At 50.3% G+C, this 70,514-nt stretch overlaps 2 protein-coding genes across 2 annotated transcripts in view; one reads left to right on the top strand and one right to left on the bottom strand.

The window, feature by feature from the left end:
- Positions 1 to 35,072: 35,072 nt before the first annotated feature.
- On the bottom strand, positions 35,073 to 51,837 carry LOC142365223 (protein maelstrom homolog). Its single transcript, XM_075445858.1, has 12 exons — positions 51,754 to 51,837; positions 47,081 to 47,167; positions 44,828 to 44,930; positions 42,691 to 42,846; positions 42,130 to 42,171; positions 41,130 to 41,257; positions 40,216 to 40,270; positions 38,373 to 38,514; positions 37,352 to 37,414; positions 36,344 to 36,476; positions 36,001 to 36,079; positions 35,073 to 35,188 (listed from the first exon to the last, which is right to left on the bottom strand). The coding sequence occupies exons 1-12, from the start codon at positions 51,835 to 51,837 to the stop codon at positions 35,073 to 35,075; spliced, it is 1,188 nt and encodes a 395-aa protein (XP_075301973.1).
- A 10,099-nt stretch (positions 51,838 to 61,936) lies between these two features.
- LOC142365222 (protein maelstrom homolog) overlaps positions 61,937 to 70,514 on the top strand; it is a 12,904-nt gene continuing 4,326 nt past the window's right edge. Inside the window, exons 1-7 of the mRNA XM_075445857.1 lie at positions 61,937 to 62,029; positions 63,236 to 63,322; positions 65,472 to 65,574; positions 67,556 to 67,711; positions 68,251 to 68,292; positions 69,164 to 69,291; positions 70,150 to 70,204. Coding sequence (XP_075301972.1) covers positions 61,937 to 62,029; positions 63,236 to 63,322; positions 65,472 to 65,574; positions 67,556 to 67,711; positions 68,251 to 68,292; positions 69,164 to 69,291; positions 70,150 to 70,204 — 664 coding nt within the window. The remainder of the gene's footprint in view (positions 62,030 to 63,235; positions 63,323 to 65,471; positions 65,575 to 67,555; positions 67,712 to 68,250; positions 68,293 to 69,163; positions 69,292 to 70,149; positions 70,205 to 70,514) is intronic.

Here is a 70,514-nt window from a genome sequence, read left to right as displayed (position 1 = left end):
AGACCCAGGTAGCTGCCCCTGACTCCTCCAAGGCAGCTACCCGAGATGATTTTTCTCTTTCAAAGGACACTTCCGAATCCGCGATCCATCCTATACTCCTCCCAGGTATCTCCTGGAGTATTTTACCCCTTGTTTTAGAGACAGAATGTCACGGGCAGCAACTCCAGACTCCTCCAGGGCAGCTACCCGAGATGATTTTTCTCTTTTGGAGGACACTTTCTCCTCCACCATGCACCTTAGACTCCTCCCAGGCTTCTCCTAGAGTCTTTTGTCCTCTGTTTTAGAGACACAATATCCCGGGTAGCAGCCCCAGACTCCTCCAAGGAAGCTACCCGACATGATTTTCCTCTTTTAGAGGACACTTTCTCCTCCAGCATGAATTTGATACTCCTCCAGTGATTTGTCTCTTTTGAAGGGCACTTTCTCCTCTGGAATCCACCCGAGACTCCTCCAAGGCATCTCGTAGAGTCTTTTGACCTCTGTTTTAAGCACTATACATTCAGGCAGCAGCCCCAGACTCCTCCAGGGCAGCTACCTGAGATTATTTATTTCTTTTGGAGGACACTTTCTCCTCCAGCATGCACCTGATACTCCTCCAGTGATTTTTCTCTTTTGAAGGACACTTTCTCCTCCGGAATCCTCCTGAGACTCCTTCCAGGCATCTCCTAGCGTCTTTTGTCCTCTGTTTTAAGCACCATAGATTCAGGCAGCAGCCCCAGACTCCTCCAGGGCAGCTACTCGAGATGATTTTTCTCTTTTGGAGGACAGTTTCTCCTCCACCATGCACCTGAGACTCCTCCCAGGCATCTCCTAGAGTCTTTTGTCCTCTGTTTTAGAGACACAATATCCCGGGTAGCAGCCCCAGACTCCTCCAAGGAAGCTACCCGACATGATTTTCCTCTTTTAGAGGACACTTTCTCCTCCAGCATGAATTTGATACTCCTCCAGTGATTTTTCTCTTTTGAAGGGCACTTTCTCCTCTGGAATCCACCCGAGACTCCTCCAAGGCATCTCGTAGAGTCTTTTGACCTCTGTTTTAAGCACCATACATTCAGGCAGCAGCCCCAGACTCCTCCAGGGCAGCTACCTGAGATTATTTATTTCTTTTGGAGGACACTTTCTCCTCCAGCATGCACCTGATACTCCTCCAGTGATTTTTCTCTTTTGAAGGACACTTTCTCCTCCGGAATCCTCCTGAGACTCCTTCCAGGCATCTCCTAGCGTCTTTTGTCCTCTGTTTTAAGCACCATAGATTCAGGCAGCAGCCCCAGACTCCTCCAGGGCAGCTACTCGAGATGATTTTTCTCTTTTGGAGGACAGTTTCTCCTCCACCATGCACCTTAGACTCCTCCCAGGCATCTCCTAGAGTCTTTTGTCCTCTGTTTTAGAGACACAATATCCCGGGTAGCAGCCCCAGACTCCTCCAAGGAAGCTACCCGACATGATTTTCCTCTTTTAGAGGACACTTTCTCCTCCAGCATGAATTTGATACTCCTCCAGTGATTTTTCTCTTTTGAAGGGCACTTTCTCCTCTGGAATCCACCCGAGACTCCTCCAAGGCATCTCGTAGAGTCTTTTGTCCTCTGTTTTAAGCACCATACATTCAGGCAGCAGCCCCAGACTCCTCCAGGGCAGCTACCTGAGATTATTTATTTCTTTTGGAGGACACTTTCTCCTCCAGCATGCACCTGATACTCCTCCAGTGATTTTTCTCTTTTGAAGGACACTTTCTCCTCCGGAATCCTCCTGAGACTCCTTCCAGGCATCTCCTAGCGTCTTTTGTCCTCTGTTTTAAGCACCATAGCTTCAGGCAGCAGCCCCAGACTCCTCCAGGGCAGCTATTCGAGATGATTTTTCTCTTTTGGAGGACAGTTTCTCCCCCGGGATCCACCCAAGACTCCTCCAAGACATCTCCTAGAGTCTTTTTTCCTCCGTTTTAAGCACCACAGACCCAGGTAGCTGCCCCTGACTCCTCCAAGGCAGCTACCCGAGATGATTTTTCTCTTTCAAAGGACACTTCCGAATCCGCGATCCATCCTATACTCCTCCCAGGTATCTCCTGGAGTATTTTACCCCCTGTTTTAGAGACAGAATGTCACGGGCAGCAACTCCAGACTCCTCCAGGGCAGCTACCCGAGATGATTTTTCTCTTTTGGAGGACACTTTCTCCTCCACCATGCACCTTAGACTCCTCCCAGGCTTCTCCTAGAGTCTTTTGTCCTCTGTTTTAGAGACACAATATCCCGGGTAGCAGCCCCAGACTCCTCCAAGGAAGCTACCCGACATGATTTTCCTCTTTTAGAGGACACTTTCTCCTCCAGCATGAATTTGATACTCCTCCAGTGATTTTTCTCTTTTGAAGGGCACTTTCTCCTCTGGAATCCACCCGAGACTCCTCCAAGGCATCTCGTAGAGTCTTTTGACCTCTGTTTTAAGCACCATACATTCAGGCAGCAGCCCCAGACTCCTCCAGGGCAGCTACCTGAGATTATTTATTTCTTTTGGAGGACACTTTCTCCTCCAGCATGCACCTGATACTACTCCAGTGATTTTTCTCTTTTGAAGGACACTTTCTCCTCCGGAATCCTCCTGAGACTCCTTCCAGGCATCTCCTAGCGTCTTTTGTCCTCTGTTTTAAGCACCATAGCTTCAGGCAGCAGCCCCAGACTCCTCCAGGGCAGCTACTCGAGATGATTTTTCTCTTTTGGAGGACAGTTTCTCCCCCGGGATCCACCCAAGACTCCTCCAAGACATCTCCTAGAGTCTTTTTTCCTCCGTTTTAAGCACCACAGACCCAGGTAGCTGCCCCTGACTCCTCCAAGGCAGCTACCCGAGATGATTTTTCTCTTTCAAAGGACACTTCCGAATCCGCGATCCATCCTATACTCCTCCCAGGTATCTCCTGGAGTATTTTACCCCTTGTTTTAGAGACAGAATGTCACGGGCAGCAACTCCAGACTCCTCCAGGGCAGCTACCCGAGATGATTTTTCTCTTTTGGAGGACACTTTCTCCTCCACCATGCACCTTAGACTCCTCCCAGGCTTCTCCTAGAGTCTTTTGTCCTCTGTTTTAGAGACACAATATCCCGGGTAGCAGCCCCAGACTCCTCCAAGGAAGCTACCCGACATGATTTTCCTCTTTTAGAGGACACTTTCTCCTCCAGCATGAATTTGATACTCCTCCAGTGATTTGTCTCTTTTGAAGGGCACTTTCTCCTCTGGAATCCACCCGAGACTCCTCCAAGGCATCTCGTAGAGTCTTTTGACCTCTGTTTTAAGCACTATACATTCAGGCAGCAGCCCCAGACTCCTCCAGGGCAGCTACCTGAGATTATTTATTTCTTTTGGAGGACACTTTCTCCTCCAGCATGCACCTGATACTCCTCCAGTGATTTTTCTCTTTTGAAGGACACTTTCTCCTCCGGAATCCTCCTGAGACTCCTTCCAGGCATCTCCTAGCGTCTTTTGTCCTCTGTTTTAAGCACCATAGATTCAGGCAGCAGCCCCAGACTCCTCCAGGGCAGCTACTCGAGATGATTTTTCTCTTTTGGAGGACAGTTTCTCCTCCACCATGCACCTGAGACTCCTCCCAGGCATCTCCTAGAGTCTTTTGTCCTCTGTTTTAGAGACACAATATCCCGGGTAGCAGCCCCAGACTCCTCCAAGGAAGCTACCCGACATGATTTTCCTCTTTTAGAGGACACTTTCTCCTCCAGCATGAATTTGATACTCCTCCAGTGATTTTTCTCTTTTGAAGGGCACTTTCTCCTCTGGAATCCACCCGAGACTCCTCCAAGGCATCTCGTAGAGTCTTTTGACCTCTGTTTTAAGCACCATACATTCAGGCAGCAGCCCCAGACTCCTCCAGGGCAGCTACCTGAGATTATTTATTTCTTTTGGAGGACACTTTCTCCTCCAGCATGCACCTGATACTCCTCCAGTGATTTTTCTCTTTTGAAGGACACTTTCTCCTCCGGAATCCTCCTGAGACTCCTTCCAGGCATCTCCTAGCGTCTTTTGTCCTCTGTTTTAAGCACCATAGCTTCAGGCAGCAGCCCCAGACTCCTCCAGGGCAGCTACTCGAGATGATTTTTCTCTTTTGGAGGACAGTTTCTCTCCCGGGATCCACCCAAGACTCCTCCAAGACATCTCCTAGAGTCTTTTTTCCTCCGTTTTAAGCACCACAGACCCAGGTAGCTGCCCCTGACTCCTCCAAGGCAGCTACCCGAGATGATTTTTCTCTTTCAAAGGACACTTCCGAATCCGCGATCCATCCTATACTCCTCCCAGGTATCTCCTGGAGTATTTTACCCCTTGTTTTAGAGACAGAATGTCACGGGCAGCAACTCCAGACTCCTCCAGGGCAGCTACCCGAGATGATTTTTCTCTTTTGGAGGATACTTTCTCCTCCACCATGCACCTTAGACTCCTCCCAGGCTTCTCCTAGAGTCTTTTGTCCTCTGTTTTAGAGACACAATATCCCGGGTAGCAGCCCCAGACTCCTCCAAGGAAGCTACCCGACATGATTTTCCTCTTTTAGAGGACACTTTCTCCTCCAGCATGAATTTGATACTCCTCCAGTGATTTTTCTCTTTTGAAGGGCACTTTCTCCTCTGGAATCCACCCGAGACTCCTCCAAGGCATCTCGTAGAGTCTTTTGACCTCTGTTTTAAGCACCATACATTCAGGCAGCAGCCCCAGACTCCTCCAGGGCAGCTACCTGAGATTATTTATTTCTTTTGGAGGACACTTTCTCCTCCAGCATGCACCTGATACTCCTCCAGTGATTTTTCTCTTTTGAAGGACACTTTCTCCTCCGGAATCCTCCTGAGACTCCTTCCAGGCATCTCCCAGCGTCTTTTGTCCTCTGTTTTAAGCACCATAGCTTCAGGCAGCAGCCCCAGACTCCTCCAGGGCAGCTACTCGAGATGATTTTTCTCTTTTGGAGGACAGTTTCTCCCCCGGGATCCACCCAAGACTCCTCCAAGACATCTCCTAGAGTCTTTTTTCCTCCGTTTTAAGCACCACAGACCCAGGTAGCTGCCCCTGACTCCTCCAAGGCAGCTACCCGAGATGATTTTTCTCTTTCAAAGGACACTTCCGAATCCGCGATCCATCCTATACTCCTCCCAGGTATCTCCTGGAGTATTTTACCCCTTGTTTTAGAGACAGAATGTCACGGGCAGCAACTCCAGACTCCTCCAGGGCAGCTACCCGAGATGATTTTTCTCTTTTGGAGGACACTTTCTCCTCCACCATGCACCTTAGACTCCTCCCAGGCTTCTCCTAGAGTCTTTTGTCCTCTGTTTTAGAGACACAATATCCCGGGTAGCAGCCCCAGACTCCTCCAAGGAAGCTACCCGACATGATTTTCCTCTTTTAGAGGACACTTTCTCCTCCAGCATGAATTTGATACTCCTCCAGTGATTTTTCTCTTTTGAAGGGCACTTTCTCCTCTGGAATCCACCCGAGACTCCTCCAAGGCATCTCGTAGAGTCTTTTGACCTCTGTTTTAAGCACCATACATTCAGGCAGCAGCCCCAGACTCCTCCAGGGCAGCTACCTGAGATTATTTATTTCTTTTGGAGGACACTTTCTCCTCCAGCATGCACCTGATACTCCTCCAGTGATTTTTCTCTTTTGAAGGACACTTTCTCCTCCGGAATCCTCCTGAGACTCCTTCCAGGCATCTCCTAGCGTCTTTTGTCCTCTGTTTTAAGCACCATAGATTCAGGCAGCAGCCCCAGACTCCTCCAGGGCAGCTACTCGAGATGATTTTTCTCTTTTGGAGGACAGTTTCTCCTCCACCATGCACCTGAGACTCCTCCCAGGCATCTCCTAGAGTCTTTTGTCCTCTGTTTTAGAGACACAATATCCCGGGTAGCAGCCCCAGACTCCTCCAAGGAAGCTACCCGACATGATTTTCCTCTTTTAGAGGACACTTTCTCCTCCAGCATGAATTTGATACTCCTCCAGTGATTTTTCTCTTTTGAAGGGCACTTTCTCCTCTGGAATCCACCCGAGACTCCTCCAAGGCATCTCGTAGAGTCTTTTGACCTCTGTTTTAAGCACCATACATTCAGGCAGCAGCCCCAGACTCCTCCAGGGCAGCTACCTGAGATTATTTATTTCTTTTGGAGGACACTTTCTCCTCCAGCATGCACCTGATACTCCTCCAGTGATTTTTCTCTTTTGAAGGACACTTTCTCCTCCGGAATCCTCCTGAGACTCCTTCCAGGCATCTCCTAGCGTCTTTTGTCCTCTGTTTTAAGCACCATAGATTCAGGCAGCAGCCCCAGACTCCTCCAGGGCAGTTACTCGAGATGATTTTTCTCTTTTGGAGGACACTTTCTCCTCCACCATGCACCTTAGACTCCTCCCAGGCATCTCCTAGAGTCTTTTGTCCTCTGTTTTAGAGACACAATATCCCGGGTAGCAGCCCCAGACTCCTCCAAGGAAGCTACCCGACATGATTTTCCTCTTTTAGAGGACACTTTCTCCTCCAGCATGAATTTGATACTCCTCCAGTGATTTTTCTCTTTTGAAGGGCACTTTCTCCTCTGGAATCCACCCGAGACTCCTCCAAGGCATCTCGTAGAGTCTTTTGACCTCTGTTTTAAGCACCATACATTCAGGCAGCAGCCCCAGACTCCTCCAGGGCAGCTACCTGAGATTATTTATTTCTTTTGGAGGACACTTTCTCCTCCAGCATGCACCTGATACTCCTCCAGTGATTTTTCTCTTTTGAAGGACACTTTCTCCTCCGGAATCCTCCTGAGACTCCTTCCAGGCATCTCCCAGCGTCTTTTGTCCTCTGTTTTAAGCACCATAGCTTCAGGCAGCAGCCCCAGACTCCTCCAGGGCAGCTACTCGAGATGATTTTTCTCTTTTGGAGGACAGTTTCTCCCCCGGGATCCACCCAAGACTCCTCCAAGACATCTCCTAGAGTCTTTTTTCCTCCGTTTTAAGCACCACAGACCCAGGTAGCTGCCCCTGACTCCTCCAAGGCAGCTACCCGAGATGATTTTTCTCTTTCAAAGGACACTTCCGAATCCGCGATCCATCCTATACTCCTCCCAGGTATCTCCTGGAGTATTTTACCCCTTGTTTTAGAGACAGAATGTCACGGGCAGCAACTCCAGACTCCTCCAGGGCAGCTACCCGAGATGATTTTTCTCTTTTGGAGGACACTTTCTCCTCCACCATGCACCTTAGACTCCTCCCAGGCTTCTCCTAGAGTCTTTTGTCCTCTGTTTTAGAGACACAATATCCCGGGTAGCAGCCCCAGACTCCTCCAAGGAAGCTACCCGACATGATTTTCCTCTTTTAGAGGACACTTTCTCCTCCAGCATGAATTTGATACTCCTCCAGTGATTTTTCTCTTTTGAAGGGCACTTTCTCCTCTGGAATCCACCCGAGACTCCTCCAAGGCATCTCGTAGAGTCTTTTGACCTCTGTTTTAAGCACCATACATTCAGGCAGCAGCCCCAGACTCCTCCAGGGCAGCTACCTGAGATTATTTATTTCTTTTGGAGGACACTTTCTCCTCCAGCATGCACCTGATACTCCTCCAGTGATTTTTCTCTTTTGAAGGACACTTTCTCCTCCGGAATCCTCCTGAGACTCCTTCCAGGCATCTCCTAGCGTCTTTTGTCCTCTGTTTTAAGCACCATAGATTCAGGCAGCAGCCCCAGACTCCTCCAGGGCAGCTACTCGAGATGATTTTTCTCTTTTGGAGGACAGTTTCTCCTCCACCATGCACCTGAGACTCCTCCCAGGCATCTCCTAGAGTCTTTTGTCCTCTGTTTTAGAGACACAATATCCCGGGTAGCAGCCCCAGACTCCTCCAAGGAAGCTACCCGACATGATTTTCCTCTTTTAGAGGACACTTTCTCCTCCAGCATGAATTTGATACTCCTCCAGTGATTTTTCTCTTTTGAAGGGCACTTTCTCCTCTGGAATCCACCCGAGACTCCTCCAAGGCATCTCGTAGAGTCTTTTGACCTCTGTTTTAAGCACCATACATTCAGGCAGCAGCCCCAGACTCCTCCAGGGCAGCTACCTGAGATTATTTATTTCTTTTGGAGGACACTTTCTCCTCCAGCATGCACCTGATACTCCTCCAGTGATTTTTCTCTTTTGAAGGACACTTTCTCCTCCGGAATCCTCCTGAGACTCCTTCCAGGCATCTCCTAGCGTCTTTTGTCCTCTGTTTTAAGCACCATAGATTCAGGCAGCAGCCCCAGACTCCTCCAGGGCAGTTACTCGAGATGATTTTTCTCTTTTGGAGGACACTTTCTCCTCCACCATGCACCTTAGACTCCTCCCAGGCATCTCCTAGAGTCTTTTGTCCTCTGTTTTAGAGACACAATATCCCGGGTAGCAGCCCCAGACTCCTCCAAGGAAGCTACCCGACATGATTTTCCTCTTTTAGAGGACACTTTCTCCTCCAGCATGAATTTGATACTCCTCCAGTGATTTTTCTCTTTTGAAGGGCACTTTCTCCTCTGGAATCCACCCGAGACTCCTCCAAGGCATCTCGTAGAGTCTTTTGTCCTCTGTTTTAAGCACCATACATTCAGGCAGCAGCCCCAGACTCCTCCAGGGCAGCTACCTGAGATTATTTATTTCTTTTGGAGGACACTTTCTCCTCCAGCATGCACCTGATACTCCTCCAGTGATTTTTCTCTTTTGAAGGACACTTTCTCCTCCGGAATCCTCCTGAGACTCCTTCCAGGCATCTCCCAGCGTCTTTTGTCCTCTGTTTTAAGCACCATAGCTTCAGGCAGCAGCCCCAGACTCCTCCAGGGCAGCTACTCGAGATGATTTTTCTCTTTTGGAGGACAGTTTCTCCCCCGGGATCCACCCAAGACTCCTCCAAGACATCTCCTAGAGTCTTTTTTCCTCCGTTTTAAGCACCACAGACCCAGGTAGCTGCCCCTGACTCCTCCAAGGCAGCTACCCGAGATGATTTTTCTCTTTCAAAGGACACTTCCGAATCCGCGATCCATCCTATACTCCTCCCAGGTATCTCCTGGAGTATTTTACCCCTTGTTTTAGAGACAGAATGTCACGGGCAGCAACTCCAGACTCCTCCAGGGCAGCTACCCGAGATGATTTTTCTCTTTTGGAGGACACTTTCTCCTCCACCATGCACCTTAGACTCCTCCCAGGCTTCTCCTAGAGTCTTTTGTCCTCTGTTTTAGAGACACAATATCCCGGGTAGCAGCCCCAGACTCCTCCAAGGAAGCTACCCGACATGATTTTCCTCTTTTAGAGGACACTTTCTCCTCCAGCATGAATTTGATACTCCTCCAGTGATTTTTCTCTTTTGAAGGGCACTTTCTCCTCTGGAATCCACCCGAGACTCCTCCAAGGCATCTCCTAGAGTCTTTTGACTTCTGTTTTAAGCACCATACATTCAGGCAGCAGCCCCAGACTCCTCCAGGGCAGCTACCTGAGATTATTTATTTCTTTTGGAGGACACTTTCTCCTCCAGCATGCACCTGATACTCCTCCAGTGATTTTTCTCTTTTGAAGGACACTTTCTCCTCCAGCATCCACCAGAGACTCCTCCCAGGTATCTCCCAGCATCCTTCTCTTCCTGTTTTAGAGGCAGAATGTCCCGGGTAGCAACCACAGACTCCTCCAGGGCAGCTACCCGAGATGATTTTTCTCTTTCAAAGGACACTTCCGAATCCGCGATCCATCCTATACTCCTCCCAGGTATCTCCTGTAGTATTTTACCCCTTGTTTTAGAGACAGAATGTCACGGGCAGCTACCCGAGATGATTTTTCTCTTTTGGAGGACACTTTCTCCTCCAGCATGCACCTGATACTCCTCCAGTGATTTTTCTCTTTTGAAGGACACTTTCTCCTCCGGAATCCTCCTGAGACTCCTTCCAGGCATCTCCTAGCGTCTTTTGTCCTCTGTTTTAAGCACCATAGCTTCAGGCAGCAGCCCCAGACTCCTCCAGGGCAGTTACTCGAGATGATTTTTCTATTTTGGAGGACAGTTTATCCCCCAGGATCCACCCAAGACTCCTCCAAGGCATCTCCTAGAGTCTTTTTTCCTCCGTTTTAAGCACCACAGACCCAGGTAGCAGCCCCAGACTCCTCCAAGGCAGCTACCCGAGATGATTTTTCTCTTTTGGAGAACAGTTTCTCCCCCGGGATCCACCCAAGACTCCTCCAAGACATCTCCTAGAGTCTTTTTTCCTCCGTTTTAAGCACCACAGACCCAGGTAGCTGCCCCTGACTCCTCCAAGGCAGCTACCCGAGATGATTTTTCTCTTTCAAAGGACACTTCCGAATCCGCGATCCATCCTATACTCCTCCCAGGTATCTCCTGGAGTATTTTACCCCTTGTTTTAGAGACAGAATGTCACGGGCAGCAACTCCAGACTCCTCCAGGGCAGCTACCCGAGATGATTTTTCTCTTTTGGAGGACACTTTCTCCTCCACCATGCACCTTAGACTCCTCCCAGGCTTCTCCTAGAGTCTTTTGTCCTCTGTTTTAGAGACACAATATCCCGGGTAGCAGCCCCAGACTCCTCCAAGGAAGCTACCCGACATGATTTTCCTCTTTTAGAGGACACTTTCTCCTCCAGCATGAATTTGATACTCCTCCAGTGATTTTTCTCTTTTGAAGGGCACTTTCTCCTCTGGAATCCACCCGAGACTCCTCCAAGGCATCTCGTAGAGTCTTTTGACCTCTGTTTTAAGCACCATACATTCAGGCAGCAGCCCCAGACTCCTCCAGGGCAGCTACCTGAGATTATTTATTTCTTTTGGAGGACACTTTCTCCTCCAGCATGCACCTGATACTCCTCCAGTGATTTTTCTCTTTTGAAGGACACTTTCTCCTCCGGAATCCTCCCGAGACTCCTTCCAGGCATCTCCTAGCGTCTTTTGTCCCCTGTTTTAAGCACCATACATTCAGGCAGCAGCCCCAGACTCCTCCAAGGCAGCTACCCGAAATGATTTTTCTCTTTTGGAGGACAGTTTCTCCTGCAGCACCCACCTGAGACTCATCCCAGGTATCTCCCAGAGTGATTTTCCTCCAGTTTTAGAGACAGAATATCGCGCGTAGCAATGCCAGACTCCTCCAGGGCAGCTACCCGAGATGATTTTTCTCTTTTGGAGGACAGTTTTTCCCCCGGAATCCACCCAAGGCTCCTCCAAGACATCTCCTAGAGTCTTTTTTCCTCCGGTTTAAGCACCACAGACCCAGGTAGCTGCCCCAGACTCCTCCAAGGCAGCTACCTGAGATGATTTTTCTCTTTTGGAGAACAGTTTCTCCTCTGGAATCCACCCGAGACTCCTCCAAGGCATCTCCTAGAGTCTTTTGTCCTCTGTTTTAAGCACCATACATTCAGGCAGCAGCCCCAGACTCCTCCACGGCAGCTACCCGAGATGATTTTTCTCTTTTGGAGGGACACTTTCTCCTCCAGCATCCACCAGAGACTCCTCCCAGGTATCTCCCAGCATCCTTTTCTTTCTGTTTTAGAGGCAGAATGTCCCGGGTAGCAACCACAGACTCCTCCAGGGCAGCTACCCGAGATGATTTTTCTCTTTCAAAGGACACTTCCGAATCCGCGATCCATCCTATACTCCTCCCAGGTATATCCTGGAGTATTTTACCCCTTGTTTTAGAGACAGAATGTCACGGGCAGCAACTCCAGACTCCTCCAGGGCAGCTACCCGAGATGATTTTTCTCTTTTGGAGGACACTTTCTCCTCCACCATGCACCTGAGACTCCTCCCAGGCATCTCCTAGAGTCTTTTGTCCTCTGTTTTAGAGACACAATATCCCGGGTAGCAGCCCCAGACTCCTCCAAGGAAGCTACCCGACATGATTTTCCTCTTTTAGAGGACACTTTCTCCTCCAGCATGAATTTGATACTCCTCCAGTGATTTTTCTCTTTTGAAGGGCACTTTCTCCTCTGGAATCCACCCGAGACTCCTCCAAGGCATCTCCTAGAGTCTTTTGACCTCTGTTTTAAGCACCATACATTCAGGCAGCAGCCCCAGACTCCTCCAGGGCAGCTACCTGAGATTATTTATTTCTTTTGGAGGACACTTTCTCCTCCAGCATGCACCTGATACTCCTCCAGTGATTTTTCTCTTTTGAAGGACACTTTCTCCTCCGGAATCCTCCTGAGACTCCTTCCAGGCATCTCCTAGCGTCTTTTGTCCTCTGTTTTAAGCACCATAGATTCAGGCAGCAGCCCCAGACTCCTCCAGGGCAGCTACCCGAGATGATTTTTCTCTTTTGGAGGACAGTTTCTCCCCCGGGATCCACCCAAGACTCCTCCAAGACATCTCCTAGAGTCTTTTTTCCTCTGTTTTAAGCACCACAGACCCAGGTAGCTGCCCCAGACTCTTCCAAGGCAGCTACCCGAGATGATTTTTCTCTTTTGGAGGACAGTTTTTCCCCCGGGATCCACCCAAGACTCCTCCAAGGCATCTCCTACAATCTTTTTTCCTCTGTTTGAAGCACCATACATCCAGGCAGCAGACCCAGACTCCTCCAAGGCAGCTACCTGAGATGATTTTTCTCTTTTGGAGGACACTTTCTCCTCCAGCATCCACCAGAGACTCCTCCCAGGTATCTCCCAGCATTCTTTTCTTCCTGTTTTAGAGACAGAATGTCACGGGCAATAACTCCAGACTCCTCCAGGGCAGCTACACGAGATGATTTTTCTCTTTTGGAGGACACTTTCTCCTCCACCATGCACCTTAGACTCCTCCCAGGCATCTCCTAGAGTCTTTTGTCCTCTGTTTTAGAGATACAATGTCCCGGGTAGCAGCCCCAGACTCCTCCAAGGCAGCTACCCGACATGATTTTCCTCTTTTAGAGGACACTTTCTCCTCCAGCATGAATTTGATACTCCTCCACTGATTTTTCTGTTTTGAAGGACACTTCCTCCTCCGGAATCCTCCCGAGACTCCTTCCAGGCATCTCCTAGCGTCTATTGTCCTCTGTTTTAAGCACCATACATTCAGGCAGCAGCCCCAGATTCCTCCAGGGCAGCTACCCAAGATGATTTTTCTATTTTGGAGAACAGTTTTTCCCCCGGGATCCACCCAAGACTCCTCCAAGACATCTCCTAGAGTCTTTTTTCCTCTGTTTTAAGCACCATACATTCAGGCAGCAGCCCCGGACTCCTCCAAGAAGGCTACCTGAGATGATTTTTCTCTTTTGGAGGACACTTTCTCCTCCAGCATCCACCAGAGACTCCTCCCAGGTATCTCCCAGCATCCTTCTCTTCCTGTTTTAGAGGCAGAATGTCCCGGGTAGCAACCACAGACTCCTCCAGGGCAGCTACCCGAGATGATTTTTCTCTTTCAAAGGACACTTCCGAATCCGCGATCCATCCTATACTCCTCCCAGGTATCTCCTGGAGTATTTTACCCCCTGTTTTAGAGACAGAATGTCACGGGTAGCAACTCCAGACTCCTCCAGGGCAGCTACCCGACATGATTTTTCTCTTTTGGAGGACACTTTCCCCCCCCGGGATCCACCCAAGACTCCTCCAAGACATCTCCTAGAGTCTTTTGTCCTCTGTTTTAAGCACCATACATTCAGGCAGCAGCCCCAGACTCCTCCAAGGCAGCTACCCGAGATGATTTTTCTCTTTTGGAGGACACTTTCTCCTCCAGCACCCACCTGAGACTCATCCCAGCTATCTCCCAGAGTGCTTTTCCTCCAGTTTTAGAGACAGAATATCGTGCGTAGCAACCCCAGACTCCTTCAGGGCAGCTACTCGATATGATTTTTCTCTTTTGGAGGACAGTTTATCCCCCAGGATGCACCCAAGACTCCTCCAAGGCATCTCCTAGAGTCTTTTTTCCTCCGTTTTAAGCACTATAGACCCAGGTAGGTGCCCCAGACTCCTCCAAGGCAGCTACGCGAGATTTTTTTTCTATTTTGGAGGACACTTCCTAATCTGGGATCCGTTCTATACTCCTCCCAGGTATCTCCTGGAGTATTTTACCCCCTCTTTTAGAGACAGAATGTCCCGGGTAGCAACTCCAGACTCCTCCAGGGCAGCTACCCGAGATGATTTTTTCTTCTTGAGGAAAGTGTCTTGTCCTGCAACCACCTGAGACTTCTTCCAGGAATCTCCTAGAGTCTTTTGTCCTCTGTTTGAAGCACCATAGTTCCTTGTCGCAAACCCAGACTCCTGCAAGGCAGCTACCTGACATGATTTTTCTCTTTTGGAGGACAGTTTCTCCCCCGGGATCCATCCAAGACTCCTCCAAGACATCTCCTAGGGTCTTTTTTCCTCTGTTTTAAGCACCATACATTCAGGCAGCAGCCCCAGACTCCTCCAAGGCAGCTACCCGAGATGATTTTTCTCTTTTGGAGGACACTTTCTCCTCCAGCACCCACCTGAGACTCATCCCAGGTATCTCCCAGAGTGCTTTTCCTCCAGATTTAGAGACAGAATATCGCGCGTAGCAACCCCAGACTCCTCCAGGGCAGCTACCCGAGATGATTTTTCTCTTTTGGAGGACAGTTTCTCCCCCGGGATCCACCCAAGACTCCTCCAAGACATCTCCTAGAGTCTTTTTTCCTCTGTTTTAAGCACCACAGACCCAGGTAGCTGCCCCAGACTCCTCCAAGGCAGCTACCCGAGATGATTTTTCTCTTTTGGAGGACAGTTTTTCCCCTGGGATCCACCCAAGACTCCTCCAAGGCATCTCCTACAGTCTTTTTTCCTCCGTTTTAAGCACCACAGACCCAGGTAGCAGCCCCAGACTCCACCAAGGCAGCTACTCGACATGATTTTTCTCTTTTGGAGGACACTTTCTCCCCTGGGATCCACCCAAGACTCCTCCAAGACATCTCCTAGAGTCTTTTTTCCTCTGCTTTAAGCACCATACATTCAGGCAGCAGCCCCAGACTCCTCCAAGAAGGCTACCCGAGATGATTTTTCTCTTTTGGAGGACACTTTCTCCTCCACCATGCACCGGAGACTCATCCCAGCTATCTCCCAGAGTGCTTTTCCTCCAGTTTTAGAGACAGAATATCGCGCGTAACAACCCCAGACTCCTTCAGGGCAGCTACCCGAGATGATTTTTCTCTTTCAAAGGACACTTTCTCCTCCAGCATCCACCAGAGACTCCTCCCAGGTATCTCCCAGCATCCTTTTCTTCCTGTTTTAGAGACAGAATGTCACGGGCAGCAACTCCAGACTCCTCCAGGGCAGCTACCCGAGATGATTTTTCTCTTTTGGAGGACACTTTCTCCTCCACCAGGCACCTTAGACTCCTCCCAGGCATCTCCTAGAGTCTTTTGTCCTCTGTTTTAGAGATACAATGTCCCGGGTAGCAGCCCCAGACTCCTCCAAGGAAGCTACCCGACATGATTTTCCTCTTTCAGAGGACAATTTCTCCTCCAGCATGCACCTGATACTCCTCCACTGATTTTTCTCTTTTGAAAGACACTTCCTCCTCCGGAATCCTCCCGAGACTCCTTCCAGGCATCTCCTAGCGTCTATTGTCCTCTGTTTTAAGCACCATACATTCAGGCAGCAGCCCCAGATTCCTCCAGGGCAGCTACACGAAATGATTTTTCTCTTTTGGAGGACAGTTTCTCCTGCAGCACCCACCTGAGACTCATCCCAGGTATCTCCCAGAGTACTTTTCCTCCAGATTTAGAGACAGAATATCGCGCGCAGCAATGCCAGACTCCTCCAAGGCAGCTACCCGAGATGATTTTTCTCTTTTGGAGGACAGTTTCTCCCCCGGGATCCAACCAAGACTCCTCCAAGGCATCTCCTAGAGTCTTTTTTCCTATGTTTTAAGCACCACAGACCCAGGTAGCTGCCCCCGACTCCTCCAAGGCAGCTACCCGAGATGATTTTTCTCTTTTGGAGGACACTTTCTCCTCCAGCACCCACCTGAGACTCATGCCAGGTATTTCCCAGAGTGCTTTTCCTCCAGATATAGAGACAGAATATCGCGCGTAGCAACCCCAGACTCCTCCAGGGCAGCTACCCGAGATGATTTTTCTCTTTTAGAGGACAGTTTCTCCCCCGGGATCCACCCAAGACTCCTCCAAGACATCTCCTAGAGTCTTTTTTCCTCTGTTTTAAGCACCACAGACCCAGGTAGCTGCCCCAGACTCCTCCAAGGCAGCTACCCGAGATGATTTTTCTATTTTGGAGAACAGTTTCTCCCCCGGGATCCACCCAAGACTCCTCCAAGACATCTCCTAGAGTCTTTTTTCCTCTGTTTTAAGCACCATACATTCAGGCAGCAGCCCCGGACTCCTCCAAGAAGGCTACCTGACATGATTTTTCTCTTTTGGAGGACACTTTCTCCTCCAGCATCCACCAGAGACTCCTCCCAGGTATCTCCCAGCATCCTTTTCTTCCTGTTTTAGAGGCAGAATGTCCCGGGTAGCAACCACAGACTCCTCCAGGGCAGCTACCCGAGATGATTTTTCTCTTTCAAAGGACACTTCCGAATCCGCGATCCATCCTATACTCCTCCCAGGTATCTCCTGGAGTATTTTACCCCCTGTTTTAGAGACAGAATGTCACGGGCAGCAACTCCAGACTCCTCCAGGGCAGCTACCCGAGATGATTTTTCTCTTTTGGAGGACACTTTCTCCTCCACCATGCACCTTAGACTCCTCCCAGGCATCTCCTAGAGTCTTTTGTCCTCTGTTTTAGAGACACAATATCCCGGGTAGCAGCCCCAGACTCCTCCAAGGAAGCTACCCGACACGATTTTCCTCTTTTAGAGGACACTTTCTCCTCCAGCATGAATTTGATACTCCTCCAGTGATTTTTCTCTTTTGAAGGACACTTCCTCCTCCGGAATCCTCCCGAGACTCCTTCCAGGCATCTCCTAGCGTATATTGTCCTCTGTTTTAAGCACCATACATTCAGGCAGCAGCCCCAGACTCCTCCAAGAAGGCTACCCGAGATGATTTTTCTCTTTTGGAGGACACTTTCTCCTCCAGCACCCACCTGAGACTCATCCCAGGTATCTCCCAGAGTGCTTTTCCTACAGTTTTAGAGACAGAATATCGCGCGTAGCAACCCCAGACTCCTCCAAGGCAGCTACCCGACATGATTTTTCTCTTTTGGAGGACACTTTCCCCCCCGGGATCCACCCAAGACTCCTCCAAGACATCTCCTAGAGTCTTTTGTCCTCTGTTTTAAGCACCATACATTCAGGCAGCAGCCCCAGACTCCTCCAAGGCAGCTACCCGAGATGATTTTTCTCTTTTGGAGGACACTTTCTCCTCCAGCACCCACCTGAGACTCATCCCAGCTATCTCCCAGAGTGCTTTTCCTCCAGTTTTAGAGACAGAATATCGCGCGTAGCAACCCCAGACTCCTTCAGGGCAGCTACTCGATATGATTTTTCTCTTTTGGAGGACAGTTTATCCCCCAGGATGCACCCAAGACTCCTCCAAGGCATCTCCTAGAGTCTTTTTTCCTCCGTTTTAAGCACTATAGACCCAGGTAGCTGCCCCAGACTCCTCCAAGGCACCTACCCAAGATTTTTTTTCTATTTTGGAGGACACTTCCTAATCTGGGATCCGTTCTATACTCCTCCCAGGTATCTCCTGGAGTATTTTACCCCCTCTTTTAGAGACAGAATGTCCCGGGTAGCAACTCCAGACTCCTCCAGGGCAGCTACCCGAGATGATTTTTTTCTTCTTGAGGAAAGTGTCTTGTCCTGCAACCACCTGAGACTTCTTCCAGGAATCTCCTAGAGTCTTTTGTCCTCTGTTTGAAGCACCATAGTTCCTTGTCGCAACCCCAGACTCCTGCAAGGCAGCTACCTGACATGATTTTTCTCTTTTAGAGGACAGTTTCTCCCCCGGGATCCATCCAAGACTCCTCCAAGACATCTCCTAGGGTCTTTTTTCGTCTGTTTTAAGCACCATACATTCAGGCAGCAGCCCCAGACTCCTCCAAGGCAGCTACCCGAGATGATTTTTCTCTTTTGGAGGACACTTTCTCCTCCAGCACCCACCTGAGACTCATCCCAGGTATCTCCCAGAGTGCTTTTCCTCCAGATTTAGAGACAGAATATCGCGCGTAGCAACCCCAGACTCCTCCAGGGCAGCTACCCGAGATGATTTTTCTCTTTTGGAGGACAGTTTCTCCCCCGGGATCCACCCAAGACTCCTCCAAGACATCTCCTAGAGTCTTTTTTCCTCCGTTTTAAGCACCACAGACCCAGGTAGCTGCCCCAGACTCCTCCAAGGCAGCTACCCGAGATGGTTTTTCTCTTTTGAAGGACAGTTTTTCCCCTGGGATCCACCCAAGACTCCTCCAAGGCATCTCCTACAGTCTTTTTTCCTCCGTTTTAAGCACCACAGACCCAGGTAGCAGCCCCAGACTCCACCAAGGCAGCTACCCGACATGATTTTTCTCTTTTGGAGGACACTTTCTCCCCTGGGATCCACCCAAGACTCCTCCAAGACATCTCCTAGAGTCTTTTGTCCTCTGTTTTAAGCACCATACATTCAGGCAGCAGCCCCAGACTCCTCCAAGAAGGCTACCCGAGATGATTTTTCTCTTTTGGAGGACACTTTCTCCTCCACCATGCACCTGAGACTCATCCCAGCTATCTCCCAGAGTGCTTTTCCTCCAGTTTTAGAGACAGAATATCGCGCGTAGCAACCCCAGACTCCTTCAGGGCAGCTACCCGAGATGATTTTTCTCTTTTGGAGAACAGTTTATCCCCCGGGATCCACCCAAGACTCCTCCAAGGCATCTCCTAGAGTCTTTTTTCCTCCGTTTTAAGCACTATAGACCCAGGTAGCTGCCCCAGACTCCTCCAAGGCACCTACCCGAGATTTTTTTTTTTATTTGGAGGACACTTCCTAATCTGGGATCCGTTCTATACTCCTCCCAGGTATCTCCTGGAGTATTTTACCCCCTCTTTTAGAGACAGAATGTCACGGGTAGCAACTCCACACTCCTCCAGGGCAGCTACCCGACATGATTTTTTTCTTCTTGAGGAAAGTGTCTTGTCCTGCAACCACCTGAGACTTCTCCCAGGAATCTCCTAGAGTCTTTTGTCCTCTGTTTGAAGGACCATAGTTCCTTGTCGCAACCCCAGACTCCTCCAAGGCAGCTACCCGAGATGATTTTTCTCTTTTGGAGGACACTTTCTCCTCCAGCATCCACCAGAGACTCCTCCCAGGTATCTCCCAGCATCCTTTTCTTCCTGTTTTAGAGGCAGAATGTCACGGGTAGCAACCACAGGCTCCTCCAGGGCAGCTACTCGAGATGATTTTTCTCTTTCAAAGCACACTTCAGAATCCGCGATCCATTCTAGACTCCTCCCAGGTATCTCCTGGAGTATTTTACCCCCTCTTTTAGAGACAGAATGTCACGGGTAGCAACTCCAGACTCCTCCAGGGCAGCTACCCGAGATGATTTTTCTCATTTGGAGGACATTTCTCCTCCACCATGCACCTGAGACTCCTCCCAGGCATCTCCTAGAGTCTTTTGTCCTCTGTTTTAGAGACGCAATATCCCGGGTAGCAGCCCCAGACTCCTCCAAGGAAGCTACCCGACATGATTTTCCTCTTTTAGAGGACACTTTCTCCTCCAGCATGAATTTGATACTCCCCCAGTGCTTTTTCTCTTTTGAAGGGCACTTTCTCCTCTGGAATCCACCCGAGACTCCTTCCAGGCATCTCCTAGCATCTTTTGTCCTCTGTTTTAAGCACCATACATTCAGGCAGCAACCCCAGACTCCTCCAGGGCAGCTACCCGAGATGACTTTTCTCTTTTGGAGGACAGTTTCTCCCCCGGGATCCAACCAAGACTCCACCAAGGCATCTCCTAGAGTCTTTTTTCCTCCGTTTTAAGCACCACAGATCCAGGTAGCTGCCCCAGACTCCTCCAAGGCAGCTACCCAAGATGATTTTTCTCTTTTGGAGGACAGTTTCTCCGCCAGCACCCACCTCAGACTCATTCCAGGTATCTCCCTGAGTGTTTTTCCTTCAGTTTTAGAGACAGAATATTGCGTGTAGCTGCCCCAGACTCCTCCAAGGCAGCTACCTGAGATGATTTTTCTCTTTTGGAGGACAGTTTTTCCCCCGGGATGCACCCAGACTCCTCCAAGACATCTCCTGAAGTCTTTTTTCCTCTGTGTTTAGCACCACAGATCCAGGTAGCAGCCCCAGACTCCTCCAGGGCAGCTACCCGAGATGATTTTTCCCTTCTTGAGGAATCTGTCGTTTCCTGGACCCACCTGAGACTCCTCTCAGGCATCTCCTGGAGTCTTTTGTCCTATGTTTTAAGCACCATAGATTCAGGTAGCAGTTCCAGACTTCTCCAAGGCACCTACCTCGGTTGATTTTTCTCTTTTGGAAGACACTTTCTCCTCCAGCATCCACCTGAGACTCCTCCCATGTATCTTCCAGAGTGCTTTTCCTCCAGTTTTAGAGACAGAATATCGCGGGTAGCAGCCCCAGACTCCTCCATGGCAGCTACCCGACATGATTTTTCTCTTTTAGAGGACACTTCCTCCTCCGGGATCCATCCTAGACACCTCCCAGGTATCTCCTGCAGTATTTTAGACCCGTGTTTTAGATACAGAATGTCCCGGGTAGCACCTCCATTCTCCTCCAGGGCAGCTACCCGACATGATTTTTCTCTTTTAGAGCACACTTCCTCCTCCGGGATCCATCCTAGACACCTCCCAGGTATCTCCTGCAGTATTTTAGACCCGTGTTTTAGATACAGAATGTCCCGGGTAGCAGCCCCAGACTCCTCCAAGGCAGCTACCCAACATGATTTTTCTGTTTTAGAGCACAATTCCTAATCTGGGATCCATCCTATACTGCTGCCAGGTATGTCGTGGAGCATTTTACCCCGTTTTAGAGACAGAATGTCTCGGGCATCAATTCCAGACTCCTCCAGTGCAGCTACTCGAGAAGATTTTTCTCTTTTGGAGGACACTTTCTCCTCCACCATGAACCTGAGACTCCTCCCAGGCATCTCCTAGAGTCTTTTGTCCTCTATTTTAGAGACACTTTCTCCTTCAGCATGCACCTGATAATCCTCAAGTGATTTTTCTCTTTTGAGACTTTCTCCTCCGGAATCCTCCCGAGACTCCTTCCAGGCAGAGAGATGTCTCTGTACGTAAAGCACATTCTACTCGTCTGTATAACAGACCCACAGAGGCAGGGCAAGGTGCGGGGCACCGGCCCGCACGCAGGCGAGGCCCTCTTTTCAGAGCACAGGCAGAAGGGCGAGACAAGGCAAGGCTGCCAGGAGGCTGCCAGGTACCAGAGCCCCCCTCTCGCAGCTCGGTAGAGGCACCCTGCGGCCAGTCTGACCTGCAGTCTCCACTGCATTCATCGGGCAGATGATCAGGCACTGATGATCAGGCCCTCGTCCCCGCGACATCAAGCACCATGCAGGGGAAAAGCAGAGCCTGGGGCCCTGGCAGGATTCTCCACAGGAATCAAGGCTCAGCTAGGACCAAACACGTCCTGCTGCTTAGCACCGTCGGGCTGGGGGCACAGTCAGGGCTCTGGCTCCTGGGACCATAGGACCCTGCCTTGAGGAGCACAAGCAACAAGGACTGCTGGCCCAGGGACAGGGCCTCCTTGACTGAGCGGGCAAGAGAGCCTCTGCTCGCAGGCTGGCTGAACGCGTGAGGAAGGCCTGCAGCCACATGCACCAGCACAGGCTGCTCAGACTCTGCAGGCAGGCTGCGGGGCGCAGCGAGGAGGCGTCCAGGAGACAGCAGCACAGAGCCACAGCACCTCACACACCACGGCTGAAACCAGAATGACCGGGCACCCCCCTCCGCCAGGTGCTGCGTTCTTACCCACACACAGGGAAAAACTGAGCAAGGATGCAAAGGTCAAGGGCACGCTAAGTCATACCAATACCCCTTTAGGAGTAAACCAGTGTGCCGGTCGTACACACGACAGGCACTGGAAGAAAAACTGTCCACATTTATTGGATCAAGGAAAAGGAACGGAGGCAGCTGCCGAGGTATTGCCAGAGATAGGCTTAGACTGAAGGGGACCGGAGGATGCTGTCAAAGTCTCCCCAGCCCATCCTCTGGTTCCAATCAAGCTGGGCAACAAAACGACCGATTTCTTTTTTTTTTTTTTTTCTTTTTAATAGACAGCGCAGCAACTCCCACAGTACTTACTGACTGTAAGGGACCTACAAGTAAAATTAAAACTTGTGTAATTGGTGTCACCGGGAAAAGGTCATTTTTAGAACCGATGGGCTGTACTACTAGAAATACTACGGTAACTCATTCACTTCTCAATACGCCAGAGTGTCCCTTGCCACTGCTGGGGCGAGATTGGTTATGTAAACTAAACGCTGCTCAGCTCCATGTTCCTCCAGAAAAGGCACGGAAAGCTCAGACACGCTTGCTGACTAAGAAGAGTAACGGAGAAGAAGATATTCCAGAAGAACGATCGGATGCTGTCATTCCTTTAGCATGGGCTGCAGGAACACCAGCACAAACAAAAAACGTACAACCCGCAAAAAAACATAAATCAAATGGAAATCAGGAGCTCAGCCGGTAAGGAAAAAAACCAGCGTCTCATCAAATTGGAAGCCCGAAAAGGGTTAGAACCCGTAATAAACTCCCTCTTGGAGCACGGACAATTAAGAGACTGTCAGTCAGAATTTAACACTCCAGTTTTACCTGCAAAGAAACCTCACTACCATGAACAACGGTTGGTACAAGATTTAAGAGAAGTTCATGTGAGAACTGCAGACGTGCACCCTGTGCTTCCAAATCCATACACCCTCCTTGTGTCAGTCCCTGACACTAATGCTTATTTCACAGTTCTAGACTTAAAAGCGCCTTTCTTTTGCGTTCCAGTGGATGAACGGAGTCGGCTCATCTCTGCTTTCGGACAGGAAAGCCCGACCGTCGGATGAAAGACTCAACTGTGTTGGACTGTATTGCCGCAAGGATTCAAAAAAACCCCAACCTTATTTGTTAAGGTACTGGGAGAAGAATTAGCGCCATGGCAAGGTAATAACGGACACGTAATGTTGTTGCAATATGTGGATGGTCTGTTAATTGGTTTAAGTAATCGTAGTGAACGTTTAGAAGCTACAATTAGTCTGTTGAATTTGGGATGGCTTGCAGGACATGGCGTCTCCGAAAAGAAAGAAATGGAGCGCAGAGCGGAAGGAGATGATTTGGAGAATGGCTGTGCCCACAACAAAGAACCAGCCGAGAGGATTCCTGGGTATGGCTGGATGGTGTCAGCTGGGGATTCCTGCTTTTGGACTGATCGCTAAACCACTGCACGCTGCCATCAAGGGGCCGGAGGGACCACAGGAGAGGCAACAACTGGCTTTAGGAGTCCCAAGTCAAATGTTAGGAAGCTGGAAGAGACCTGTGGGGTATTTACCACTGTGTTTGTAGCCCACGCTCTGATCTCTCTCCTACGAAACAAAGGACACCGCTGGATTTCTCCTAGCAGACTGCCCAAATACCAGGCTGTTCTGCTGGAGCAGGATGATGTCACCCTTTCGTGCCTGCCGCCTGAAATCCTGAGACTTTGCTGGTGATCTCACAACGAAATGAGCTACCAACAACAATCCAGCAAGTCTACTCCAGACGACCAAATTGCCAGGATACTCACAGAATCACAGAATGTTCGGGGTCGGAAGGGACCTCTGTGGGTCATCTAGTCCAGCCCCCCTGCCGAAGCAGGGTCACCTACAGCAGGCTGCACAGGACCTTGTCCAGGCGGGTCTTGAATATCTCCAGGAAAGGAGACTCTTTCTCCTTCTTTACTCCTCTTTTTTCTCTTTTTACTCCTCTTTCTGATTTTCCTTTAGAGTTATACACAGAGGGAAGTAGTTGCATATCTGGAGGAAAGTGATGTGCTGCATACGCAGTAGTAACCAGAGACCACGTTACAACACCTCAGCCCAAAAAGCGGAATTGATTGCTTACTGCAAAAAGAACAAGCATTTTTCACACATTCCAGATACGCTTTTGGAGTTGCCCATGCTCATGGGGCAATTTGGAAAAAAGAGGACTTCTAAGCACAACAATCCACAAGTCGAAAAGAAAACAATAGGAGAAAGTGTAAAACGAGCAATAACGCCCAGGCACTACCGGCAAATAGATTCTTCACAGTTACCCAGATGTAACCAGCATAAACATTTGTTAGTCCTGGTAAATACTTTCTATGGCTGGCCTGAACCTTTCCCCTGTTGCACCAATACGCAAGAGAGGTAATTAAAGTAACGTTAAAAGCAACAGTCCCCACATTTGGTACTCCAGAAGGAATATCTTACAAGGGACGGAAAACCATATCCTACTCATGCACTCACAACAAAAGAGGAGAGGAAACAGTTAAACAGTGTATAATCTCTCTTGCGCAGATTTTAGCTTCGGCTACATAGGTCCTTCAATCAGAGGACACCGCTGCCCTTGAATACCCCTGTCCAGTCTTTTCTCGTCTACATTTCACCTTGGAAAGAAAGTTACACTGCAGTAAAAGCGGACAGAGTGGACTCCTGGATCCATTACACACTTTCATTAATAACTATAATCATTGTTTCCATCCTGTTTGCATGTCTGAAGAGTTTAATCACTACACAAATAGCTCAGTCTTACGTATAGGTTGCACAAAATCAGGGTCAGACCTGTGGAAACATAGCATTTCAATAAGGCTCAAAGGGGCGAAACGTCACACTGAGGAACGAGCAGAGCAATTCAAATGGGAAACGATGATTGAAATGAACCAGACCATTGCTATACACACTCTGTGTGCATGCTGCCATACTGCACACCGCGTAAACAAACCCCAGGCTTGGGGAAAGCAGGTCCACACCTGCAAACCTTGCTGCTGGCCCCCTCACGGGGAACAAATGTTCCTCGCTTGCTTTCCCCGAGTGCAAGATGCCACCACAAGCACCAGACAGGACACTGTCTTCACCACGACAGCAAGGGGAAACCCTCCTCCCTGGCAAGTGAATTCACCTTGGGAAGGCAGAGAGCAAGGAACCAAGGAGACTGCCCTTCAGGAACGCAATAAGCCTTGGACGCAACAGGCTGATCTAACAATAGAGATGAATTTTTGCCTTCAGAATACTCTTTCTTTGCAACTTGAGTCTCTTACCATCAAGCCTGAAAGTCATCCAAGAACGGGACCCTGCGGCGTATCGCTGAGAAGTGACTTGGTGACCAGTCTGCTCGATTCTCCTCATCTCAGCTGCAAGCTCGTCAGAAGATGCTGCAAGAGACAAGCAGCACCATGACGTTACGATACAGAAGAAAACCCAAGCAGCGAGACTCATTGCCCGGCTGCCAGACACCAGAGCGCAGCGAGTTCTGCGAACGGGTACTCAGCAGTGCGCAAGCCAACGCGCTTTAGACGAGACCCTACCAGACTTTCACCAGCATCAGGGCAGGGCGGCCTCTCCGAAAGCCAGTCCCCTCCTCCTCCCACCAGCAGCCGGTGTGCAACAGCAACAGGCACCCACACCACCAGCACAGGCGCATTTGTGACGCTGCTGCCAGAAGAACACTCCACACCGCCTTTCCAGTCCAGCTCTGCACAGCGGGGCAGTGCCAGAACGAAGTCTGCTCGGGCAGCCGCTGCTTGGCCCGGCTGCGATGGCCACGGCCACGGCTATTGCCCAAGCCAGGACCCTGCTCCTCACGCCCACCACCGCTTGGCTGGAGCTCCCCAACCACGGAGCCCTCGGCTGGGTTCTGCCCCCCAGACCCCTCAGCTCTCGGTTAGGAACCTTCTGACCTGCCCCTGCGTCAGCACCAAGGCCATGCCCAGCTCTGCCTTTCCTCACCCGAGGGCCTGGGGCAGACACGCACGGCCACGACACGGCTGTCACGATCGCAGCCGGGTGCAAACAGGCGGCACCTCGGGCCCCAGACTCCGGCTCCCGCGCTCAGCCGCGGAACCGCGGGCACCCCGGGCTCCGAGCGCCCGGCAGACGCCCCGGCTCCCCGGCCCGCAGCGCGCCCGCAGCCGGGGCAGGGCCGGGCTGCCCGCCGCCCGCTCCCCGCACGGAAGGGGCTTCCCCCCGCCCCTCGCCTCGGCCCCCGCCGCCCCCCCCGACACCGCCCGCTTCTCCGCCGGGCACCGCCGCTCCGCCCCGCTCCGCCCCGCGACCGCCCCCGCACCGCCCCCAGCTCCGCCCCCAGCGCCCCGCGCCGGCCGTTGCCTCCCACGCGCCCGCTCGCCCCGCGCCGGCCGTTGCCGCCCGCAGCTTCCCGAAGCCGCGCGCGCATCCGGCCCCGGGGAGAGCGGAGCGGGGGGGGGGGGGAGCGGCGGGAGCCCGGGGGAAGGGGGCGCCGACAGCCCCGGCCAGAGGCGAGAGCGGCCCGGCAGAGCTTCCCGCCAGGCAGCGCCGGCCCGCAGCTCCGGCAGGAGCGGGCACCGCGGGCAGAGAGCGGCGCCCGGGGCAGAGCCCGGCCCCGGGACCGGCCCGGGGGCAAAGCCGGGCCGCGCGAGGCAGCACAGGCGAGCCCGGCCCGGCCCCGGCGGACCCTCGGCCCGGCCCCGGCTCCACCCGAAGCCCCGCCGGGGCCAAGCCCCAGCCCCGCGCTGCTGACCTGCTCCGGCCGCTCCCGGGGAGGGCTCGCCGAGGCGGCTCCGTCCTCCCGCAGCCCCGGGCACGGCCTCCAGGCCGGCTCTCCCGGCACGGGACGGGACGGGCCGGGCCGAGCCTGCCCGGGCCCTGCCTCGCCGCTGCGCGGGCAGCTTCCCCCGAGGGGCTCCGCCGCGTCCCCGTCGCCTTGGCGACCGCCCCAGCCTCTCTCTCCTGCGGCACCGCGCCGCCCCATTGGCCGGCAGCCTCGAGGCCTCTGGGCGCAGCCAATGGCGAGCGCCCTGCCACCATTGCTAGGCCAAAGGGCCCACAGGCCCAGCTGGGCCCTGGCCCTCCTGCCCGGCCCGGCCCCTCGCCAGCCCCGGGCCAGGCCCGGCCCAGACGCCCGGCGCTGCCCGGCCCCCCACAGCCCCGACGCGGGGGGAGAGGGAGGGCTTGGGGCTGTGGGGAGGGCTGAGCCCCCGCACAGCTCGGCGCAGGAGTGGCCAGGCCCGGCCGGTGCCAGGTTCGCTTCCCCCTTGGCTTTTCCCCCCAGAGGAGCCTCTTCCCAGCAACCGGACGGGCACACGAGCCCGTCAGAACACACGGCTGGGGCCTGGCAGAGGGCACCATGTCCACAGAGACCTCCTTGCCCCTGACCGGGGACTCGGCCAAACCCTGTGACGCTCTGCCACATCGGTCTCAACAACGTCCGTGTTGGCTCCCTGGAGCAAAACCACCAAGGAATAAACTGGGAACAAACTGGGTAAAACTCCCTGCTGGCGTGTGCCCACATCTGCTCTTCCCTTGCTGTCCACACACAGCTTTGGTGCAGCACAGGCAAAGCATCCACCAGTACCCCCAAGTCCTTCTCGGCAGGGCTGCTCTCAGTCCCCTCGTCCCCCCAGCCGGTATTGATAGCAGGGGTTGCCCCGACCCACAAGCAGGACATTGCACTTCACCTTGTTGAACCTCACGAGGTTTACAAAGGCCCATTTCTCGGGCTTGTCCAGGTCTCTCTGGATGGCATCCCGCCCTTCTGGAGTGTCTTCTGCACCACTCAGCTTGGGGTTGTCTGCAAGCTTGCTGAGGGTGCGCTTGATCTTGCTAAGTCATTGATCAAAAGATTAAACAGCACCTGCCCCAGTACAGACCCCTGAGGGACATCACTTGTCACCAGCGTCCACCTGGACATTGAGCCATTGACCACTACCCTCTGGCCGCCACCTTCCAAGCCACCGCATAGTCCACCCATCCAATCCATGTTCCTCCAATTTAGAGAGAAGGATGTTGTGAGGGAATGTGTCAAAGACTTTACAGAAGTCCAGACAGATGACATCCATAGCTCTTCCCTTGTCGCTGATCTAGCCACGCCATCATAGAAAGCCACTATGTTGGCCAGACAGGACTTGCCCTTGTCTCCCATAACATCCTCACAGGGGAAGGAAGGGTGGGCTAGATCAGTGGTCAGTGAGGTGGACTGAGAACTGGCTGAATGGCAGAGCTCAGCGGCTTGTCATCAGCGGCGCTGGGTCTAGTTGGAGGCCTGTAACCAGTGGTGTTCCCCAGGGGTCAGTACTCAGCCCAGTCTTGTTTAACTTCTTCATCAATGACCTGCATGAAGAGTTAGAATGTACCCTCAGCAAGTTTGCTGACGACACAAAACTGGGAGGAGTGGTAGATGTCATTGCTGAGCAGCTCTCCATCACCTTTGAAAGACATCCTCTGCGATGCAACGACGCGAGGCAAAGTCATCTCCTGCGGTGCAAGGACACAAAGAGATCCCTCGCAGTGCAACGAAGCAAAGACCTCCTCTGTGGTGCAACGACGCAGCGCCAAGAAAACCCAGACCACTGTTTCAGGTCAGGAAGAGAAGACAGAAGGGAGCCGTGAAAGGGCCTTTAGCCATCTGAAAGATGCTGCCAAGAAACAGCGAATCAGTTCCTCCCTGTGCACCGTATTGTGGACACGGAGGAGTGAGCTTGAAACGAACCAAAGGAAATGCAGCTGAGGTGTTACGGAAGGAGAATGCAGAGGCAGTTGGAAAGACATCTATGCTATCATGAGTTCGAAGGAGAGAAGAGGGAACTACGGTTTGTACCTCATCGTGCAAGGATCAGAGAGCTTTAAATGACATTATTGGTTGGCAGAGCGAAAAGAAACCAAGGGATGTGCTTCTTCACACCTCATGCAGCTGAGCTGCGGAACGGACTGCAGGTGTTGTAGGGGCCAACGGCAGGCGCACATCCTGTCCGTGTAAAAGGCTGGACTGAATCCCGCCTAGCGTGAGTTACAGAATCACTGAAGTCACGAGCTGCCGAGCCCTTCACTTCCCACGCTAATTAAATCCGGCTTGCCTGCCCGGCACATGTGAAAACCTCTCTGAAAGTTGCCCAGAAATGGGCTTGTGACACAAGAGGTTCTTCTCTGGAAGACTTGTGGGCAGCACCCTGAGGCTGAGCTTACCCTGAACTGAGCCCTGCTGCTCTGCTGGGGGACCCCAGGGGCTCCCCGACATTTTCAGACAAATTCAGAAGCACAAGCCGCTTGGAAACAAAGCCCCCGAGACGCCTCAGCCATTTCATATTGGATTTTCAGGAGAAGCTTTCCCAAGCGGGAGAGGGTGCCATTCGGAGCAAATACACCAGTGCGCAATGGAAGCTGCAGAAGATAGAAAGGAGACGGTGGTGACCTCGGGATGGCGTGGAGGAGTAAGCACGTCGTGTCAGTGCACCTCTACGGAATCGTGACACAGGACAAGAAAACTGTCATCTCTGGAAAAGGACAATCTGGTGTGCCTGCACGGGTCAGGCTGACAGTTCTCATGCAAGAACAGGCAATACCTTTCACACACAGTGGATATCGCTTCTCTCGGGCTTCCCTGAGTTTCCCACTGGAGAAAGCGCTTGGCCTTCTTTACGAAAACAAACCAAAGACCTTGTTCAAGAACAGATTAACATTTTCTCCACTGCTTCTTCAGGATTGTCGCCTTTCAGTTTCCACTGTCAGTAAGCACGTTTACAAGCTACAGGGGAGGCCGACGGCTACAACAGAGCTTTATTCTGAGCCTTTGTAAGCACCTAATTTGAAGGGATCTCAGCCAAGCACTTTGTCTCAGCAGTGTGAACTGCTACAGCTCTGTCTCCTCCCGTGCACAACTCCACAAGCCAGCAACCGGCCAACGTCAGGCCAGGAATCCTTGGCCTTACAAGTTCTGTCCCAATGGAGAGACCGGTTTGGCTCCACCTTGGAGAAAGACACAGTGAATCCATCAATTCACTGGAGGCCACAGGGAGGCCAGAAGGGAGAGGACAGAGGTTTATACACATCGGAGGCGGTAAATAAAGAGCTGTATTATTTCTGTGCTCGCAGAATAGGGCAATAACTCCACAGTCCACAGCTGTGAGGAGCTGAGCAAGACATACGGGTAGGGTATCAACTGGCTTTGCTGTGAACCCCGAGAAAGAGAGGGGGGGAGAGAGAGAGCGCAAGCAGCTCTCCTAGCAGGGGTCAGAGCAGTTGAAAGAGGGGTGTTATGGTCAGCTGGATGAAACAAGCGGGCAAGGCAGCCTGTCCTCTTTGGGGACTAACAGGAACAAAGCGAAGCCTTTTGCTGGAGGGAGGACAGAGCAGAAGCCCTTGGCCAAGGCCTGGGGGGTTCTCTGGCAACAGAAAAGCAAGAGGCTGCTCTCAGGGGGCTGTGGGTAAACTAGCAACAGAGCAAAAAAAAGATCGAAACCGAAATACCAAGAAGACCGAATACCTAACCCCAAAGGGTGACTGACAACACGCGTCACAGACCATGCAAAGAGCAAAGAAGAAAGAAAAGGAAAAAAATAAAACAAACACAAACACAAAGACGAAGGAGCATAAACCCTAGAGACTTTTTCTTACACTCATAGTTTTGAGGTGAAAGTCAGCGCTCGCCAGCCATTCTCAAGGTGGCTGTTGTCCACCTACAATCAGACCGATTTCAAACCTCTAGCAGCAACACAAACTCCAGACTCATGAAACGCCATCGAGAAATCTGTCAGATGTCCATGTAAGCACGGGGCTCTTCTGCCTGTATGCAGAATGTAGGCTGTCTACAGAGCAGAGAGATGTCTCTGTACGTAGAGCACACGCTGCTCGTCTGTACAACAGACCCACAGAGGCAGGGCAAGGTGCGGGGCTCCTGCCCGCACGCAGGCGAGGCCCTCTTTGCAGAGCACAGGCAGAAGGGCGAGACAAGGCAAGGCTGCCAGGAGGCTGCCAGGTACCAGAGCCCCCCTCTCGCAGCTCGGCAGAGGCACCCTGCGGCCAGTCTGACCTGCAGTCTCCACTGCATTCATCGGGCAGATGATCAGGCACTGATGATCAGGCCCTCGTCCCCACGACATCAAGCACCATCCAGGGGAAAAGCAGAGCCTGGGGCCCTGGCAGGATTCTCCACAGGAATCAAGGCTCAGCTAGGACCAAACACGTCCTGCTGCTTAGCACCGTCGGGCTGGGGGCACAGTCAGGGCTTTGGCTCCTAGGACCATAGGACCCTGCCTTGAGGAGCACAAGCAACAAGGACTGCTGGCCCAGGGACAGGGCCTCCTTGACTGAGCGGGCCAGAGAGCCTCTGCTCGCAGGCTGGCTGAACGCGTGAGGAAGGCCTGCAGCCACACGCACCAGCACAGGCTGCTCAGACTCTGCAGGCAGGCTGCGGGGCGCAGCGAGGAGGCGTCCAGGAGACAGCAGCACAGAGCCACAGCACCTCACACACCACGGCTGAAACCAGAATGACCGGGCACCCCCCTCCGCCAGGTGCTGCGTTCTTACCCACACACAGGGAAAAACTGAGCAAGGATGCAAAGGTCAAGGGCACGCTAAGTCATACCAATACCCCTTTAGGAGTAAACCAGTGTGCCGGTCGTACACACGACAGGCACTGGAAGAAAAACTGCCCACATTTATTGGATCAAGGAAAAGGAACGGAGGCAGCTGCCGAGGTATTGCCAGAGATAGGCTTAGACTGAAGGGGACCGGAGGATGTTGTCAAAGTCTCCCCAGCCCATCCTCTGGTTCCAATCAAGCTGGGCAACAAAACGACCGATTTCTTTTTTTTTTTTTTTCCTTTTCATAGACAGCGCAGCAACTCCCACAGTACTTACTGACTGTAAGGGACCTACAAGTAAAATTAAAACTTGTGTAATTGGTGTCACCGGGAAAAGGTCATTTTTAGAACCGATGGGCTGTACTACTAGAAATACTACAGTAACTCATTCACTTCTCAATACGCCAGAGTGTCCCTTGCCACTGCTGGGGCGAGATTGGTTATGTAAACTAAACGCTGCTCAGCTCCATGTTCCTCCAGAAAAGGCACGGAAAGCTCAGACACGCTTGCTGACTAAGAAGAGTAACGGAGAAGAAGATATTCCAGAAGAACGATCGGATGCTGTCATTCCTTTAGCATGGGCTGCAGGAACACCAGCACAAACAAAAAACGTACAACCCGCAAAAAACATAAATCAAATGGAAATCAGGAGCTCAGCCGGTAAGGAAAAAAACCAGCGTCTCATCAAATTGGAAGCCCGAAAAGGGTTAGAACCCGTAATAAACTCCCTCTTGGAGCACGGACAATTAAGAGACTGTCAGTCAGAATTTAACACTCCAGTTTTACCTGCAAAGAAACCTCACTACCATGAACAACTGGACTGGAGGGGTTAATCACGAAATTTTTGGAATATGGACTTTTGGCAGAATGCGAGTCAGAATATCACACTCCTATATTACCAGTAAGGAAATCTGGAGGAAAAGAATATCGACTAGTCCAGGATTTAAGAGCTATAAATCAGATAGTTCAAGATATACAACCAGTAGCAGCCAATCCCTATACTTTACTGCCATCTCTGAAAGAGGAACATAACTGCTTTACTGTACTAGATTTAAAGGATGCCTTCTTTGCTTTTGAATGGGAGAGCCCTGCTACAGGACGAAAGACGCAACTGGCACGGACTGTACTTCCACAGGGATTCAAAAATAGCCCCACAATATTTGGGAATCAGTTGGCAAAAGAATTAGAAATATGGAAGAAACAGAACCAGGAGAAGGGAACACTGTTGCAATACGTGGATGATATTCTGATAGCAGCAGAAAGCAAGGAAAAATGTTTTGAAATTACTGTCAGTTTATTGAATTTTCTGGGCCAAGGGGGGTACAGAGTTTCCAGAAATAAGGCCCAGACAGGAAAAGAAGCAGTGATTTATTTGGGATTTGAAATATCCCAAGGCAAAGACAATTAGGCAGTGAGAGAAAAGAAGCCATTTGTCGCAATCAAGTGGGAAAATTGAAAGAATGAACCAAACAGTAAAAAGACAAATAAGTAAGATTTGTCAAGAAGTGTCTTTAAAATGGCCACAAGCCCTATCATTAGCACTCCTGAGAATCAGAATCCAGCCAAGGTCTAAAGATGGTGTAAGTCCATACGAAATCTTGTATGGCAGACCTGATCAAACTCCTCGATTCCCGGGGGATATGGGAACAGCAGGGGAAACTGATTTAAAAATGTATTTGATTTCTTTAGGAAGAACCCTCGAAGCACTCCGAAAATACGTTGTGCTGACCAGGTCGCTTGCTTTGGACACGCCTGTGCATCAATATCCACCAGGTGATTTCGTGTGCATAAGGACTTGGAGCTCTGAACCACTGCAGGAGAGGTGGAAGGGACCTTCCCAGGCACTGTTAACAACTGACACTGCGGTCACAGTAGAAGGGCTGGAACCGTGGGTACACCACACTCGAGTGAAGAAGGCCCCTTCGTGGAAGGTCATCAATAGAGGTGCAGAGACTGCAAAACTAATTCAAAAAGGTGTCTAAAAGGGGGGCTATCATTGTAAAATATGGAAAAAATAAATTCTGACATAGAGACTGATGATGATGGGAGCATTGTTTAAAATATTAAAAGTAAAAACAAAAAATAAAAATCGGCTGTCAATAAAAGCACAACTGTTAATATACTTCCCAAGAACTCTGGAAAAAAATGAGCTTGACAAAATTTTTCAGTGGATTGGGGTGCAATCTGAGTTCCTGAGTAAAATCCTTAATTAATACTAGACTACATTTGTTAATCATATTTTTAGTAATATTACTCATTTATTATTGTTTAAAAAAAGAAATCACCAATAAAACAGCCTTCAATCGAATGATTATTCAGACCGTAGCCAAAAAACAAAATTTAAGTGATTCGGTCACGACGCTCCCACCATCATATAGTGAATAGTGGATAACTAAATTGTTATAAAATCATTATTGACAGTAAAGTATAAATCAGTGTATAACTACAATATAATTTAATTTAAGATGGAAGTACTGAAAAGATGATTATTTCAAAATTTCCAAAGGGCGGAAATGTAACCAGGGCGATGGAATCAGCTGACCATAAAGCACGAACAACGCTGCTATTCTGTCCCTGGTACAGCCCTGCCCACCTGGACATGAGGGCTGGGGACAGAGGGTCTCGTCTCTAGGTAACCATTAATGTTAAACAATAGTGGGGAGGGGGATTTTTAATAGAAACAGCGTTACCTGATGGCTGCAGGTGCATTTGTGGTACCTGTCCACTGTGTGAATGAACTGAAGCAGAGAGTCTGGCATCTCCATCCAAAGGGGTCAGTTTTTGGTAGGGGCTGGGAGTCGCCTGGAACCGGTCAAGACGACCCCGCGGTGTGGATGGGAGCCAGGAGAGAGCTGAGTTTGCGCAGAAACAAAAGTCAATCAGCGAACACTGTGATGAAGAGGAGGAGCCTTCATCTTGGGACCCCCGACGACCACCACTAGGAGGCACTGCGCAAGCGCGGCTGGGAGGAGTCTATGGAAATGACTTCTTGGAACTGATTTTAATATGAAAGGGATAAGTTATGTAACCTAATGAATACGTATATTTTTGATCTGTATAAACTACCTGGAAAAGGTATGGGGTGTGCACGTTGGGTGGAATTATCCCCCGTGCATCCAGCGCTGCCATAAAGAATGCTGCCTGTTAACACCACAGTGCTGCGACGAGGTTTTATTCCCGGATTTTCGGTGACACTCCCAGTGCCCTCAATCCCCATCCCAGTCACCTCGCAGTGCCCCCAACCCCCCCAGTCCCTCCCAGTCCCCTCCCAGTGCCCCCAAACCCCCTCCCACAACACCCCTGTCTCTCCCAGTACCCCCAAACCCCCTCCCACAACCCCCCAGTCCCTCCCAGTACCCCCAAATCCCCTCCCACTTCCTCCCAGTCCATTACCAGTTCCCCCAAACTCCCTACCACCCCCCTCCCACAACGCCCCGAACAACCTCATTTGGAGTTTCAACAAGTTTTTTTTCAAGAAACAAGGTTTTCATCTTCTTTAAAGCCACTCAATAGTTTTATCATTCTAACAAGAACTGGAACTGGGAAGGGTTGCACGTAACATGAAAAACTGCAGCCGGGAGAAACTGCTGGTTATCCTCAGGAAACCACAAAAATCAGAGGTAAACTCTGTGCTGTTCTGGATGGAAGATGAAAGATTTTCAATGACTGAAAGACTTGGGTAGATCAGCTGCACTGTTCAGCCATCGGGGAACTCCTCTTCCTCGCATGGCACTTGTTCCACAAAGGGAAGTCTTCACACCACCTGGAGAATCCCCTGTGAAATTCAATACGGTTTGCAATCAAATCAGCCTTTAAAGCTCGCATAAACAAATGGAATTGCTCTTCATACGTTGCGGAGCTGAAACGACTCAATAGCTCCAATACAAAAAGTCACTGACAGGGGTTGTGTTCTCTATAAACACCCAGCCCAGAAGATCTCACGATTTATAATGGGAACAGTTCCAGAATTTAATCCAACATGTATTTTACATGCAAGAAAAGCAGCTGCAAGCTCAGAATTCTCACAGTGATTTCTCTTGCAGACTTGATTCCGTTCCTCTGAAGATCAGCCGTGAACTGCCCAGATGAACTGAGCTCACGCGCCTTCTACCAAAAAAATTCCATCTCCAGAAAGATGACTGACAACGAGCAGCCTTTCTAAACTGAGTTATCACAGAATACGTGCAACAAGCACCAGCTGAGTCTACACATATCATGACTTCAGAGCAAGGAGAGTATTTTAAAGCTGGCCCTGCCTCAAAGCACCTAAGCATATGAGAACAGACCTCACGTCGCAGAAAAATAAAGGGGTATCAAATCAGAGAGCAACATTTATGAGAAAAACTCAATTTTGAGAGACCTTTCTGACCATAAGATTGTGTCCAGTCAGAAAAGGGCAGCTCTTGATGCTTACATCGTCATCTAGTCAGTGAGATACACCTGCAGGAATAAGCACAGCTCATGCAGAGCTGTTGAAGCTTTATGCCACTGACAGGCAACATCTAAGCCCAGAAATCTGAAAAAGCAGCAGCTGGATGAAGTTTCAATACCTCTTTCCCCTTACAAATGTGAAAGTTTCAAACTCACACTCAGAAGGGACGAACTCTTGATCCCGACCTGGAGAAGCGAAATGTCCATCACATCTCGCACCCTCAGCCTTCATCTTCTGTAGGAAGAAACAGACGTTCAAAATAATGTATGCATCTTCTAAAAGGCAGTGTACACCACCATCCAGGAGACCTAGGAATTACGGTCAAAAATCACAAGAAATGACCCAGCTAGTGGTTTATTTCTTTTTTCTTTCATCCGTCTGCCCAATATATGTCTCAAAAGACAGCATCCAAAGAGAAAACAGCTAACCTGCACCTGGCAAGTCTGAACGTTTGAGTTAACTGGAAAGAAAACAGGCGATCGGTTGAAAGAATCTGACCTGGAAACGTCCACAATCCAGCAGCACCATCCTGCTATTTCTGCTTTCACCGTGATCAGAGTCTTCAAGAGGTAGGTGAGCTGCCGTCAGCGAGACTCCATATGCACTGGCTAAATATTTACTGATGCAGTAACTTGACCAAAACAAAGAGAAAAGGTTGGCTAAGATGTCATGCTCATGTACGGAGGCACATCGGTTTTAGCTCTTCAGCTGGCAAACAGAAGCAAGCACAGGCGGAGATGCACAGAGCAAATGACCGAGGACAGAAGGACCTTGTCGCAGCAGCTACACAGTTCCCCTGCACCCTTCCAAGACCGCCAGCCTATTCTGCAACAACACCTGAAATTTAAAAAAATGCTTCCCCACACAATCAAATGCAGCCGCTTAGAAGTGGGAAAAGCAACGCTTTTCTTTGCAAGGCATAGCAGTGCATCACAAGAGTTTTTGGAACGAAATACTATTCGTTATTATCTCTCTCAGAGCACTGCTGCTACTGACTGAGACCTTCAATGGCATTTCCTTCTTTCCCAGCCATTTCCTTTCCCTTTCCCCACACCAGAAAGCTCACAGAACCCTGTCTATCTACATTACACGTAACGCAGTATAAAAGCTCCCAAAGCAGAGATATACTAGAATATACCAAAAATGTCTCACCAAACAGAGGTACACTAAACCTCGGAAGAAAACCAGACAATGTTAATGTCATTAACACTTCTCTCAGCTCTCCACTAGGAAGTGGAGGTAGCCAGAGGATCACCACAGACTGATGGACATTACCACCACAGCAATGACATTACATCCAGGTGCTGAGACTGAGAGCATCCCGCTGCGCCATACAAACAATGCAAGCTACAAACACAGCGAAACCTTGGGGGCGGAGGGAATCAATGAAACTCCAGGCCTAGAACTACAGCGCTGCAGGCCGTCAGAGCAGCCAGCACCGAAACGCTGCCTCTGCAACACAACAGAAAGTCCGCACGCGGGAGCGAACTCCTTAGCAATACTCACGCAATTTTCTTACAGGACGCCAAAGCGCAGCAGAGTATCTCGTTCTCTTCATGCCACTTGCACCTACACGGAATGGAGTTCAGGCTCATTTCAGAAGCATCGACAGCGTTAATCGACATGAACAGTTGCTCTGCTCACAGGGAGCAGGAACAAGCATTCAAGATGCGACCTTTCTGTCTCAGCGACCGTACAGCACCTCTGAAATTTCGCAGAGGACCAGCGTTCAGTAACTCAGCTCCCAGTGCTCTGTGCAGAGTTCAAAGGCACGCTTCACAGGCAACCTGCTTCACGCAGAGGTGGGGGGAGGGAGACAAGAGAATCCTGAGGTTGGGAAAGGGAACTGAAAGGGAACACTCTGAAGTTTCCCACTCATGTGAAATAGGTCCTCTTAGTACAAGCACCCCCGCTTTCCTCTCCATGCCAGTGTTTTAAAATGCATTTTTCCATTCTTGTTAAGGTCTCCCTCTAGTGTGCCGATACTCGTAGAAATGGAAAACCACCTGACCGTAAAAAGATGAAGTGACATTGATTCTCCTAACAGATCTTAAAATCCATCCTGTAAGCAGACTTGCAAGAATAATTTTTTTTTTTTAAAGATCTATTCAAATTTAAGATCTCTTACGCTCGAGAACTGGATTTGTACCCCTGGGAAACAGACCTTCTCCCTCCTCACAGCAGCAATATGGGGCATCTGGTGGACTGAAACAGCCAGGTCTGATTCAAATTACACGGAGAGAGTCTGAACCTTCTGACTTCTAGGATTTCCAGTTAAATACCACAATGTATTGTTTTCCAATTTTTCACCCCACCCTTTAAATCGGGCCTCAGCGTTAAAAAGCTGAGTGTCTGTATACTTCTTTTGGGGAAGTATTTTTCATTTCCAGCTGTGCTCATGATGTGACCAGAAGCATTTCTTATCACAAGGCTTGCAGAACATTCTAGCTAGCAGCATACAAGCTGTATGTAAAGCACCAAGAACATCAGATTAATACAGATTTCCACAAAGAAGAACCCAATATACCTCGTATTACAGGAGAAATCCCAATGGAAGACATCCAGTTCTCCACACACCCAACTCCTGGATGGCTCCTTCTGGTATTTCTTCCGGCAGAGTTCTATTACCAGGTCTTCTGCAGCAAGAAGCTCCAGATGGCTCTCAGTGCCTAGAGCTCAGAGAAAATCCACGTCAGGAGAACAAGTCAGTCACTATTCTGCTGAGCTCAGTTCTCACTCACTCCCTGTTCACTGCCCAGCCTCGCACCGGAGCGTCAACGCTCTTGTAAACCTTCCCAAGTTCTTCCAACAGCGGTTTCAAGAAAACCTGGCTTCCTAGCAAAGCAGGTCTCATACTCCCACCATTTCAGTCCTTTAAAGAAGTTGAGTAAGACTGGGCCAAGTACTGACCCCTGGGGAACACCACTGGTTACCGGCCTCCAACCAGACTCAGCGCCGCTGATGTCACCCTCTGAGCTCTGCCATTCAGCCAGTTCTCAATCCACCTCTCTCTCTGCTCCTCCAGCCCACCCTTCCTGAGCTTCCCTACCAGGATGTGATGGGAGACAGTGTCCAAAGCCTTGCTGAAGTCGAGCTAGGCAGCACCACAGCTCTCTCCTCATCTACCCAGCCAACCATGCCACCATGGAAAGATATGATCTTGCTCAAGCATGATTTCCCCTTGGTCAATCCATGCTGACTACTCCTGATAACCTTCTTTTCCTCCACTTGCTTGATGATGACAGCCAGAATGAGCTGCTCCACCACTCTTCCAGGGATGGAGGCCAGACTGACTGGCCTGTAGTTCCCCGGGCCCTCCTTCTCATCCTTTTGGAAGACTGGAGTGACACTGGCCTTCCTCCAGTCCTCGGGCACCTCTCCTGTCCTCCAGGACCTTTCAAAGACCATGGAGAGGGGCTCAGCAATGACATCCGCCAGCTCCCTCAGCACTCGTGGGTGCATTCCATCGGGGCTCATGGATTTGTGGCTGTCCAGTTTGCTTCAACCATCTCTAACCCAATCCTCCTCGACACAGGCAAGCTCTGCCTTTCTCCAGGCCTTCTGTCTTACCTCCAGGGCCTGGGATTCCTAAGGGCCAGCCTTAGCAGTAAAGACTGAAGCAACGAAGGCATGCAGTAACTCTGCCTTCTCCATGCCCTCCGTCACCAGAGCACCCACCTCATACAGCAGCAGGCCCACGTTGTCCCTAGTCATCTGTTTGCGATACTGATGGGTCTTACCCCCCCTTCTCGCCCCCCTGCATGCTCTGACAACCTTCCTCTATTCCTCCCAAGTGCTCTCTCCCTCCTTCCACATTCCATAGACATTTCTTTTCCATCCAAATTTTGCTAGAAGCTCCTTGCTCATCCACACACGTCTCCTGCCTCCTTTGCTTCATTTCTTACCTATGGGGATGCACCCATCTTGAGCAGGGAGCAAGTGATGCTTCAATAGCGACCAGCTCTCTCGGACCTCCCCCTGCCTTCCACAGCCCTAACCCAGGTGTTTCCTCCAAGGTCCTTCAACAGGCTAAAGTCAGCTCTCCTCAAGTCCAAGGCTGTGATCCTACCTACTGCCCTGCTCCTTCCACGCACGATCCTGAACTCACACCACCTCATGACCATGGCAGCCAAGGCTGCCCCCAACCTTCACACCCTCAACCAGTCCTTCTCTGTCTGATCACGCTCTTTTGCTCTCACCGATGGGGAGCAAAACAAGAGGGAGAAGCATGCAAAGTAGTTCTAGCTATCAGGACCAGCTTTTAGGAAACCTTTCAGACCCAAAGCTTTTCAGACAAATACAGCTGTCCATGACTACATAACCCCTCTCTCGGGGAAAAAAGAAAAGGCCAAAAATGATCCTTTTCTCACCTGTTTCGCTAGCCATTCGATTGAGACACCACTTAATCCGGAATCTGTCACCAGACTAGAGGAAAGAAAATTTCAGTCACTTTGAAGAAGTACAGTATATAACTCTGACATCTGCAAGACTTCTGACTCAAAAAGTCACCTCCAAAACAAAGGCCAACGTTTGTGGGATTCAATGGACGCTCTTCCTGACAATTATCTTGAAGAGGAACAAAATGCCACGGAGCCTCTACAACCAAACTCCAGGCGAAATACTGGACTCGTGTTTGGGGGCACTTTAAAGGCTAACCCATGCTACTGGCATCTCCATTGAGCTCTGGATCGCTTTCACCTGTATTTCTTCAGAGCCCTGTATTTATGGATGGAGACCAACATCTTCACCCTCCCTGCCTTTTGAAGAACTAACATTAGGCTCCAATGGAATCAAAACCTAATATAGCTGTCACAAAGCTTAAACGCCTCTGAAGCCCAGCAGTTTGTTTTGCTCATTGGCAAATGAAACTTGAGCACAAATTAAGATGTACAGTGTTCTCACGGGGAAAGTGCCAGAAAAACATCCCTTAGAAAAGCAGAACTGTGCAACTATTGTTCAGCACAATCAATTTCTGTCAATCTTCAAAGCTCTGAACCTAAGTTAAAACAAAGTCAGAGACCAAGTGAAATGTTCACCAGCAGACTACAGCCAGAAGCGCAGGCTGAAACTAAGGCGGCAGAAAATTAGGTCTCTGCTTTATAAAAAGGCCGGCTTCTAGGGGCCATTTCTTCCTGCACGGAACTGGGATACCTTAGCAAACAGCGCCTTTGCCCACTCCTTTGCACACCAATTAGGTTTGAGAGTGAAGCATCTCCTTTGGCATCCAACAGAAGTGAAACGAAAGGTTTTGATTGAGAGCATCTTACTTTGACCTGGACCATACCCTGCAGTAGATGTGAGGCGAAACACCCCTGGCTGGCTGGACAAACTCCAGAAGCTCCCGCAAGACAACGGCGTAAGAAGTACGGGAAAGACCAAATCCAGACAGAGGGATCTTATGAGTGGCATCACCTAATGGGGGGGGTGTCAGAAAAAAACCAAAACACCAAGTTATAAGAAGTCCTGTTTCCTTAAATGATACAGTTCCCCCCTCCTTTCTATCTTTTTATATCCATATACGTACACACACCCCCCCCTCTTCTTCTCTACAGGCACTGTGTCTGTGCTTAAGCCATCAAAACCCTGCTTTTGCCAGCAGCAGACTGGCAGGGCTGGGCTGCGAGCACACACACACCACTTTTAAAAGGCAATTATCTAAGTATTTGACCTAGGAAACATTGGCCAAGTTTGTTCCCTCTCTACACCAGGGGAGGAAGTGTCCTAACAGAAACCAACTGGAATCTGCAAACACTACTCAAGAGTCACAAAGGGAGCACGGCAGGCCAAGCCAGGCACAACAACAGCAGAAATACTTTAACTTTGGTGACAGACGTGAAGCTGCCAAACACAACTTTGAAACACAAACTGGTATCTTTGAGCTACCCTATCATGAGTGAGCAGTTCATGCTGAAGATACACTCCAGGACTATCAAGGGAACGACACTCGGCTCAGGTGGGCTTGAAAGCATTTAAAGCCAAACAAAGTTGTCCCATTTAAGAAAAACCTACTGCAGTTATTATGGAATTAAAATAGGAAGATGGAACACAAATAATTCTCCCACTGACAAAACCACTTTGGGTCAAGTGCTCTGCCATTTGTGGGTACAAGAAACATGCAAAAGGCGACTGCACCAAGCTGCTCTGTCACTCCTTTTTCTTCAAAACTCGACCAGTTCCCAGAAGCAGGAACTGCAGACTTCCAGAACGTTCTGACACAAATCAGATAAGCTGAGTCTAAAACCACACACCTCTGCACACCCCTCCTCTTCTCCACTGATACTCACTAGCAGTCTGGCAGCGGTACCGAAAACCAAGTGGTGGTGCTTCTGCAGAAGAGCAGGGGAGACGGGAGAAAAAGAACAATCGTTACCCACCATCCACAATGACAGATCCTTAACTCTCAGCCATGCACCAGTCTCACGTACAGAAAGGAACAGCTTCATCTTCCACTGGGGCAAGTACAACTGCCACAACTATTTTCGAAAAAGTTCTTTTCAGTTATACGCATTTTAAAAAACAAAAAGTCTATGATACAGCGTGTGTGTGTGTGTGTTTAGGTCCAACCAAGACAAACATTCATTGGCATGAACTACAAAGCACAAACATCTGAAGGTCCTTCTGCAGTTGTTCTACCCTCTTTCAAGCGTCATGCAGTTCCCACGCTTCAGTCCATCTCTCCAGAAATAACCAGCACTGCTCCAATATTTGAAGAAGGCCAACCACTTACAGTCAAAGAAATAAACCTATCTTCATCTCATCCGGGCAGCAGTAAGTGACAGCAGAACGCCTCCCTCTCACCCCAAAGCAGGATGAACTACTTCTCCTCTCCCTTCCTTGGAACTCACCTGCATCGATGAAATGATGCAAATCGGCTATTACGCCGTCCTTTAGGGAGTACTTCACACACCCGATCTCACAAGGAAGGAAGCGCTGTTCACAGCTGGATGGCAGCTTGCCATGGCTGTAAATGTCCAGGAAGTAGAAGATGTCTGAAACCACGGCTGAAAGGAAACAAAACCCACACACATTTTCAGAAGAGCCAACAGAGGTTACCTCAAGCCATCCTGGCCTCATCTCATCCAGCGTAAGCTTCAGCGCGCTTTATCATATGAGTGACATAGGGTAATGACCAGGTAAAACACAGCTCTTTCTCTGTGTCACAGATGACCAGGGAGTTAACACTTCTGCAAGAGTCAGGCACATTAGTGATCCCGGTACATCTCCCATAGCTGCTACTGTGTGTAGAGATCAGGGCAAAAAGAGGGAAGAAAAAAATAAATCAACCCCCAAACCCACACAAATGTTAAGAGGCCTGGAATCAACAACAGGACCTACTATTCCTTTTTATGATAGGTCTCTTCACCCTCTAGGAAAAAAGGTTAGAAAAAACATCAGTCTGAGGCAGCAAAGCAGCCTCGCCAGCTCAATTCAGTGACTCACACAAGTTACAGCAGCGAAATAATCTTCTGCAGCAAGAGGAGGCAACAAGTCTGCTCGTTAAAAGGATTGCTTCTCCACTGCTCTATGAGCTCCCAAAGAAGTCGGCAAGCACACCCAAAGCAAATGTGAAGAAATAAATTTACCATTTACTAATTCAAAAAGTACCCAACGACGAAAAATGTTTCAGAGTACACCTTAATCCTTCTCTTCATGAATGTCACATAACGTTCTCACTGGAGCTTTAGGTACCTATTTCATCTTTACCCTTAGGTTACGCCCCTCATCAAAAAAATCCTACTTGTTCTCCTAAACAACGGAGCTGTAGAACTGCTTTTGCAGACAAATACTGCTCTAGGCCAGATTTTAAGGCATTTAACACCACTTGTCCGAAGCTTGAATGCTGGTGCTCTCTTACATTGGCTATCAACCTCTACAAGCTGCGGAGTCAGGAAAGACACCTCTGACCCGCTTTCCTTACCAAAAAAATGGATACAGCTACAGGGAACCGTGCAGCACTTGGACCGAGAAAGAAAGGAGCAGCAGCATCAGATGCGTCTCAGTTATCCCTCATCATTACCCCCTCCTTCAGTTTAAAGACAAACTGTGCCAGCTCAAGCCACCACCACCAACCCCATCAAATTTGCATCACGGTGACAGGGGAGCACAACCTCTGCCAGGGAGGACACTAAGATGTATCACGCTTTTTATGGAGCTGCTCTTTCCTGCCCCTCCATGACCATGGCAAGAGGAAAAGACTTCAGGAGACCTGTGACGCAAAAGGCTTCAGCTGAAACTTAGCCACACAGCAGATGCAGCTCACATCAACTGGCTGCGTGACTTCTCTTGTAAGCACTGCCACTTCTCATTTTTCAGAATAACGTCATATTCATGGGGAAATGATTACAGATGTGTTCACTACTCCATTCCAATCAAAACATCCGTTTGAAGAAGGGGGCACCGATAAAACAGGTTTCGTTTTGCCAAGAGATTTCACCAAGGAAGCAAGCCAGGATGTGACAAAAGCACTGACAAAGCACATATCCCCTCTTTTATTCTCCCAAGGAGGCCAGGTCACTGTTTGCTTTAACACCTCTACCACACAAAATTTTTGAACTTTGATATCTAACAACTCTTCACCCTTTCACATTAGTACAAGCATTATTTTATGCTGAACTTGGGTTCGACCTTGTAAACCACAAATCGTAGGAGTTCAACACTTTCCTTTTTCTTCAAAGCCTTGAAATAATTGTAAAGAAACCATTAGTGGCTGCATTTCCCTCCAGCTAAAGAACAGAGGACAAGGATTTTGGGGGAGGGGGGGTAGGGAAGGGGGCATGGCAGCACAACACACATCTGCACTGACTTCCCGCTGTCCTACAGAAGACCTTTTCCCAGCAGCAGACCCTTGGTTTAACACAAAGAAACAGCTGACACAGACGGCCATTAGCAAAATGGAAGCAGCCTTTGTACAGGTACCCTTGAGAATATCTGCACAGGGCAAGCTTCTGTCTACCAGGATCAACTGCTGTAAGATTATCCTACCCTGATCGTTCTCCCAGGACATAACAGAGGCCTTTGGAAGAGAAGTGACACCGGGCATCTTGGTGGTCAGACAAGCAGGAACCGGATGAGCCACATTAGACGTCTGCAAGAGAAGAGAAGAGAAAGTTAAAAAAAAAAATCAAAACAGTCTACTAAGCCCCAATAAAGTCCTTCACCTCCTCCTCTCAGAGGAACACAGGATGGCCACTAACAGTGACGGTCAGGCGGAACAAGGCTGCAGTTTCTATACACGTGCCCATGGACTTGCAGACCCGAAAGGCAAGATTTCTCTTCTAACAAAAACAGAGCTGGGTATCTTAGCACCCTGCTCAACTCACTGCAACTACAAAGAGCTACAGCTAAAAATCACAACATGCAATTCAAAAAAAAATTGTTTTCGGGAACTTTTCAAATTGGAATTTCCAATTTTTGTCCATAAACTTTATGGAAAAGTTTGGCACATGCGTTAGTTGCCTTGGACTAGGAAGGAAAGTGATGAAAAGCTGACAAAGCCTCAGGGAAGCCATCAGGCTGCTCTGGCACAGAGCAAGTAAGAAAGGCACCGGCGTCCATTCAGCGCTGCAAATTCACACAGGAGCAGGAAGCTTTTCAGAGGACAGGAAGAGAAACCCGGCAGGCTTACAGAACTCAATCATTCAGGACCCAAACTGGGAATAACACCCACATCTAGGTGCACTCATTCCAGATGACCATCTTAGCCAAAGTTTGTGGATTATCAGTTTCAACTACTGCAAATAAACCGAGGAATCGGTCCCATTCACCTAAGCTTCAGTCACCTCCAAAAGATGACCAAGACCTTTCACTACACAAAGTCAGCGTGGTTGTCTGTGTGATTAATCAATGGAGATCACACATAACCTCACACATACACACTTCCCTATTTCCACTGACAGCCAAGAAGGATGATGATCTTTATTTTGCTAAAGCAATTATTGCTTTCCCTGATTACAGCTTTCTAAAATGCCACCACTCCTGGAAGGAAATACACAAGCCTCTGCTTCTGACTTTGCTGTCATTTCAGGCAGCTCTCCATTACACCTGAAAACGGAGCTCCACTGATTACATACCCCTAGCCTGCTACATAACACAATGATGATCAGATTTGAAACAGCTCTTTTCCGTATAAGCAAGCCCCCAAAATCAGAAAACATTGCCTAATATCTCCCTACTAGTCTGGACTGACCAAATTAACTGCTCCAGCTTTACCAGTGACTCCACACTATGATCATCCTGGCATTCCCTCTGGAAGTGTTTCATAGTCCTCACCAGTAATTCATAGTTCATACTCAGTATCTAGTCACACGGGATGAAGAAATAAATGTGGTATTATCCATTCGCTCGACCAGGCTCTCTGCTGTGACACACAAGTTTTCACGCTGCCAACCAAGACTGCAATAAAATAAGCTTTCCCACACCTCGCACAAGTCAAACTCTGAAGCAAACTATGCTTCAGGGAACTGCTGGGAGAGGGAGACAGACACAAGGGACAAAAAAAAAGGGGGGGGGAGGGACAGACACATGAGACACACACCTTTTCAAGACACTAAATGGTACAAGGGATCCTGTTAGCACTGTTTTTGACTACAACCACATTCAGCTTCACCTAACTGCTTACTTTTACATTGAGGGACTTTGTCCTCCACCAGAGCATTACTATTCTCTCCATAACCAAACCAATCTACAAACAACGGCAAGGTACAATTCTTCTTTCTGTGCACAGGTTCCAACATTTCACTGACCTGCTCCACCACACAGCCGCTCAACAATGCCCCAGCAGCTGCCTTTAAGATGTGGCTTCAGGCCATCCGCCAAGAACCACCTAAATTAAGGACACCCACAAAGCAAGAGCAACATGAACCTAGCACCAGAAGCCACACCAATTTACAAGATTACAAAGAAAAAAAAAAAATGGCAAAACCAGTCACTGCAAAATGTTGTTAAACATCAAACTAAGTTGTTAGAGAACGACATTTTACTTGGGAAAAGAGCCCAAAGGAACAAGCTGTGCTGGTTTAAAACAGGATAGAGTATTTTCACCTTTAATTGAAACCAGAACAATTTCCCGCTTAACCTTCGTCACGGTACGGACTGCCCCAGCAGCCGTAACCTCCACAGGCTGGAGGCTCTGGAGAGCAGGTCCTCCTCCATGGCACCACAGCTGACCAAACCCAACACCACTCCCTCCGCCTCTGGTTCAGCTACTCTGGAAGCTCTTCCTTTCTCAGCATTTACCTCTTGCACCATCTTCTCCGAGCGTTTCTTTTCATTCCACTTACGAGCCTTCTCTGCATATCCCATCTTTTCTTCCTTACTCAGCAACTAAAGGAAAGGGAATGGGAAAAAAAAAGTTTTACTGCTTCCTCCTAGCAGCCCCACAAAGCAAGAAACTCCATGTAAGAAATTAATTGTGCATTTCCAAAGGACCTTCTCAATGCTTGCCAAGAGCTGCCAACTGCTAGCACTGACTCCAAACATTTCCTGCAGCCTTCTCCCTAACGGACCCCCAACCTTTGATTCCAAACGCCTGGCGAGCACACGCTTCTGAAGCATCTTTGGGCGAGAGCAAACTAGCACTGCCCCACCACAAACCAGAGGTCTTCTGAAATCCCTCGGGCCAGCCGGGGATGCCACTACCCATAGAATCCTAGAGTTTGGGTTGGAAGGGAGGTTCTCCTTCCCCTCTGCACTGCCCTAGTGAGGCCCCATCTGCAGTGCTGGGTCCAGTGCTGGGCTCCCCAGTTCAAGAAAGATGAGGAGCTACTGAAGAGAGTCCAGCGGAGGGCTACGAGGATGAGGAGCTACCGGAGCATCTCTCCTGCGAGGAGAGGCTGAGGGAGCTGGGCTTGTTCAGCCTGGAGAAGAGCAGGCTGAGAGGGGACCTTAGAAATGTCGATCAGTATCTGCAGGGGGGAGGGTGTCAGGAGGACGGGGCCAGGCTCTGTCCAGTGGTGCCCAGCAACAGGACAAGGGGCAGCGGGCAAAAACTGGAGCAGAGGAAGCTCCAGCTGAACACGAGGAAGAACTTCTTCCCTCTGAGGGTGACGGAGCCCTGGCCCAGGCTGCCCAGGAAGGCTGTGGAGTCTCCTTCTCTGGAGATATTCAAGACCCACCTGGACAGGGTCCTGTGCAGCCTGCTCTGGGTGACCCTGCTTCGGCAAGAGGGTTGGGCTGGGTGACCCACAGAGATCCCTTCCAACCCCTACTGTTCTGTGATTCTGTGATTCTATGATGGAATCAGTTGACCATAAACATGAACAATGCTGCTGTGTCCCTGGTACAGCCCTGCCCACCTGGACATTAGGGCTGGGAACAGAGGGTTTAGTCCCTAGGTAATCATTAATGTTAAACAATAATGGTAGAGGGGCATTTTTAATAATGGCCGGGCTGGTGTTTGAGGGCTCTGCACGGCACGCACACAGCAGCTACCAAAAAGCTCTGCTCAGCGCTACCAGATCATTTCTAGCTCAACTCAGCGGCACAAAGACAAACAGGGAGAGGCCACGGCCCCACGTGCAAAGGGAGCAGAACACACAGCAAAAGATGTCAGGGGCAGCTCTGGAAGCAGCCACAGGCCGTCCACCACGACCCCCAGATCGGGGTCCCGCAGCTCAGCCCGCCACCCACACTGCTTCGAGAGCGCTGCGCCAGCGGCTCTTCCCATCTCCTGCGAGGGGAGAGAACAGGCACAGGCAGCAGAAATAACGGGGTCAGGAGAACTACAGATCACAGCCTTGCCTGCACCATCCTCACAAACACCTGGGGAGAGAAAGGGTCTCTTTTATCCCTACAAGAACATTGGTACAAAGACCAGAAGAGGCACCCCAGGGCACAGCCAGCGAGCCAGGGGCAGAGCAGAGGCACGGCAGGACAAAACGACTGTCCCTCAGCTCCAGCGCAGGAGGCCGAAGTTCAAGTCCTGCCCAAGCTACAACAAAAGCTGTCATCGTTTTAGAATTGTGCATCGCGCACAAAACATTTCTGGCGGCTGTAACCCAGATAACCTAAGAGCAAACTTGTGAAGGCACAACTGCAGCTCACAATTTTAATGCTGTTAGGGCATCCAGAAAGCTCTGAACACCTTCAGAGCAGGAGAGCTCACACGCACAGCACAAACTGAAGCAAACATTCCTGCTGGCAGGCTGATGCGTCCCACCTTCCCAAGGCACCAGCTTTAGCAGCAAAGAAAGAAAGATCTCGCTAAACGACTGTTATCTTCCAGTAAGAGAAATCTGCATAAATTGCAGCTACACAGGGTTTCTTTTCGATTTTTTTTTATTTTCCTCACAGTAGAAAGATACCGTAGATGGGTGAAGTGCTGCATGGAAAGGGCCCCTGGAGGTGTCTGTGCCACCACCCTCTCCCAGCCATCTGCCCCCCAGGACACCTCCCAGGGCTGCACCACCCTCCTGGGGAACAAGTTCTCCCCAGCACCCACCCAGAGCACAGCGAAGCTGCACATTCTGCCTTCTGCCCCATCTTCTCCACTGTCTGCCACAATGGAGAGCAGTCTGGCTCCATTGTCCTCGCAATGGCCCTTTAAGCACCTGCAAACCACCATCAGATCACTCCTCAGGCTCCACAAGCCCGGCCACCCCAACCTCTTGCCTTTACTTGTCCACAATAACAGGCATTGATTAGAAAAAAATGCAGGGTAACAGTGCCCACAAATTAACAACAGCCCTTGGATTTCTACTTGTTTAAGGTAAATGCAGGTTAAGGGCTTTTCTGAGAAAATGCAGAAAAAGCTTCAATCCGCTTGCTGCTCTAAAACAGACAACACACAGCTGAAATGACAAATGAACTACACATCTCTCTTCCCCTTCGCTACCTTCTTCTAACACGCAGACACTTCAGCATAGAGCGTACCTGTGAAGGAAGTATTCTGGCAATCGCTCCGCGACAGCCACGAGAAACTCTGAAACTGCAGCCAAGCTGCTCATTCGCAGCAGGTTTCTCCCCCTGCTTCTGGGAGGGTCTCCTAAGGAAGCCTGGCTTGCAGCCCGGCAGCCCTGAGGGCTCTTTCTCTCCGGTCCCACACACCTCTCTCCAGCTTCCACTCGACCCTCCTCAGGCACGGGCTCTCTCACTTGTTCCGTTTGCTGCCTTTTCGCTGCAGGATTTGTCTCTTCTGCCGATTTCCTCTTCAGAGGCAAGCGGTCTTCTGGAGAGACGCTGTCTTTCTTCCCCTCACACCCGTGAAGGTTTCTCCAGGTGGAGAGAACATCCAGCCAATGCTTTGGCTCCTCAGTGACAAGGCTTTGAACCTCATGCAGCATTTTCCCTGGAAGAAAAAGCAGCTTCAGGTTCAGTAGTTCAGGCTCAGCATTTGGTTTTCCTGCAGACCGAGAACAGCTGTTAGCAGAGACCGTGTTCAGATTTCATTGCTGTGTGAGCCCAGGAACCGCAGCAGCAGCCATCACAGGCACAGCTGAGCTCTCAGCGCCCACCTACCCCCCAGCAGAGACCCAGGCCTCCCTCTGGTTACGAGCTCTGCGGAACCAAGAGCAAATCGTGCAGGGGTCGAATTCTGCACTAGAATTCAGCAGCCCTAGAAACCAGCCCAGCCCGGAGAGTCACTCCCAGGGACGGAGGACCAGCCTAACGCACCATCCTCCCCGAAAGCCCTTGGTCCAGGATGAGAGATGTGGGGCACTTTCCAGGGCTGAAACACAGACACGAACGGGAATCGCACTGATCCAGCCGGGGCCTCCCGCGCCCGCCCTGCCCGCAGCCCGGGGGGGGCCGGGCCGCGCCTCCGCTCCCGGCCCCCGCCCGCGGGGCCGGCCCCGCAGCAGCGGAACAGCCGCTCCCCGCACCCGGGTCTCCGCCGCTCCCCCCGCCTCCCCGCGCTGGACAAGACCTTTCCCGGCCGCAGCCCGCCCCGGAGAGCCGCACACCCAGCCCCGCCGCCGAGGCGTTTCGGGCGGGCCCCTCCCGCAGCCCCGCAGCCCGCGGGGAGGGGGGCGGCGCGGCCCCGCGGCTCGGCCGAGCGGAGACGGCCCGGCCCTGGGGGGCCCTTCCCGCCCCGGCCCCGGCCCCGGCCCGGCCCGCGGGACCCCCGCAGGCCATCTCGGCTCCGGCCCCCCCCGCCGCCATCTCGGCCCCCCCGCCGGGACCGGGCCTTGACGGGCGGCAGCGGCCCCGGGGCGCGGAGGCGGTGTCCGCACCCAGGCGGCGGGGGAGGGCGATCCGCAGGCACACCCCCCCCCCCCCCCCCCCGGAGCGGGTCAGCAGCCGCGGCCCGGGGGAAGCGCCGGGAGGGCGGGGGGGCCGTCAGCTGCCCCCCACGGGCGACCTTCTGTGGCCCCGCAGGCACCTGCGGGGGTTTGACCGGGGGCAGGCGGGGGCTGCAAACCCGACGGGACAGCCGCTGGGACAGAGAAGGGGGGGACGGGCCGGCGGGGCGAGCACCGGCACAGCCGGCAGCAGCAGCTGAGCCCCGCGAGCGGCAGCAGGAGCAGCCTCCTGTACGGGGGGGGGGGGGGGAAGCCCCCATCCCTGGGGCCAAACCCCTCCGGCTGCTGCGGCAGAGCGGCCGAGGAACAAACTCAGCTCCCTCGGCCATCGGGGAGATGGGGGGAGGGGGCGCGCTGGCTCGCTCCTCCTCTCCTGTCCTTAGTGCACAAATTTCACTCCCTTCCCTGCACCCGGCTCCGCCTGAACTTCACCAGAGCTCTGTCACAGCAGTTAAATATCTCGTTATCCAAGCACTCATCTTCAGGAACTTTTCTTCCCCAGACTGCTCTGTTGCACGGGGCAATGTTCTCCTCCTCCTTCCCACTCGGTCACAGGGCACAGAGCCAGAATGTGCAGTCACACAGGTGTCACGAGTCACGGGTAGTCCAGTCCTTCTATGGGCCCAAAAGGAAATGCTCCCACAGCAGAAAAGTGAAATTCTGTCTCACCTGCCACAGCTCATGCATCTCTGGATTAATTAAAAAACTGTAGCGGTCCTTTGGCTTGAGAAAAGCATCTGTGCTCCAGACCATGCTGGTCTCCAAGAAGCGCTCGAAATCCAGAGACAGACAGAGAGAGAACAGATTTCATGAGAAAATTCACACTTCAAGCTACTTGTGGTCTTGGTTCCCTTCCCTCAGTCAGCTGGGGATCACAGGATCACGGAATGGTGGGCGTTGGCAGGGACCTCTGTGGGTCACCCAGCCCAACCCCCTGCCCAAGCAGGGTCACCCAGAGCAGGCTGCACAGCACCGTGTCCAGCCGGGGCTGGAATATCTCCAGAGAAGGAGACTCCACAACCTCCCTGGGCAGCCTGGGCCAGGGCTCCGTCACCCTCAGAGGGAAGAAGTTCTTCCTCGTGTTCAGCTGGAGCTTCCTCTGCTCCAGTTTGTGCCCGTTGCCCCTTGTCCTGTTGCTGGGCACCACTGGAAAGAGTCTGGCCCCATCCTCCTGACACCCACCCTGCAGATATTTGTAAACATTTATTAGGTCCCCTCGCAGCCTGCTCTTCTCCAGGCTGAACAAGCCCAGCTCCCTCAGCCTCTCCTCGTAGGAGAGATGCTCCAGTCCCCTCATCGTCTTCGTAACCCTTCACTGGACTCTCCAGTAGTTCCTCATCTTTCTGCAAGTGGGGAGCCCAGAGCTTGAACACAGCACTCCAGATGGGGCGTCCCCAGGGCAGAGCAGAGGAGGAGGATAATCATAGAATCATAGAATCATAGAATGGTTTGGGTTGGAAGGCACCTTAGAGATCATCTGGTTCCAACCCCCCTGCCATGAGCAGGGACATCTTCCACCAGACCATTTTGCTCAGAGCTCCATCCAACCTGGCCTGGAACATCCCTCAACCTCCTGGCCACACTTCTCCGAATGCACCCCAGGATCCCCTTGGCTTTCTTGGCAGCCAGGGCACGCTGCTGGCTCATGGTCACCCTGTCATCCACCAGGACACCCAGGTCCCTCTCCCAGAGCTGCTCTTCAGCAGGTCAGCCCCAGCCTGTACTGGTGCATGGGGTTGTTCCTCCCCAGCTGCAGGACCCTGCCCTTGCCCTTGTTGAACCAGCAAGGGGGAAAGAAAAGAAATAATTCAAAAAATCACCGCACCGGGGACACCAAGTGCAGGGAAACTTCATCTCTCCTTAGTGCCCATTTCCCAGGCAAACCTCCAAACCCTGGGGCCAGCCAAGACAAAGGCGGCTTTGGGAAGAGGCATCTCCCCTCAGGCTCTGGCCACAAGCTCTCTGCCCAAGGCAATGCCTTCTGCAGGAGCACTTGAGGAGCACTGCGGAGCTCTCCGGCCTCCACCCCTGCACCGCCAGGGCCAGCAGCCGTAAGAAATCCCATGCAGAGACATCTTGCAAATGATCCCCGCACTTGGGAGCACCCACTGGTGTCCGGCCAGGCGCCGCAAGCATTCCTGCCCCCAAGCTCCACCAGCCCAGGGGCAGCTGCCCACTCTCACAAGCCTCTCAGATGGCTCCAGCTTTTATCTATACATCAAACAGCATCAATAATTCAATAATGGTCTAATTGCTGTATTTCAGCATCTGGCAATACTATGAATCCCATGTAAGAAATCAACAATGATCAATAAACCCAGCTTTTATCTAAACATCCAACTTATGGTCAGTAAATCCTGTAACTGCTTTTCCCCTGTTTAACATCATTTTCTTCCCCTGAACCACTGAAAAAGGATTGCGTGGCAGTTTAAGTCAATCTAAGGAAGAACGACTGCAGTCACGTGCCCTCTCTCACACCACCAGTGCTGCCAGTGCCAGCTCTAAGGAAACTGTACAGCAAATTGGGTAAGGAAACAAATCTCTCTCCAAACTAACTCTTTAAAAAAAGCAACAGGCTTTTGGACAGTTCAGTTTTCTGACTCAGCTCAGTGTACAACAATTCAATAGCAGGACTGTGAAAAAGAATTGGAGCGCGGCAAGCGCGCACACGGCTGGAGCTTGGTAACCCCAACAGCGGCTTCCATGACCTAGCACAGAACTGCAGCTCAGTTTCTCAACAGAGCAGAGCCAAGGCTTGATTTCAGTTCTGGTGTCTCATCCTGGTGCAGCCCTCATTACTACAGCAGCAAAACATTTTGTTCACACAAGCACGGCCCGCGTAAAGAACGGGTATTTCAGAAGCTGTGCTCTCCAAAACAGTACACAGGCCCAGTCACCTACAGTTCCAAAGGTTTATAACTTAGCCAGATTTTCATGGTGACCACTGCAGGTGTTCACTGGTGTCCAACTCCAAACACACATCTTTACTCATGGGGTGTTTCCTAAAAATGTCACTACTAAATCTGTATCATGACAAACAACGTTTTCCCTTGCCACTGTTCTCAAATAAAAAACTATCTGGTGGATCTTTAAAAAAACCAAAATTAGAACAGTGCTATTGGATGCTTCTACAAGGTACCAGCCCTAATGCTGCATTTCAATCCCAGGATTTTGGAAATACACACAAGGCACTCACACTTTTTGTAATCTGGTAAGACATCTTACATATTTAGCAGAAAGAAAGCTTTTTTCCCCTAAGAGGGGGAAAACTACTACTCCACCAGCAGTTTACCAATACTTCAGGAAGTGAAGATATGGGGTTACTAAACTTACCGATAAGCAATCTGCCACTTTTTCCTCTGAATCTTCTTCTGTTGTGTCATACCTTCCTTTATATTTCATTTCTTGTCTTTCACCCAGTCTATCTTTCACAGATACTGAAATCACAGATACGCTCCCGTTTCAGAAAGCCTTGCCCATTTTCCTCTTCCACTGGCAATGTTTTCTTGTCATCCTGCACGTATTCATCCAGTTCTTTACCTAAAGTCTCTGCCTCCTTTTGCTGAGCTTCCTTCTTCAGCTTTTTAGCCAACAAATAATTGTAAGTCTCAGGCTGCCTGCTTCTGTCAATACTACCATCCATGCCTAGAATCCCAAGTTCAGTAGCCACTGCATCCCGATTCTGCTCCTGGAGCACCACACCCACCGAGAGCAGTTTGGTTTTGGTGGTTCTGGCTAAGCTGAAAAGGCTCAGATTTAGCAGGAGGAAAGCTGAAACGTTTCTGCCGTTTTCCTTTCCACAAACAGCTGTCATCAGCAGATTCAGAAAAGTTTTCATCACTTGAATCCACACTTTTGGTTGTCCGATAAGTAAAACTCGGTGCACACGATGAAATGCTGCTCTGGAATGGTCTGCCGGAATCATGGCCATCGCGCTCCTCATGCCTCTCCTGTGCGCTCCTCGTGCCTCTCCCGTGCACTCCTCGTGCCTCTCCTGCCCGCTCCTCGTGCCTCTCCTGTCACAGCTGGGTCAAGAGGACTACTCACGGGTGTAAGTTTAGGCACGTGTTGCAGACCTTGTGGGGCTGAAGGCAGGCTGATGAAGAGCAAGGAGAGATTTCCTTTCTAAACTTGTGGCCTTTGTTCTGGGCTGGATCAGTGTGATTCACGCTCGTGTCTGTGTTTCAGCCCTGGAAAGTGCCCCACATCTCTCATCCTGGACCAAGGGCTTTCGGGGAGGATGGTGCGTTAGGCTGGTCCTCCGTCCCTGGGAGTGACTCTCCGGGCTGGGCTGGTTTCTAGGGCTGCTGAATTCTTGTGCAGAATTCGACCCCTGCACGATTTACTCTTGGTTCCGCAGAGCTCGTAACCAGAGGGAGGCCTGGGTCTCTGCTGGGGGGTAGGTGGGCGCTGAGAGCTCAGCTGTGCCTGTGATGGCTGCTGCTGCGGTTCCTGGGCTCACACAGCAATGAAATCTGAACACGGTCTCTGCTAACAGCTGTTCTCGGTCTGCAGGAAAACCAAATGCTGAGCCTGAACTACTGAACCTGAAGCTGCTTTTTCTTCCAGGGAAAATGCTGCATGAGGTTAAAAGCCTTGTCACTGAGGAGCCAAGGTATTGGCTGGATGTTCTCTCCACCTGGAGAAACCTTCATGGGTGTGAGGGGAAGAAAGACAGCGTCTCTCCAGAAGACCGCTTGCCTCTGAAGAGGAAATCGGCAGAAGAGACAAATCCTGCAGCGAAAAGGCAGCAAACGGAACAAGTGAGAGAGCCCGTGCCTGAGGAGGGTCGAGTGGAAGCTGGAGAGAGGTGTGTGGGACCGGAGAGAAAGAGCCCTCAGGGCTGCCGGGCTGCAAGCCAGGCTTCCTTAGGAGACCCTCCCAGAAGCAGGGGGAGAAACCTGCTGCGAATGAGCAGCTTGGCTGCAGTTGTAGAGTTTCTCGTGGCTGTCGCGGAGCAATTGCCAGAATACTTCCTTCACAGGTACGCTCTATGCTGAAGTGTCTGCGTGTTAGAAGAAGGTAGCGAAGGGGAAGAGAGATGTGTAGTTCATTTGTCATTTCAGCTGTGTGTTGTCTGTTTTAGAGCAGCAAGCGGATTGAAGCTTTTTCTGCATTTTCTCAGAAAAGCCCTTAACCTGCATTTACCTTAAACAAGTAGAAATCCAAGGGCTGTTGTTAATTTGTGGGCACTGTTACCCTGCATATTTTTCCAATCAATGCCTGTTATTGTGGACAAGTAAAGGCAAGAGGTTGGGGTGGCCGGCTCCTGGAGCCTGAGGAGTGATCTGATGGTGGTTTGCAGGTGCTTAAAGGGCCATTGCGAGGACAATGGAGCCAGACTGCTCTCCATTGTGGCAGACAGTGGAGAAGATGGGGCAAAAGGCAGAATGTGCAGCTTGGCTGTGCTCTGGGTGGGTGCTGGGGAGAACTTGTTCCCCAGGAGGGTGGTGCAGCCCTGGGAGGTGTCCTGGGGGGCAGATGGCTGGGAGAGGGTGGTGGCACAGACACCTCCAGGGGCCCTTTCCATGCAGCACTTCACCCATCTACGGTATCTTTCTACTGTGAGGAAAATAAAAAAAAATCGAAAAGAAACCCTGTGTAGCTGCAATTTATGCAGATTTCTCTTACTGGAAGATAACAGTCGTTTAGCGAGATCTTTCTTTCTTTGCTGCTAAAGCTGGTGCCTTGGGAAGGTGGGACGCATCAGCCTGCCAGCAGGAATGTTTGCTTCAGTTTGTGCTGTGCGTGTGAGCTCTCCTGCTCTGAAGGTGTTCAGAGCTTTCTGGATGCCCTAACAGCATGAAAATTGTGAGCTGCAGTTGTGTCTTCACAAGTTTGCTCTTAGGTTATCTGGGTTACAGCCGCCAGAAGTGTTTTGTGCGCGATGCACAATTCTAAAACGATGACAGCTTTTGTTGTAGCTTGGGCAGGACTTGAACTTCGGCCTCCTGCGCTGGAGCTGAGGGACAGTCGTTTTGTCCTGCCGTGCCTCTGCTCTGCCCCTGGCTCGCTGGCTGTGCCCTGGGGTGCCTCTTCTGGTCTTTGTACCAATGTTCTTGTAGGGATAAAAGAGACCCTTTCTCTCCCCAGGTGTTTGTGAGGATGGTGCAGGCAAGGCTGTGATCTGTAGTTCTCCTGACCCCGTTATTTCTGCTGCCTGTGCCTGTTCTCTCCCCTCGCAGGAGATGGGAAGAGCCGCTGGCGCAGCGCTCTCGAAGCAGTGTGGGTGGCGGGCTGAGCTGCGGGACCCCGATCTGGGGGTCGTGGTGGACGGCCTGTGGCTGCTTCCAGAGCTGCCCCTGACATCTTTTGCTGTGTGTTCTGCTCCCTTTGCACGTGGGGCCATGGCCTCTCCCTGTTTGTCTTTGTGCCGCTGAGTTGAGCTAGAAATGATCTGGTAGCGCTGAGCAGAGCTTTTTGGTAGGCGCTGTGTGCGTGCCGTGCAGAGCCCTCAAACACCAGCCCGGCCAGCGTGGGCCTGCACGAGAGGGGCAGGATCCACACAGGCGCTGTCTTGGGATGCTTACGGAGTGCTGGGCTCCGCTGGAAACGGAGATGGCCCGAGCCACTGGGCAGCTGGTTCAGCCTCTGTAGGGGAAGAGAGCGGGCAGCAAGGCCATGTTCTCGAGGAGCTGGACTTGAGAATGCCCATGGCGGGAGAGCCTCCTCCTAGACCCTCTCCCCGACAAGGAGCTTGCTTAAGGAACCCTCCCTGGTGCCAAGCTGTCTGGAGACCTCGGAGAGGACTGGCTGCTCGTGACAAGCTGTTTCTCCATGCCTGTGCTTGGCGTGTGGAAGCTGCTCTCAGCACTGATGCTGAGGCCGCCTGTGAAAGCTCCGAGTTCATCCACTGGCTCCGGTTTTCCCAGGCTCTGCATCAAAGACGGCTTTGTTGAGCCTCAAGTGGGGCTCTTGGTCTTGTCCACGTTTCTGCTCTGAAACCGTTCAGGTGCTGAGGACTGGGACATTTCAAAAGCGTCGTGTTTCTCTGTGGGCTTCCCGGGGTGGGACTGCGGTCAGGCAAGACCTGTTGGGGAGCTCAGTCTGCTTTTGGGATTCTCTGAACGGCACAGGAGGACAATTTCTTTGAGGTGCCTGTACTTCTGGAAGGATGGCCCAGACCTGCCTTCCATCTGAAATATGGCTTGGTGGCACTCATTTCTTGATGGGGGTTTGTGTTGGGGTTTTGTGTGTTTTTTTGAAAAGGGGGTGTGTGTGTGAACAGCTCAGTGCTAGTAGCTAGCATTCTGTGAAGAATCTTCTCCTGCTTAGAGTGAGTGGTTTTATAATTAAAAATACCCATTCAGTGTTACAAACTGGGCTCCCTTAGATTCAAGTGCTTGCTGATGGATTCCTGGCTGACAAAATTCCCCTCCCTGCTTGCTTGGATGTTAAATCCTCTTTAAAGTGGCCTTCAGGTTACCTAGTGTGATTTCTTCCAGCTAATCACAATTGTCGAAAGTGTGGGTTTTGTTCTTAAAAAGTAGGATCAGAAGTTTGTAGAAACATTTTCTGTGTCTGGTTTAAATGAGTTAAAGCTCTTGCTGTTTCAGGTTGAGGGTTTCTAATGTAATTTTTTTCCTCTTTCAGATCTTTGTACCTCTTAACGACATTCACTCTGTGGTGGGGATTCCTCTTTTCAGGTAGGCGTTCTCCTCACCGGGTTTGCCTAGGCAGTGTCAGAACGGGCATAATTTCTAAATGCTCTTGCTGTGAGTGTTTGTCTTCTGGTTTAATATTCACTGGACTGTCACACCGGTCTTGTGGTCTGTCTGGAGCTGAGCTGAGCACGCAGGCCAGACTTTGCAGGGAGTTATGGCTAAAGGCAGACTGTGGTTTCTGTCTGTCTGTCTGCAGATCTGTCCAGTTCATTTGGTCGTTCTTATTACAGGGGCTTTTCTGGGTGGTTGTGCCGTTACCTTCCCGTGATTTTTTGCTGTCTGCAGGCTTCTGCTGGCAAACACAGAGTATATCAAACCGGCAGGGCTGCGGTCCACAGCTGCGTGGGCCATGGCATCTCTGGCTGAAATGGGCGTCAGTGGGTGCTCGTGGCAAAGATGTGGAGCCCTGAATGAAGGAGGGGGTTGCTGCTTGTCAGGGCTGGTGCTGGAAGCTTGGGAGAAGTGTGGTGATTTGAATGCCCCGCGCTCTGATGGCTGTGGGCAGGGTTTGCCTTACCTGTGGTCAGAGCGCGCTGTCAGCTGCTGTTCAGCCAGATATCTGCTGTGTTCCCGGGTCCTCCTCAGGATCCGTGTATCCTTGTATGGGTGTGTATGTCTGAATGGCAAGAGTTTTTCACTGTGCGGGCTTCAAACCTTGTTTGGGGTTGTTCTCCCAAAAGAGAACAGAAGCAAGTGTGATGTTTTCCACAGATGAATTTGGAGCCAATACCTGTCTGCAGTCCGCTCGTAATTCGTTTCCCTAAACGTCACCTCCAGGCTAGAGGCACTGATGCACCGGCTTTGGCGAAACTGTCGATGCTTTCTGCTCTGCTCTCTCATGGGCAGGTTGGGCCCGGTAAACCAGTGGTGGTTGTTACCTAGGCTGGATTCAGTGGGAGTTGGTAGGTGACCTGTGCGTCCCTGAGGAGGCTGTGTCCCGGGAGAGGAGTCTGTCTGGCGTGGGACGCCGTAACCCCTTTGTTTGTGCAGGTGGGTGCCTTTGTGCTGGACCCCGTGTGTGGGCTGGGGACCGTACTGCTGGAAGCTGCCAAAGAGTGGCCCGTGAGCAGAAGTGTCCTAGTGCAAATGTTCCTCCGTGGGAACATAAACCAAGGTCCTGCGTAGCTGTGCAGGCAGGTGCTGGCAGCCCTGGATTTATACCGCAGGGTCTGCGGGAGGCAGCCGTGGCCTTTGAAAACTGCCTGGGCTCGTCCTGGGAGCGGAGGTGCCAGCGGGACAGCGCGCTCGGTTGTCGGTGTTAGAGGCAGCGTGGCTGTCTGTAGCTGGCTGGGGTCTTGCTGTTAGGACGTATTTCTGTAAGTTCCAAGTGTCTTGAGCAGAGCAGAGCATGGAAGGAGTGAAGACAGCAGAGGCTTCAGCCATTCTTCTGTCCGCTGGGTCTGTGTATTGCTCTGTGTAATGGTACTGGATCTCCCAGCAAGGATTTTGTGGTGGAAGGGCTGTGCAGCAGGGCAGTTGTGAGAAGGTTTTATAAAATAAATACACCTGCTTGGCAACTAGATGACTTTTGTGTTTTTTCTCTGAGCAGGAAGCCTGTTTCTGGGGTGCTGCTAGAAGCGATTCGCAGTTAGAGGGCGCAGATGTGAATGGAAGGACTGCAGGCCTGATGGAGAAGATGGAGTTACTGAAAGCTTCTGTGAAAGGTACGCCTGTGGGCTTCCCAAGCAAGATAGGCTGGAAGTGTTTTGTGGTTTGGGGATTATACAGGTGATGTAGGTTCTCTTGAGGCGATGTGTGGTAGAGCTGGCTCTCAGCCAGTAGCTGAGCAGGGACGCTGTAGCGCTAGCAAACAGGTAATTATTTGTTCTCTCCCCCTCTGAACTTTGGCAAGAATAAACTCGGCAGAAGACAATGAAAATAATTGTGGGACGTGGGCAGTAGTTGTCTGTCTTGATGGTAAATGTGGGAATACCACTACGAGTACCTACCACGGGAGAGTTTTTTGTGTCTTAGGGGAACACAGCAAGGACAAATGCAGATCAAACGTGGCTTGTAACTTAAATTTACCAGAGCAGAATAGCAGGGACTCCTGAAGCTCAGTGTTAAATTGTGAATATTTTGCAGTAGGAGTATTTTAAATGACGATGCCTTTTCCCTGGATGTGAGGGAGTGTGCTTACTCTCAGTTCCTGAGCTAGTCTGGGGAGAAGGTAGTAATTTTATGACCTTACTTGGGACCTCAAAGCCTGAGTGTAAATTAGTCCTGTATGAAATTTCTGACAGACAAAAGCTGGGTGTTTTTCCCTGTGCGTGAGTGGTGGAAGTATACATTTTTTTTCACCTTGCAATATTTATTCTTACCAGAATGGTAAGAAATATTATTTCTTATTGATAAGAAAACATGTAGTGCTTTGTTTCTGTACTGAAAAGCTGCAGTTGGCCTGGGCTTGTAGGATAACGGAAGGTACTTTGATGTCAGGCTTTTCTAATACTGACCAAGTAATTGGTGTCTTTGTGACTGGTCAGAAGCTGGGGGGGATTTGGGGACACTGGGAGGGACTGGGAGGGAGTTTGGAGGCACAGGGAGGGACTGGGAGGGGTTCTGGGAGCATTGAGAGGGACTGAGGGGAGTTGGGGGCCCTGGGTTGGGACTGGGAGAGACTGGGAGGGGGTTTGGGGGTACTCTGATGGGACTGGGAGGGACTGGGAGGGGGTTTAGGGGCAGTGGGATACAGTGGGAGGGGACTGGGAGGGGGATTGGGGGCAGTGGGAGGGACTGGGAGAGACTGGAGGGGGATCTGGGGGCACCGGGATGTACTGGGATGAACTGGGAGGTACTGGGGGACACTGCGAGGGCGTCTGGGGGCACTGGGAGAGGAATGGGATGTACTGGGGGACAGTGGGAGGGACTAGGAGGGGGTTGGGGGGCACTAGGATGGACTGGGATGAACTGGGATGGTGTCACCGAAAATCCGGGCATAAAACCTCGTCACAGCACTGTGGTGTTAACAGGCAGCATTCTTTATGGCAGCGCTGGATGCACGGGGGATAATTCCACCCAACGTGCACACCCCATGCCCCTTCCGTGCAGTTTATATAGATCAAAATATACATATTCATCTGATTACATAAGCCCTTCCTTTCACAGTCAAATCAGCCCATTTCCATAGACTCCTCCCAGCTCCGCTTGCGCAGTGCCTCCCAGTGGTGGTCCTCGGGGGTCGCAAGATGAAGGCTCCTCCTCTTCATCACAGTGTCCGCTGGTTGACCCCTGTTTCCGCGCAAGCTCAGCCCTCTCCTGGCTCTTGTCCCTGCAGCCAGGTCGTCTTGACCGGTTCTAGGCAACTCCTGGTTTTAATTAAAACTGATTTCTTTGGGGGGAGATGTGTGACTCTTTGCTTCAGTTCACTTACACAACAGAGAGACACCACAAATGCACCTGCAACCATTAGGTAACGCTATTTTTATTAAAAATCCCCCTCTACTATTATTGTTTAACATTAATGATTACCTAGGGACTAAACCCTCTGTTCCCAGCCCTAATGTCCAGGTGGGCAGGGCTGTACCAGGGACACAGCAGCATTGTTCATGTTTATGGTCAACGGATTCCATCATAGAATCACAGAATCACAGAACAGTAGGGGTTGGAAAGGATCTCTGTGAGTCACCCAGCCCAACCCCCTGCCGAAGCAGGGTCATCCAGAGCAGGCTGCACAGGAACTTGTCCAGGTGGGTCTTGAATATCTCCAGAGAAGGAGACTCCACAGCCTCCCTGGGCAGCCTGGGCCAGGGCTCCGTCACCCTCAGAGGGAAGAAGTTCTTCCTCGTGTTCAGCTGGAGCTTCCTCTGCTCCAGTTTTTGCCCGTTGCCCCTTGTCCTGTTGCTGGGCACCACTGGACAGAGTCTGGCCCCGTCCTCCTGACCCCCCCCCCCCCCCCCCCCGCAGATACTGATCGACATTTCTAAGGTCCCCTCTCAGCCTGCTCTTCTCCAGGCTGAACAAGCCCAGCTCCCTCAGCCTCTCCTCGTAGGAGAGATGCTCCGGTAGCTCCTCATCCTCGTAGCCCTCCACTGGACTCTCTTCAGTAGCTCCTCATCTTTCTTGAACTGGGGAGCCCAGCACTGGACCCAGTACTCCAGATGGGGCCTCACTAGGGCAGTGCAGAGGGGAAGGAGAACCTCCCTTCCAACCCAAACTCTAGGATTCTATGGGTAGTGGCATCCCCGGCTGGCCCGAGGGATTTCAGAAGACCTCTGGTTTGTGGTGGGGCAGTGCTAGTTTGCTCTCGCCCAAAGATGCTTCAGAAGCGTGTGCTCGCCAGGCATTTGGAATCAAAGGTTGGGGGTCCGTTAGGGAGAAGGCTGCAGGAAATGTTTGGAGTCAGTGCTAGCAGTTGGCAGCTCTTGGCAAGCATTGAGAAGGTCCTTTGGAAATGCACAATTAATTTCTTACATGGAGTTTCTTGCTTTGTGGGGCTGCTAGGAGGAAGCAGTAAAACTTTTTTTTTCCCATTCCCTTTCCTTTAGTTGCTGAGTAAGGAAGAAAAGATGGGATATGCAGAGAAGGCTCGTAAGTGGAATGAAAAGAAACGCTCGGAGAAGATGGTGCAAGAGGTAAATGCTGAGAAAGGAAGAGCTTCCAGAGTAGCTGAACCAGAGGCGGAGGGAGTGGTGTTGGGTTTGGTCAGCTGTGGTGCCATGGAGGAGGACCTGCTCTCCAGAGCCTCCAGCCTGTGGAGGTTACGGCTGCTGGGGCAGTCCGTACCGTGACGAAGGTTAAGCGGGAAATTGTTCTGGTTTCAATTAAAGGTGAAAATACTCTATCCTGTTTTAAACCAGCACAGCTTGTTCCTTTGGGCTCTTTTCCCAAGTAAAATGTCGTTCTCTGACAACTTAGTTTGATGTTTAACAACATTTTGCAGTGACTGGTTTTGCCATTTTTTTTTTCTTTGTCATCTTGTAAATTGGTGTGGCTTCTGGTGCTAGGTTCATGTTGCTCTTGCTTTGTGGGTATCCTTAATTTAGGTGGTTCTTGGCGGATGGCCTGAAGCCACATCTTAAAGGCAGCTGCTGGGGCATTGTTGAGCGGCTGTGTGGTGGAGCAGGTCAGTGAAATGTTGGAACCTGTGCACAGAAAGAAGAATTGTACCTTGCCGTTGTTTGTAGATTGGTTTGGTTATGGAGAGAATAGTAATGCTCTGGTGGAGGACAAAGTCCCTCAATGTAAAAGTAAGCAGTTAGGTGAAGCTGAATGTGGTTGTAGTCAAAAACAGTGCTAACGGGATCCCTTGTACTATTTAGTGTCTTGAAAAGGTGTGTGTCTCATGTGTCTGTCCCTCCCCCCCGCCTTTCTTTTGTCCCTTGTGTCTGTCTCCCTCTCCCAGCAGTTCCCTGAAGCATAGTTTGCTTCAGAGTTTGACTTGTGCGAGGTGTGGGAAAGCTTATTTTATTGCAGTCTTGGTTGGCAGCGTGAAAACTTGTGTGTCACAGCAGAGAGCCTGGTCGAGCGAATGGATAATACCACATTTATTTCTTCATCCCGTATGACTAGATACTGAGTATGAACTATGAATTAGTGGTGAGGACTATGAAACACTTCCAGAGGGAATGCCAGGATGATCATAGTGTGGAGTAACTGGTAAAGCTGGAGCAGTTAATTTGGTCAGTCCAGACTAGTAGGGAGATATTAGGCAATGTTTTCTGATTTTGGGGGCTTGCTTATATGGAAAAGAGCTGTTTCAAATCTGATCATCATTGTGTTATGTAGCAGGCTAGGGGTATGTAATCAGTGGAGCTCCGTTTTCACGTGTAATGGAGAGCTGCCTGAAATGACAACAAAGTCAGAAGCAGAGGCTTGTGTATTTCCTTCCAGGAGTGGTGGCATTTTAGAAAGCTGTAATCAGGGAAAGCAATAATTGCTTTAGCAAAATAAAGATCATCATCCTTCTTGGCTGTCAGTGGAAATAGGGAAGTGTGTATGTGTGAGGTTATGTGTGATCTCCATTGATTAATCACACAGACAACCACGCTGACTTTGTGTAGTGAAAGGTCTTGGTCATCTTTTGGAGGTGACTGAAGCTTAGGTGAATGGGACCGATTCCTCGGTTTATTTGCAGTAGTTGAAACTGATAATCCACAAACTTTGGCTAAGATGGTCATCTGGAATGAGTGCACCTAGATGTGGGTGTTATTCCCAGTTTGGGTCCTGAATGATTGAGTTCTGTAAGCCTGCCGGGTTTCTCTTCCTGTCCTCTGAAAAGCTTCCTGCTCCTGTGTGAATTTGCAGCGCTGAATGGACGCCGGTGCCTTTCTTACTTGCTCTGTGCCAGAGCAGCCTGATGGCTTCCCTGAGGCTTTGTCAGCTTTTCATCACTTTCCTTCCTAGTCCAAGGCAACTAACGCATGTGCCACACTTTTCCATAAAGTTTATGGACAAAAATTGGAAATTCCAATTGGAAAAGTTCCCGAAAACAATTTTTTTTTTGAATTGCATGTTGTGATTTTTAGCTGTAGCTCTTTGTAGTTGCAGTGAGTTGAGCAGGGTGCTAAGATACCCAGCTCTGTTTTTGTTAGAAGAGAAATCCTGCCTTTCGGGTCTGCAAGTCCATGGGCACGTGTATAGAAACTGCAGCCTTGTTGCGCCTGACCGTCACTGTTAGTGGCCATCCTGTGTTCCTCTGAGAGGAGGAGGTGAAGGACTTTGTTGGGGGTTAGTAGACTGTTTTGACTTTTTTTTTTAACTTTCTCTTCTCTTCTATTCCAGACGTCTAATGTGGCTCATCCGGTTCCTGCTTGTCTGACCACCAAGATGCCCGATGTCACTTCTCTTCCAAAGGCCTCTGCTGTGTCCTGGGAGAACGATCAGGGTAGGGTAATCTTACAGCAGTTGATCCTGGTAGACAGAAGCTTGCCCTTTGCAGATATTCTCAAGGGTACCTGTACAAAGGCTGCTTCCATTTTGCTAATGGCCGTCTGTGTCAGCTGTTTCTTTGTGTTAAACCAAGGGTCTGCTGCTGGGAAAAGGTCTTCTGTAGGACAGCGGGAAGGCAGTGCAGATGTGTGTTGTGCTGCCATGCCGCCTTCCCTACCCCCCCTCCCCCAAAATCCTTGTCCTCTGTTCTTTAGCTGGAGGGAATGTAGCCACTAATGGTTTCTTTACAATTATTTCAAGGCTTTGAAGAAAAAGGAAAGTGTTGAACTCCTACGATTTGTGGTTTACAAGGTCGAACCCAAGTTCAGCATAAAATAATGCTTGTACTAATGTGAAAGGGTGAAGAGTTGTTAGATATCAAAGTTCAAAAATTTTGTATGGTAGAGGTGTTAAAGCAAACAGTGACCTGGCCTCCTTGGGAGAATAAAAGAGGGGATATGTGCTTTGTCAGTGCTTTTGTCACATCCTGGCTTGCTTCCTTGGTGAAAACTCTTGGCAAAACGAAACCTGTTTTATCGGTGCCCCCTTCTTCAAATGGATGTTTTGATTGGAATGGAGTAGTGAACACATCTGTAATCATTTCCCCATGAATATGACGTTATTCTGAAAAATGAGAAGTGGCAGTGCTGACAAGAGAAGTCACGCAGCCGGTTGATGTGAGCTGCATCTGCTGTGTGGCTAAGTTTCAGCTGAAGCCTTTTGCATCACAGGTCTCCTGAAGTCTTTTCCTGTTGCCATGGTCATGGAGGGGCAGGAAAGAGCAGCTCCATAAAAAGCGTGATACATCTTAGTGTCCTCCCTGGCAGAGGTTGTGCTCCTCTGTCACCGTGATGCAAATTTGATGGGGTTGGTGGTGGTGGCTTGAGCTGGCACAGTTTGTCTTTAAACTGAAGGAGGGGGTAATGATGAGGGATAACTGAGACGCATTTGATGCTGCTGCTCCTTTCTGTCTCGGTCCAAGTGCTGCACGGTTCCCTGTAGCTGTATCCATTTTTTTGGTAAGGAAAGCGGGTCAGAGGTGTCTTTCCTGACTCCGCAGCTTGTAGAGGTTGATAGCCAATGTGAGAGAGCACCAGCATTCAAGCTTCGGACAAGTGGTGTTAAATGCCTTAAAATGTGGCCTAGAACAGTATTTGTCTGCAAAAGCAGTTCTACAGCTCCGTTGTTTAGGAGAACAAGTAGGATTTTTTTGATGAGGGGCGTAACCTAAGGGTAAAGATGAAATAGGTACCTAAAGCTCCAGTGAGAACGTTATGTGACATTCATGAAGAGAAGGATTAAGGTGTACTCTGAAACATTTTTCGTCGTTGGGTACTTTTTAAATTAGTAAATGGTAAATTTATTTTTTCACATTTGCTTTGGGTGTGCTTGCCGACTTCTTTGGGAGCTCATAGAGCAGTGGAGAAGCAATCCTTTTAACGAGCAGACTTGTTGCCTCCTCTTGCTGCAGAAGATTATTTCGCTGCTGTAACTTGTGTAAGTCACTGAATTGAGCTGGTGAGACTGCTTTGCTGCCTCAGACTGATGTTTTTTCTAACCTTTTTTTCCTAGAGGGTGAAGAGACCTATCATAAAAAGGAATAGTAGGTCCTGTTGTTGATTCCAGGCCTCTTAACATTTGTGTGGGTTTGGGGGTTGATTTATTTTTTTCTTCCCTCTTTTGGCCCTGATCTCTACACACAGTAGCAGCTATGGGAGATGTACCGGGATCACTAATGTGCCTGACTCTTGCAGAAGTGTTAACTCCCTGGTCATCTGTGATACAGAGAAAGAGCTGTGTTTTACTTGGTCATTACCCTACGTCACTCATATGATAAAGCGCGCTGAAGCTTACACTGGATGAGATGAGGCCAGGATGGCTTGAGGTAACCTCTGTTGGCTCTTCTGAAAATGTGTGTGGGTTTTGTTTCCTTTCAGCCGTGGTTTCAGACATCTTCTACTTCCTGGACATTTACAGCCATGGCAAGCTGCCATCCAGCTGTGAACAGCGCTTCCTTCCTTGTGAGATCGGGTGTGTGAAGTACTCCCTAAAGGACGGCGTAATAGCCGATTTGCATCATTTCATCGATGCAGGTGAGTTCCAAGCAAGGGAGAGGAGAAGTAGTTCATCCTGCTTTGGGGTGAGAGGGAGGCGTTCTGCTGTCACTTACTGCTGCCCGGATGAGATGAAGATAGGTTTATTTCTTTGACTGTAAGTGGTTGGCCTTCTTCAAATATTGGAGCAGTGCTGGTTGTTTCTGGAGAGACGGACTGAAGCGTGGGAACTGCATGACGCTTGAAAGAGGGTAGAACAACTGCAGAAGGACCTTCAGATGTTTGTGCTTTGTAGTTCATGCCAATGAATGTTTGTCTTGGTTGGACCTAAACACACACACACACACGCACACACAGACACACACACGCTGTATCATAGACTTTTTGTTTTTTAAAATGCGTATAACTGAAAAGAACTTTTTCGAAAATAGTTGTGGCAGTTGTACTTGCCCCAGTGGAAGATGAAGCTGTTCCTTTCTGTACGTGAGACTGGTGCATGGCTGAGAGTTAAGGATCTGTCATTGTGGATGGTGGGTAACGATTGTTCTTTTTCTCCCGTCTCCCCTGCTCTTCTGCAGAAGCACCACCACTTGGTTTTCGGTACCGCTGCCAGACTGCTAGTGAGTATCAGTGGAGAAGAGGAGGGGTGTGCAGAGGTGTGTGGTTTTAGACTCAGCTTATCTGATTTGTGTCAGAACGTTTTGGAAGTCTGCAGTTTCTGCTTCTGGGAACTGGTGGAGTTTTGAAGAAAAAGGAGTGACAGAGCAGCTTGGTGCAGTCGCCTTTTGCATGTTTCTTGTACCCACAAATGGCAGAGCACTTGACCCAAAGTGGTTTTGTCAGTGGGAGAATTATTTGTGTTCCATCTTCCTATTTTAATTCCATAATAACTGCAGTAGGTTTTTCTTAAATGGGACAACTTTGTTTGGCTTTAAATGCTTTCAAGCCCACCTGAGCCGAGTGTCGTTCCCTTGATAGTCCTGGAGTGTATCTTCAGCATGAACTGCTAACTCATGATAGGGTAGCTCAAAGATACTAGTTTGTGTTTCAAAGTTGTGCTTGGCAGCTTCACATCTGTCACCAAAGTTAAAGTATTTCTGCTGTTGTTGTGCCTGGCTTGGCCTGCCGTGCTCCCTTTGTGACGCTTGAGTAGTGTTTGTAGATTCCAGTTGGTTTCTGTTAGGACACTTCCTCCCCTGGTGTACAGAGGGAACAAACTTGGCAAATGTTTCCTAGGTCAAATACTCAGATAATTGCCTTTTAAAAGTGGTGTGTGTGTGCTCGCAGCCCAGCCCTGCCAGTCTGCTGCTGGCAAAAGCAGGGTTTTGATGGCTTAAGCACAGACACAGTGCCTGTAGAGAAGAAGAGGGGGGTGTGTGTGTATGTATATGGATATAAAAAGATAGAAAGGAGGGGGGAACTGTATCATTTAAGGAAACAGGACTTGTTATAACTTGGTGTTTTGGTTTTTTTCTGACACCCCCCCATTAGGTGATGCCACTCATAAGATCCCTCTGTCTGGATTTGGTCTTTCCCGTACTTCTTACGCCGTTGTCTTGCGGGAGCTTCTGGAGTTTGTCCAGCCAGCCAGGGGTGTTTCGCCTCACATCTACTGCAGGGTATGGTCCAGGTCAAAGTAAGATGCTCTCAATCAAAACCTTTCGTTTCACTTCTGTTGGATGCCAAAGGAGATGCTTCACTCTCAAACCTAATTGGTGTGCAAAGGAGTGGGCAAAGGCGCTGTTTGCTAAGGTATCCCAGTTCCGTGCAGGAAGAAATGGCCCCTAGAAGCTGGCCTTTTATAAAGCAGAGACCTCATTTTCTGCCACCTTAGTTTCAGCCTGCGCTTCTGGCTGTAGTCTGCTGGTGAACATTTCACTTGGTCTCTGACTTTGTTTTAACTTAGGTTCAGAGCTTTGAAGATTGACTGAAATTGATTGTGCTGAACAATAGTTGCACAGTTCTGCTTTTCTAAGGGATGTTTTTCTGGCACTTTCCCCGTGAGAACACTGTACATCTTAATTTGTGCTCAAGTTTCATTTGCCAATGAGCAAAACAAACTGCTGGGCTTCAGAGGCGTTTAAGCTTCGTGACAGCTATGTTAGGTTTTGATTCCATTGGAGCCTAATGTTAGTTCTTCAAAAGGCAGGGAGGGTGAAAATGTTGGTCTCCATCCATCAATATAGGGCTCTGAAGAAATACAGGTGAAAGCGATCCAGAGCTCAATGGAGATGCCAGTAGCATGGGTTAGCCTTTAAAGTGCCCCCAAACACGAGTCCAGTATTTCGCCTGGAGTTTGGTTGGAGAGGCTCCGTGGCATTTGGTTCCTCTTCAAGATAATTGTCAGGAAGAGCGTCCATTGAATCCCACAAACGTTGGCCTTTGTTTTGGAGGTGACTTTTTGAGTCAGAAGTCTTGCAGATGTCAGAGTTATATACTGTACTTCTTCAAAGTGACTGAAATTTTCTTTCCTCTAGTCTGGTGACAGATTCCGGATTAAGTGGTGTCTCAATCGAATGGCTAGCGTAACAGGTGAGAAAAGGATCATTTTTGGCCTTTTCTTTTTTCCCCGAGACAGGGGTTGTGTAGTCATGGCTGTATTTGTCTGAAAAGCTTTGGGTCTGAAAGGTTTCCTAAAAGCTGGTCCTGATAGCTAGAACTACTTTGCATGCTTCTCCCTCTTGTTTTGCTCCCCATCGGTGAGAGCAAAAGAGCGTGATCAGACAGAGAAGGACTGGTTGAGGGTGTGAAGGTTGGGGGCAGCCTTGGCTGCCGTGGTCATGAGGTGGTGTGAGTTCAGGATCGTGCGTGGAAGGAGCAGGGCAGTAGGTAGGATCACAGC

Source organism: Opisthocomus hoazin, chromosome 33, assembly GCF_030867145.1.
Source record: "Opisthocomus hoazin isolate bOpiHoa1 chromosome 33, bOpiHoa1.hap1, whole genome shotgun sequence".
In the NCBI taxonomy this organism is placed as follows: domain Eukaryota; kingdom Metazoa; phylum Chordata; class Aves; order Opisthocomiformes; family Opisthocomidae; genus Opisthocomus; species Opisthocomus hoazin.
This window is presented reverse-complemented; position numbering and strand designations above follow the sequence as displayed.

Coding starts and splice junctions, on each gene's coding strand:
- LOC142365223 (XM_075445858.1), bottom strand. CDS start 51,837: ATGGTCTGGAGCACAGATGCTTTTCTCAAGCCAAAGGACCGCTACAGT. Junction 42,172..42,690: donor GCATCATTTCATCGATGCAG/GTGAGTTCCAAG, acceptor GCTCTTCTGCAG/AAGCACCACCACTTGGTTTT. Junction 36,080..36,343: donor TGGATTGTGGACGTTTCCAG/GTCAGATTCTTT, acceptor TTCTTCCTACAG/AAGATGAAGGCTGAGGGTGC.